This window comes from Pleurodeles waltl, chromosome 8 (genome assembly GCF_031143425.1).
Source record: "Pleurodeles waltl isolate 20211129_DDA chromosome 8, aPleWal1.hap1.20221129, whole genome shotgun sequence".
In the NCBI taxonomy this organism is placed as follows: domain Eukaryota; kingdom Metazoa; phylum Chordata; class Amphibia; order Caudata; family Salamandridae; genus Pleurodeles; species Pleurodeles waltl.
In genome coordinates, this window is record NC_090447.1 from 56,757,391 (window position 1) to 56,829,479 (window position 72,089).

A 72,089-nucleotide genomic window follows, 5' to 3' on the forward strand; every position below is an offset into this window, starting at 1 on the left:
TGAAAGTGGCTGCATTTGGAAAATATGATTTAAGCTGATCTATAAGTGATAAAATGTGATTTTCTGGAGACTTATTACTTTGGTGTCCAGGGCATTAAAGCTATGTTTATTGCTCATCTAGACATATCCCAAACTAATAAAGCATTTTATTCACTAATGCTAGCACCCCTGCAAAATACACTGAGGTCACTGCTGACATTCTTGGATGGGGTGGCAACTAATATAATTGTGTCTGATATGGTCAATGGTAGTTATCATGACACAAGCATATTGCCTCAAAGGTAATGTAAACAATTAAGTATACTGAAATATGCACATTTCAAATAATAATACAATTATATATAAATGGTTTCGATTATTAATGTAAATGAAACCTCATTATTAATAAAATGAATAAAAAAGCATCAACAAGAAAATGCAAATAAAAATATTGTTCATAAATAATAAAAAAAAAAAAACAATGATAACAAATTCTAAATAAACAACACTAAAGAAAGTGTTGGATTTTAATAGAGTGAGATTTGCTATTGTTTCTCCAATACCCGCAAAATAATAAATATTATTGGACTTTGGAGGGATTAGATTTACTGTTCCCACTGCTGTTGTAGCAACAGTAAGGAAGCATTGTACATTGTAAAGGTTAGATATACAGTTCAGATTCCTAAACGTTCAAAAAAGAACATTCAAATATATAAGAAATTAAACATCTTTAAAATACAACAAACATTATTTATAGATACCTGCCATTCAATGAAATGACACAAATAAATAAATAGATTTATCTTCCTACTAACGAAAAAATTCCACCATGAAACAAATACATTTAAATAAAAAATGTAAATAAAATGATTACAGTTACATTCTTTACTAAATAAAACAATTGAAATGAAAACAAAAAAAACTATAATTTTTGTAATTGTAGTATTACAGATGCTAATCAACACATTATTAATTAGACAATAACAAAAAAAAAATGTAAAATAACAATTAATAAATCAAATATGAATCATCAATTAAAAATGAAAAAATAATGTGTAATTAAGATGACTTCCTAAACTAAAGCCCTATAAAACCAACAGTCTGCTACTAAATTACTAATTGAACTTCACAATTTTAAAGCACACTTTAAACATAATGAACTATAATAAAATCGTTAAAATAACCATTAATAACTTACAAAATGTACAACATTATCAAGCAACAATATAACTATCATAAAAGCATACCTAAAAATAGAAAACACAAATTCCAACCACATTCCTAATTGGGATAGCAATCTGTTACTACTAGAAAAATTACTAATCAGATTGAAACATTATAATTGATAAATTAACAACTGCAAAGTATTCTATGATGATTAAAATACGAATTAACCAATTAAATGCTTTACAATATTCGTAATTTATGCTTGAACAAAAACTTCCTTCTTTAGTTCTCTATAAATACAACAAACTGCTACCAAATAAAAAAATACTAAACAAAGTTAAGAAAAATTTAATTACATATGATAGAATCAAAACTCAAGGAAGAAAAATGGAAAATATTTATTGTGATTGTATTATTACCATAGAGTAATATAACTAATGTAGGTACAGCTAATAACAATATTTTGTTACAAATATATTCAAATAAAAAATATCTATGATACTTTAAAAAAGCAATAACTTATATCTAAGAAAGCAATATTCTTACCTTCTATATTGTGACCACAATATGTTTGAGTTCATGATGTATTAGACATGACATTAATAATGTTAGCACAGAATGGTTTTCAATTAACATAAGTTCCTCTAATTTCAGAAAAGATTGGCGGACACTGATTTAAGTTCATATATAGAATCGTTCTTCAGCCAATTATTCCTTTGCAAGGTTTATGAAGCTTCAATTTGCTCAGCATACTTTGCCAGCTGTTTGTATGTGATCAGTGCTCCTTGATGGCAACTTGAAATGTTTGAAATCAAGCTGAGTGTCTTTAACATTCCCCTACAAAAAACAAGATGTAACTTTCTCAAATAGATGCAAGAGAGTCCACCTTTTCCCGGGATAAAAATGTGTGCAACATTAAGTATTACCTTAAACCTAATGCTGCTACATGATTTCAGACAACATAGAGGATAGTAAACTCTGGTCCTGATTTTGAGTTCGGCATATTTAGAGATGTCCCTGCCCAATGAATATTTCTTGCCTTTCCAGCAACCTCTGTCACAGTGGTTACTGTAAATGCATTAAAAGTTTTGACATATCCCTTTGTCATGGAGCCATATGTCAAATGTTTTTTGAAAACATAGGGCCTCATTTACGAGTTTGGTGGTCAGACCGCCAGTCCGCAGCGATGGTCCCAAAAAGACTGCTGTGCCACTGGTCTCACACCCCCGGTATTATAATGTATGCAGGCTGAACCGCTGATTGCATCGACAAAGTGTTACCCACCAACCTCACAGTGGGCTGAAGTTCTATCAGTGTGTACTCTGTCGCTGTCATGGGTGCAGCTAACCACCAATCTGATTACAAAAACACAGTTGCACTGGTAGTCCCCTTGTGGCGGGTTTCCTGACATCTGTAGGCCATTGCGGTACACTATCAGCAAAGCACCAGAACAGTGCCCATTGGCTGGATTAAAAAACAACACAGTCGCAGGACGCACCTGCAAATCACACTACAAAACACACCTTATCCTAGACCATGACCCTTTGCCTCTTCACTGCAGCACAGGAAGACAGAGACCACACATCATTGTTTCATTTTTTGTGAGATAAGGCTTCCCTTTATTCGCTTTCCATTTAACACTTTCCACACATTTTTCTACTCATTTTCTTTCACCCAATATCACTTGTCATGTTTTTTTGGTCCTTGTCACCCACTTTAATTTATTGACATGTCATGTTCTAAAAATCCACCTTTTTATGAGGATGAGTTGAGAGTCATGGTGGGTGAAATCATAAGAGTAGAGCCACAGTTGTTTGAGCCCAAATCCTTCATTCGTCTCTTACGAGGAAAATGGAAATGTGGCAAAGGATAGTCAACAGAATAAATGACTGGGGGTGAGTGTTTGACAATGTTCAGCATTCCGTCCATCACTTGTTGTTTTTGCTTTGTCGCCCTAAGTGGGAAGGGTATGCCCAGACGTGGGTCCTGTGCTTCCCATGCCACTGGATTCAAGCTAGCCTGGCTGATGAGGGGTGAAACCCCGAAACCGGTCCCAGGATGCTTGTTTCCGGTCCAGTGAGGACCTGGCTTGGCAGTTTGGTCTGGACTGTTCCCATGAGGAACAGGGTCAAGACTGATTTGCATATGGCTGGGTCCAAACTGGGGTGGCATGGTGAGCAAAAGAACGATGGATTAAACCCAGATCTATGACTGGGGGTGAGTGTTTGACAATGTTCAGAATTCCGTCCATCACTTGTTGTTTTTGCTAAATGCTGTAATCACCACCTTGCACACAAATGAGAATATTAGGAAGAGGTGGACCACCCAAGGAGGAAAATGCATTCCCTGGCCTCCAGGCAACACATGGAGTGCCAGCAGAATGGTGGTGGTTCTTCCAGTGCCCCATTGCAACTCGTTCCCTGGGAGCAAAAGGTCTTGGTCATCATGCATCCGGAGGGCTTGACAGGAATAGCAGGGGATCAGAGTTTGATAAGTTATATCACAATCACTGTCACAAAACCTCAATGTAATGTATGGTCACATCTCAGCTTTTGCCATTGTGTTGTCTATCTACTTCTCCTAACATGCAATACCCAAAGTATCAGAGACGTTAGATTGTCATTGTGCATTGTCGTTCATAACATTGCATTTATCAATCTCCATTACATGCCATATGTTGGAATGGGGGTCTATAAATGTTTTAGTAGTAAAATATCATCCCTCGACCCATGACATGTGTCAATATGTAAATGCATGCTCCACCCATAATACTGTGCGGCAACAGGTATGTAAGACAAACCATTTGACAAGTGTTGGGAAGTAGAGAGAGTGACATGACTACAACTACTAACTACTAACATTTTATTTTGTTTTGTGATGACTACAACTACAACATGCCCTGTTTCTGCAACTCAAAATGAGAGGCCATTGTGCTCTTGCCCATATTCCCTTCTCATGTCACAACTGATGTTCAATCATCATCAAGTTTACCATTTGTCTGATGTTGGGAGTTAGAAAGTGACATGATTACAACTGCCATGAGGCCATTTTTGTGTAACTCAAAACAAGAGGCCATAGTGCTTTTGCCCATATTCACTTGTTTCCCATGACACAACTAATGTTTACTAATGATGGAGTTTACCATTTGTCTAGTGTTGGAAGTTAGAAAGTGACATGACTACAACTACCATGAGGCCCTGTTTTGTAACTCAAAACAAGAGGCCAGTGTGCTCTTGTCCATATTCACTTATTTCCCATGTCACATCTGATATTCACTCATCATGGACTGAGCAGTCTACATATTATGCTTAACTCAGAGACATGTCTGTGTCTACCTAGCTTGATGCTGTCCTGGTATTCACCATTGTTTGTAAGGCATTAAGCTGCTTACGCCGATTAGAAGTGACAGGTAACCCAATGACTGAACTGCTCACATGTTGACAACTGCTTCATATATAACCAAGTTGTGTGTCCACCTGTAACATACACTACTAGGTCCTGGAATGGCCAAATGTATGTTACTTCTCCACAGTGTTGTCTTAAGTGTTTGTTAGATATCATGTTTATCTTAAACTAAAATGCAACCTATCAACACTTCTAATGAGCTGCTCAAATCTAATACAGTTTTTGCTAACTCTGCAAATGTCTTGTGAACAACTTCAGCACATTGGAATTATATCACAATAGGAAACCCGACCTATTAACATTCACATCGGCTCTATTTACTGTGATAAAAAACATTTGGATGTACATTCCACAATTCCATCAATACCAATGTATTCTATTTGACTGTCGGTCGATCCGGCACAGCAACTAGACAGAGATTGTCCACCGAGCAGACTCCCAACCTACCCCGGGATGAAGTCCTCAGGGATGATAGCACTCCTGGACATGTGGATTTGGATGACAAACCTGGCACATCCGGTCAGCATGGGCAGACGGCAACAGTGAGTCTCACTGTGCCCAAACCAACACTTCCCACCTGAGCTGCAACAATATCTCAGCCAACAACATTCTCTTCAACCTGTATACCTTGCACTGTTCATACAATCTTGTGTCTCCAGACTTGGATCCTTAAGTGCAAGTCACCAGCCATGATAAAGAGTGACCAGAACCCTGTTGTAGTGGTACACTGGGCTAAGGACACAGGCTCATGGGGTTAGGGTCTGTGGGAGGAATGCTGTGGGCCAACAAAGTGAGGCCACTGGGGCCAATCACGACCAGGACGCCATCATCCAAGCCTTGGTGGTCTATCAGGAGTCCCAAGGCATAATGGGCCAGGTAGTTACTAAACTTCGGGAACTCAAGCAATTGCAGAGGGACATGTACCAACAGATGGAGGCCCATAATTCCAACATGGGTGCCCTAACAATTGTGCTGATGTGCATACATCCAAGTCTGGGCAGGGCTTTTTCACCACCATCAACCCCTTTCTAATGCAATTCCATCAAGCCCATCCATATCTGCAGCAGCCACAGGAAGGGAGGCCCTGCCAGAGAAAACAACACTGTCAGACACCCCTGCCTCTGCAGCGGGTGAACCTTCCCACCCTCACAAGCAGGGATGTCCATTTAAATATCCAGGAGGTGAAGATGACAAGATACCCACCACTGCCAGCAAGATACCTCACCCTTAATTTCCTCCTTTGTATGATACACATTTACTCTGTGGACTCATTCTGGACATTATTACATTTCTCAAAAAGAAAAAAGGGAGCACACTGCCTCACACTCAAGCAAAAAGTTAGCCCCAATGCATCATGGTAAATGCAGTCACTTCGTTTTGTGCTGAAAAAATAATCAAAAGTCTTTCACCTAAGTAGGTGCAGCAAGTGCTGTGTATCTCTGGACACGTGTTTCTAGGTTTAGCCCGTCATCAGCAGAGAGCAGCCAAGTCTGTGGGGTTGCTTGAAATGCCGCCAAAAGTCTTCTCAGGTTTATGTACCACTCACTGGCGCACAGGTGCCTCTCCAGAGCTCGTCAGCTCGTTAGCTCAAGGGAGCAGTCATTGGACAAAAAGAAAAAAGGGAGCACACTGCCTCACACTCAAGCAAAAAGTTAGCCCCAATGCATCATGGTAAATGCAGTCACTTCGTTTTGTGCTGAAAAAATAATCAAAAGTCTTTCACCTAAGTAGGTGCAGCAAGTGCTGTGTATCTCTGGACACGTGTTTCTAGGTTTAGCCCGTCATCAGCAGAGAGCAGCCAAGTCTGTGGGGTTGCTTGAAATGCCGCCAAAAGTCTTCTCAGGTTTATGTACCACTCACTGGCGCACAGGTGCCTCTCCAGAGCTCGTCAGCTCGTTAGCTCAAGGGAGCAGTCATTGGACAAAAAGAAAAAAGGGAGCACACTGCCTCACACTCAAGCAAAAAGTTAGCCCCAATGCATCATGGTAAATGCAGTCACTTCGTTTTGTGCTGAAAAAATAATCAAAAGTCTTTCACCTAAGTAGGTGCAGCAAGTGCTGTGTATCTCTGGACACGTGTTTCTAGGTTTAGCCCGTCATCAGCAGAGAGCAGCCAAGTCTGTGGGGTTGCTTGAAATGCCGCCAAAAGTCTTCTCAGGTTTATGTACCACTCACTGGCGCACAGGTGCCTCTCCAGAGCTCGTCAGCTCGTTAGCTCAAGGGAGCAGTCATTGGACAAAAAGAAAAAAGGGAGCACACTGCCTCACACTCAAGCAAAAAGTTAGCCCCAATGCATCATGGTAAATGCAGTCACTTCGTTTTGTGCTGAAAAAATAATCAAAAGTCTTTCACCTAAGTAGGTGCAGCAAGTGCTGTGTATCTCTGGACACGTGTTTCTAGGTTTAGCCCGTCATCAGCAGAGAGCAGCCAAGTCTGTGGGGTTGCTTGAAATGCCGCCAAAAGTCTTCTCAGGTTTATGTACCACTCACTGGCGCACAGGTGCCTCTCCAGAGCTCGTCAGCTCGTTAGCTCAAGGGAGCAGTCATTGGACAAAAAGAAAAAAGGGAGCACACTGCCTCACACTCAAGCAAAAAGTTAGCCCCAATGCATCATGGTAAATGCAGTCACTTCGTTTTGTGCTGAAAAAATAATCAAAAGTCTTTCACCTAAGTAGGTGCAGCAAGTGCTGTGTATCTCTGGACACGTGTTTCTAGGTTTAGCCCGTCATCAGCAGAGAGCAGCCAAGTCTGTGGGGTTGCTTGAAATGCCGCCAAAAGTCTTCTCAGGTTTATGTACCACTCACTGGCGCACAGGTGCCTCTCCAGAGCTCGTCAGCTCGTTAGCTCAAGGGAGCAGTCATTGGACAAAAAGAAAAAAGGGAGCACACTGCCTCACACTCAAGCAAAAAGTTAGCCCCAATGCATCATGGTAAATGCAGTCACTTCGTTTTGTGCTGAAAAAATAATCAAAAGTCTTTCACCTAAGTAGGTGCAGCAAGTGCTGTGTATCTCTGGACACGTGTTTCTAGGTTTAGCCCGTCATCAGCAGAGAGCAGCCAAGTCTGTGGGGTTGCTTGAAATGCCGCCAAAAGTCTTCTCAGGTTTATGTACCACTCACTGGCGCACAGGTGCCTCTCCAGAGCTCGTCAGCTCGTTAGCTCAAGGGAGCAGTCATTGGACAAAAAGAAAAAAGGGAGCACACTGCCTCACACTCAAGCAAAAAGTTAGCCCCAATGCATCATGGTAAATGCAGTCACTTCGTTTTGTGCTGAAAAAATAATCAAAAGTCTTTCACCTAAGTAGGTGCAGCAAGTGCTGTGTATCTCTGGACACGTGTTTCTAGGTTTAGCCCGTCATCAGCAGAGAGCAGCCAAGTCTGTGGGGTTGCTTGAAATGCCGCCAAAAGTCTTCTCAGGTTTATGTACCACTCACTGGCGCACAGGTGCCTCTCCAGAGCTCGTCAGCTCGTTAGCTCAAGGGAGCAGTCATTGGACAAAAAGAAAAAAGGGAGCACACTGCCTCACACTCAAGCAAAAAGTTAGCCCCAATGCATCATGGTAAATGCAGTCACTTCGTTTTGTGCTGAAAAAATAATCAAAAGTCTTTCACCTAAGTAGGTGCAGCAAGTGCTGTGTATCTCTGGACACGTGTTTCTAGGTTTAGCCCGTCATCAGCAGAGAGCAGCCAAGTCTGTGGGGTTGCTTGAAATGCCGCCAAAAGTCTTCTCAGGTTTATGTACCACTCACTGGCGCACAGGTGCCTCTCCAGAGCTCGTCAGCTCGTTAGCTCAAGGGAGCAGTCATTGGACAAAAAGAAAAAAGGGAGCACACTGCCTCACACTCAAGCAAAAAGTTAGCCCCAATGCATCATGGTAAATGCAGTCACTTCGTTTTGTGCTGAAAAAATAATCAAAAGTCTTTCACCTAAGTAGGTGCAGCAAGTGCTGTGTATCTCTGGACACGTGTTTCTAGGTTTAGCCCGTCATCAGCAGAGAGCAGCCAAGTCTGTGGGGTTGCTTGAAATGCCGCCAAAAGTCTTCTCAGGTTTATGTACCACTCACTGGCGCACAGGTGCCTCTCCAGAGCTCGTCAGCTCGTTAGCTCAAGGGAGCAGTCATTGGACAAAAAGAAAAAAGGGAGCACACTGCCTCACACTCAAGCAAAAAGTTAGCCCCAATGCATCATGGTAAATGCAGTCACTTCGTTTTGTGCTGAAAAAATAATCAAAAGTCTTTCACCTAAGTAGGTGCAGCAAGTGCTGTGTATCTCTGGACACGTGTTTCTAGGTTTAGCCCGTCATCAGCAGAGAGCAGCCAAGTCTGTGGGGTTGCTTGAAATGCCGCCAAAAGTCTTCTCAGGTTTATGTACCACTCACTGGCGCACAGGTGCCTCTCCAGAGCTCGTCAGCTCGTTAGCTCAAGGGAGCAGTCATTGGACAAAAAGAAAAAAGGGAGCACACTGCCTCACACTCAAGCAAAAAGTTAGCCCCAATGCATCATGGTAAATGCAGTCACTTCGTTTTGTGCTGAAAAAATAATCAAAAGTCTTTCACCTAAGTAGGTGCAGCAAGTGCTGTGTATCTCTGGACACGTGTTTCTAGGTTTAGCCCGTCATCAGCAGAGAGCAGCCAAGTCTGTGGGGTTGCTTGAAATGCCGCCAAAAGTCTTCTCAGGTTTATGTACCACTCACTGGCGCACAGGTGCCTCTCCAGAGCTCGTCAGCTCGTTAGCTCAAGGGAGCAGTCATTGGACAAAAAGAAAAAAGGGAGCACACTGCCTCACACTCAAGCAAAAAGTTAGCCCCAATGCATCATGGTAAATGCAGTCACTTCGTTTTGTGCTGAAAAAATAATCAAAAGTCTTTCACCTAAGTAGGTGCAGCAAGTGCTGTGTATCTCTGGACACGTGTTTCTAGGTTTAGCCCGTCATCAGCAGAGAGCAGCCAAGTCTGTGGGGTTGCTTGAAATGCCGCCAAAAGTCTTCTCAGGTTTATGTACCACTCACTGGCGCACAGGTGCCTCTCCAGAGCTCGTCAGCTCGTTAGCTCAAGGGAGCAGTCATTGGACAAAAAGAAAAAAGGGAGCACACTGCCTCACACTCAAGCAAAAAGTTAGCCCCAATGCATCATGGTAAATGCAGTCACTTCGTTTTGTGCTGAAAAAATAATCAAAAGTCTTTCACCTAAGTAGGTGCAGCAAGTGCTGTGTATCTCTGGACACGTGTTTCTAGGTTTAGCCCGTCATCAGCAGAGAGCAGCCAAGTCTGTGGGGTTGCTTGAAATGCCGCCAAAAGTCTTCTCAGGTTTATGTACCACTCACTGGCGCACAGGTGCCTCTCCAGAGCTCGTCAGCTCGTTAGCTCAAGGGAGCAGTCATTGGACAAAAAGAAAAAAGGGAGCACACTGCCTCACACTCAAGCAAAAAGTTAGCCCCAATGCATCATGGTAAATGCAGTCACTTCGTTTTGTGCTGAAAAAATAATCAAAAGTCTTTCACCTAAGTAGGTGCAGCAAGTGCTGTGTATCTCTGGACACGTGTTTCTAGGTTTAGCCCGTCATCAGCAGAGAGCAGCCAAGTCTGTGGGGTTGCTTGAAATGCCGCCAAAAGTCTTCTCAGGTTTATGTACCACTCACTGGCGCACAGGTGCCTCTCCAGAGCTCGTCAGCTCGTTAGCTCAAGGGAGCAGTCATTGGACAAAAAGAAAAAAGGGAGCACACTGCCTCACACTCAAGCAAAAAGTTAGCCCCAATGCATCATGGTAAATGCAGTCACTTCGTTTTGTGCTGAAAAAATAATCAAAAGTCTTTCACCTAAGTAGGTGCAGCAAGTGCTGTGTATCTCTGGACACGTGTTTCTAGGTTTAGCCCGTCATCAGCAGAGAGCAGCCAAGTCTGTGGGGTTGCTTGAAATGCCGCCAAAAGTCTTCTCAGGTTTATGTACCACTCACTGGCGCACAGGTGCCTCTCCAGAGCTCGTCAGCTCGTTAGCTCAAGGGAGCAGTCATTGGACAAAAAGAAAAAAGGGAGCACACTGCCTCACACTCAAGCAAAAAGTTAGCCCCAATGCATCATGGTAAATGCAGTCACTTCGTTTTGTGCTGAAAAAATAATCAAAAGTCTTTCACCTAAGTAGGTGCAGCAAGTGCTGTGTATCTCTGGACACGTGTTTCTAGGTTTAGCCCGTCATCAGCAGAGAGCAGCCAAGTCTGTGGGGTTGCTTGAAATGCCGCCAAAAGTCTTCTCAGGTTTATGTACCACTCACTGGCGCACAGGTGCCTCTCCAGAGCTCGTCAGCTCGTTAGCTCAAGGGAGCAGTCATTGGACAAAAAGAAAAAAGGGAGCACACTGCCTCACACTCAAGCAAAAAGTTAGCCCCAATGCATCATGGTAAATGCAGTCACTTCGTTTTGTGCTGAAAAAATAATCAAAAGTCTTTCACCTAAGTAGGTGCAGCAAGTGCTGTGTATCTCTGGACACGTGTTTCTAGGTTTAGCCCGTCATCAGCAGAGAGCAGCCAAGTCTGTGGGGTTGCTTGAAATGCCGCCAAAAGTCTTCTCAGGTTTAGGTACCACTCACTGGCGCACAGGTGCCTCTCCAGAGCTCGTCAGCTCGTTAGCTCAAGGGAGCAGTCATTGGACAAAAAGAAAAAAGGGAGCACACTGCCTCACACTCAAGCAAAAAGTTAGCCCCAATGCATCATGGTAAATGCAGTCACTTCGTTTTGTGCTGAAAAAATAATCAAAAGTCTTTCACCTAAGTAGGTGCAGCAAGTGCTGTGTATCTCTGGACACGTGTTTCTAGGTTTAGCCCGTCATCAGCAGAGAGCAGCCAAGTCTGTGGGGCTGCTTGAAATGCCGCCAAAAGTCTTCTCAGGTTTATGTACCACTCACTGGCGCACAGGTGCCTCTCCAGAGCTCGTCAGCTCGTTAGCTCAAGGGAGCAGTCATTGGACAAAAAGAAAAAAGGGAGCACACTGCCTCACACTCAAGCAAAAAGTTAGCCCCAATGCATCATGGTAAATGCAGTCACTTCGTTTTGTGCTGAAAAAATAATCAAAAGTCTTTCACCTAAGTAGGTGCAGCAAGTGCTGTGTATCTCTGGACACGTGTTTCTAGGTTTAGCCCGTCATCAGCAGAGAGCAGCCAAGTCTGTGGGGTTGCTTGAAATGCCGCCAAAAGTCTTCTCAGGTTTATGTACCACTCACTGGCGCACAGGTGCCTCTCCAGAGCTCGTCAGCTCGTTAGCTCAAGGGTGCAGTCATTGGACAAAAAGAAAAAAGGGAGCACACTGCCTCACACTCAAGCAAAAAGTTAGCCCCAATGCATCATGGTAAATGCAGTCACTTCGTTTTGTGCTGAAAAAATAATCAAAAGTCTTTCACCTAAGTAGGTGCAGCAAGTGCTGTGTATCTCTGGACACGTGTTTCTAGGTTTAGCCCGTCATCAGCAGAGAGCAGCCAAGTCTGTGGGGTTGCTTGAAATGCCGCCAAAAGTCTTCTCAGGTTTATGTACCACTCACTGGCGCACAGGTGCCTCTCCAGAGCTCGTCAGCTCGTTAGCTCAAGGGAGCAGTCATTGGACAAAAAGAAAAAAGGGAGCACACTGCCTCACACTCAAGCAAAAAGTTAGCCCCAATGCATCATGGTAAATGCAGTCACTTCGTTTTGTGCTGAAAAAATAATCAAAAGTCTTTCACCTAAGTAGGTGCAGCAAGTGCTGTGTATCTCTGGACACGTGTTTCTAGGTTTAGCCCGTCATCAGCAGAGAGCAGCCAAGTCTGTGGGGTTGCTTGAAATGCCGCCAAAAGTCTTCTCAGGTTTATGTACCACTCACTGGCGCACAGGTGCCTCTCCAGAGCTCGTCAGCTCGTTAGCTCAAGGGAGCAGTCATTGGACAAAAAGAAAAAAGGGAGCACACTGCCTCACACTCAAGCAAAAAGTTAGCCCCAATGCATCATGGTAAATGCAGTCACTTAGTTTTGTGCTGAAAAAATAATCAAAAGTCTTTCACCTAAGTAGGTGCAGCAAGTGCTGTGTATCTCTGGACACGTGTTTCTAGGTTTAGCCCGTCATCAGCAGAGAGCAGCCAAGTCTGTGGGGTTGCTTGAAATGCCGCCAAAAGTCTTCTCAGGTTTATGTACCACTCACTGGCGCACAGGTGCCTCTCCAGAGCTCGTCAGCTCGTTAGCTCAAGGGAGCAGTCATTGGACAAAAAGAAAAAAGGGAGCACACTGCCTCACACTCAAGCAAAAAGTTAGCCCCAATGCATCATGGTAAATGCAGTCACTTCGTTTTGTGCTGAAAAAATAATCAAAAGTCTTTCACCTAAGTAGGTGCAGCAAGTGCTGTGTATCTCTGGACACGTGTTTCTAGGTTTAGCCCGTCATCAGCAGAGAGCAGCCAAGTCTGTGGGGTTGCTTGAAATGCCGCCAAAAGTCTTCTCAGGTTTATGTACCACTCACTGGCGCACAGGTGCCTCTCCAGAGCTCGTCAGCTCGTTAGCTCAAGGGAGCAGTCATTGGACAAAAAGAAAAAAGGGAGCACACTGCCTCACACTCAAGCAAAAAGTTAGCCCCAATGCATCATGGTAAATGCAGTCACTTCGTTTTGTGCTGAAAAAATAATCAAAAGTCTTTCACCTAAGTAGGTGCAGCAAGTGCTGTGTATCTCTGGACACGTGTTTCTAGGTTTAGCCCGTCATCAGCAGAGAGCAGCCAAGTCTGTGGGGTTGCTTGAAATGCCGCCAAAAGTCTTCTCAGGTTTATGTACCACTCACTGGCGCACAGGTGCCTCTCCAGAGCTCGTCAGCTTGTTAGCTCAAGGGAGCAGTCATTGGACAAAAAGAAAAAAGGGAGCACACTGCCTCACACTCAAGCAAAAAGTTAGCCCCAATGCATCATGGTAAATGCAGTCACTTCGTTTTGTGCTGAAAAAATAATCAAAAGTCTTTCACCTAAGTAGGTGCAGCAAGTGCTGTGTATCTCTGGACACGTGTTTCTAGGTTTAGCCCGTCATCAGCAGAGAGCAGCCAAGTCTGTGGGGTTGCTTGAAATGCCGCCAAAAGTCTTCTCAGGTTTATGTACCACTCACTGGCGCACAGGTGCCTCTCCAGAGCTCGTCAGCTCGTTAGCTCAAGGGAGCAGTCATTGGACAAAAAGAAAAAAGGGAGCACACTGCCTCACACTCAAGCAAAAAGTTAGCCCCAATGCATCATGGTAAATGCAGTCACTTCGTTTTGTGCTGAAAAAATAATCAAAAGTCTTTCACCTAAGTAGGTGCAGCAAGTGCTGTGTATCTCTGGACACGTGTTTCTAGGTTTAGCCCGTCATCAGCAGAGAGCAGCCAAGTCTGTGGGGTTGCTTGAAATGCCGCCAAAAGTCTTCTCAGGTTTATGTACCACTCACTGGCGCACAGGTGCCTCTCCAGAGCTCGTCAGCTCGTTAGCTCAAGGGAGCAGTCATTGGACAAAAAGAAAAAAGGGAGCACACTGCCTCACACTCAAGCAAAAAGTTAGCCCCAATGCATCATGGTAAATGCAGTCACTTCGTTTTGTGCTGAAAAAATAATCAAAAGTCTTTCACCTAAGTAGGTGCAGCAAGTGCTGTGTATCTCTGGACACGTGTTTCTAGGTTTAGCCCGTCATCAGCAGAGAGCAGCCAAGTCTGTGGGGTTGCTTGAAATGCCGCCAAAAGTCTTCTCAGGTTTATGTACCACTCACTGGCGCACAGGTGCCTCTCCAGAGCTCGTCAGCTCGTTAGCTCAAGGGAGCAGTCATTGGACAAAAAGAAAAAAGGGAGCACACTGCCTCACACTCAAGCAAAAAGTTAGCCCCAATGCATCATGGTAAATGCAGTCACTTCGTTTTGTGCTGAAAAAATAATCAAAAGTCTTTCACCTAAGTAGGTGCAGCAAGTGCTGTGTATCTCTGGACACGTGTTTCTAGGTTTAGCCCGTCATCAGCAGAGAGCAGCCAAGTCTGTGGGGTTGCTTGAAATGCCGCCAAAAGTCTTCTCAGGTTTATGTACCACTCACTGGCGCACAGGTGCCTCTCCAGAGCTCGTCAGCTCGTTAGCTCAAGGGAGCAGTCATTGGACAAAAAGAAAAAAGGGAGCACACTGCCTCACACTCAAGCAAAAAGTTAGCCCCAATGCATCATGGTAAATGCAGTCACTTCGTTTTGTGCTGAAAAAATAATCAAAAGTCTTTCACCTAAGTAGGTGCAGCAAGTGCTGTGTATCTCTGGACACGTGTTTCTAGGTTTAGCCCGTCATCAGCAGAGAGCAGCCAAGTCTGTGGGGTTGCTTGAAATGCCGCCAAAAGTCTTCTCAGGTTTATGTACCACTCACTGGCGCACAGGTGCCTCTCCAGAGCTCGTCAGCTCGTTAGCTCAAGGGAGCAGTCATTGGACAAAAAGAAAAAAGGGAGCACACTGCCTCACACTCAAGCAAAAAGTTAGCCCCAATGCATCATGGTAAATGCAGTCACTTCGTTTTGTGCTGAAAAAATAATCAAAAGTCTTTCACCTAAGTAGGTGCAGCAAGTGCTGTGTATCTCTGGACACGTGTTTCTAGGTTTAGCCCGTCATCAGCAGAGAGCAGCCAAGTCTGTGGGGTTGCTTGAAATGCCGCCAAAAGTCTTCTCAGGTTTATGTACCACTCACTGGCGCACAGGTGCCTCTCCAGAGCTCGTCAGCTCGTTAGCTCAAGGGAGCAGTCATTGGACAAAAAGAAAAAAGGGAGCACACTGCCTCACACTCAAGCAAAAAGTTAGCCCCAAATACATTTCTGATGGGATGAGCAATCTGGACTTTTGTTTTCAGATGATGTGGCGTCTACATCTATCGTTTCTTTCTCCCTGACTGATGACTTCATTTTTCTTTTATGTTTGTTTTTGCAACAAGTATGTCTCCACCTTTACAACTTTAGTAAATTCACAAGTCACAAATTCATTCTCAGTAGAAGTAAATTTCACATTTAGCAATGTAGATATGTAATACCATGTGAACTGTACAATGATGAAAAACGCTACTTGCATGAGTATGGATATGCTGCATGTACACAATGTTTAGCTCAGGATAACAACCATGCCACACAAACACATACATATAACTGTCTTGTTCGAGAACATTTTTATAATATTGTTAACATCATAGGCTGGTAGGATGTGAGAAACACAGAAAATTATACATGGTTGAATCACACTGTGTAGGTAATCAAATTTACAGGCAGAGACCGCCACAACATGGAAGGAAGGGATATTGTCCTGTAGAACAGCCAACATGTAATTGGTTAATGTCATCAGCTGGAGCCATATCGCCTACCTCACAAAATGAATTCAACATTTTATAATGCAAGACTTAGACAGATCGCAGTACAATTTTTTCTGATCACAGGGTCATTAAAATTCAGTGCTTATGTATCTGATGGTATGTCACAAACAAATGCCACTGATGTGCCACAGGCACATTGGCCTACAATGATGAAAAAGATCAACAGCTGCATACAGTTCATGCAAAAAGAGTGTTTGACCAATGTGAAGGGAAACTAACATAAAGTCGGCCTACAACTAGATATTGTCTGAGCATCAATGCATCACACACAATGCATCATGGCCACCATATGACAAGGAACAAGTCAAATGGAGTCTCCTCCACTTCCATCCTATCACTGTGCAAGCTGTCTTGGCACTGGTCTTGTACACCCAAAGACTGTGACATGCAATCCATGTCCACTTTGTCTGTCCCAACAGCATCATATACATGCTGATGTCACAACTCTGAAATGTCCAAATGAAGATGTCATGGTGATGGTACCTAAAGAAACACAAAAGCAAATAGTTTAACTATGAAACCATACATATGACATAATTCACGTAGCAAACGTTTGGAGAACGCAGTCTATGACAAAAGTCCGACATAAACAAAGCAACATCAACACAATGAGAATGTGTCAAAACCTTCCTCACCAAACACCCTTTGTCAAAGTTTGTCAGAGCTTCAGCTTCCTACCAGTTTCAACAAACACCCTCCTCACATCATCACACCAAGAGTTCATTGTATAGTCAAAGTCATGGCATCTCATGAAGTACTTGCACTCATGAGAAGAATCTGCTGATGAGATCTTGTCGAGAGCCAGTTCCTTGCTTTTCTCCATCATTATTTGGCATTTCAGGCCTCTCACCAGGTGGCACTTCAGGCTCTCCCTCCTCCGTGAAATAAGGGATGTTATGGAGCATGCAGCAGGCCACGGTGAAATGGCACATCTTCTCGGGTGAGTAGAGGAGGGCTTACCCAGTATTCTCCAGACAGCTAAATCTGGCTGTCAGGAGCCCAAAGACCTGCTCCACTGGCTCATGTGTTTTTCCATTGGCCTCATTGAAGTGGACTTCCCTGGCGTAGTTGGATTCCTCAGGGGTGTTAACAACCAAGGGAGGTTGGGGTATGCTGAGTCTCCTGTTTTGTAATGAGACAAAAGTGCTACAGTGAGTCACATATTTCCTGATTATAGCACCTGACACTGAACACACAAAGTTAGGACAGATGTTAGTTACCAACAAGCCAGTCCCTCTCTGGTTGTGACATCGGTTGGGGAATGGTGCTCTTCCGCATTACAAAGGAATCATGGACTGAACCTGGGAACCAGGCACAGATGTTTGAAATGTACAAATCTGGCATGCAGACAACTTGCACGTTGATAGAATCGAAGTGCTTCCTGTTTCTATAGACATGTTCACTGACATGCGGTGATACTAATGCATTATGGGTGCCATCAATGGCTGCTACCACATGTGGGAGGTGACCAAATCCATAAAAGTCAACCTTCACATTGCCTAAATCCTCATGTCTGGGAAACCGGATAAAGCTGCCAATGTGTTTCATTACTGCTCATAGCACACCTTTTAATACACTACTGAACATAGGTTGTGACATACCACCCGATATAGCCACAGTATATTGAAAGGATTCTGTGGTCAGAAAGTGTAATACTGTCATGAGTCTCACAATATCTGGTATACATGTTGGATTTGTGTTTTGAGGCATGAAATTAGGCTCCAAATTATGACATAAATCTTCTTTTGTTTGCCTGTTCAGATTAAACATCACTTTCTTCCATGGCCTGAAGGTCTGGAAATGGATGGTACACTGGAGGTTGACATTGCCTCGCTCTCCCAGGGTACCTATGTGTGGAATCAAATAAATTGGAACAGTAGTCACAGTGTTCAGAGCAACATATATGATGAGTAACCCAAACGTCTGGTGACAAAACATGAATAGCTGAAAAATCATTACACACATTTCACATTACAATTGTCTACTACCTAAAATCTAGCTATCCCCATTGTTGTCTATACATGTTTCTACAACATATATGTGCACCTTATACACCTAAATGTTCCTCATGTACATCTTGATAGTGAAATGTATGTTTTGTCCTCCAAAATACCATCACCGGTGGTGCACAGTGCACTGCTGTTATATGCCATTTATGACCAGTAACGCACTACACCGATGATTGTGTAGTAGGAATTACAGATCAATGGAGTACTACATATGCTAACATTCTTCAACACATTTATAATGGTGGTGACCCATTTACCAGTCACCAATACTGTAGTTTCAACTGCTAAAATGGCGGATGCCTGACCTTGTATATAGGACTGTTGGAAGTTGCCGTCGGTGGCGGAAGTTGACCATGCAATGGGCTGTTTCACCCACAGCGGACACAGCCATGAACTAATGTTATTGACTGCGACAGTCATGGCCCAATGGCTGTGCCCCTCTATGCTGATGATTGCGTACATGGTGTACATGTACACTGGGGTTTAAAAAATAACTCACTTGTCTCTGGACACTGTTGCCATCAACACCTCTGCCACTTTAGCTGCTGTCTGCTACCTCTGGGAGCAGTCGTACCAAGTCAAGAAGGTGAAAGGGCCCCTGCCTTCTCTTCAGATGAGCTGGAGAAACTTGTTAAAGTGGTTCTTACCCTGTATGGTTAGATCTATGGCTCACCAGAAGAACAAGTAACCACCTCATATACATATTTCACTCTGTTCAACACCATCCCTTCCTTTCTCACAGGCTACAATGTGCCTCTGAGTCCCAGAGAGTTTTTTGATGACTGTAGTTACATTTTGTGCACCATAGATAGGATGTACATGTTATGGATTGCAGAGCCCTGTACTTTGTGTATTTCAGTTGACCACTGTGTTACATGATGTGTGAGAAGCCCTAGATCCTCCTTCTGATGCATCCACATATCTATGAAAGTAAACATTTTATGGTAACAACGATAAATTTGATGATAAGATTGCACTGTACATGCCTATTTCACAAGTGACAAAAAAACAGTTCAGATTGTTGGTTAATTCTGGAGAGATCAGTACATGTCAACCAATCAGACCAAACATAACTTGGTTTGTTGATTGTCATCTTTGTAAGAGTGCCACATATGATAAAAGGTGCCAGTACATACCACACACACTCAGTCAGATATAGCATGAGATTCCATTAGGTAGTCTACATGTCCACACATCCACAGAGAGGAAGCGCTCAGTGACACCTATGGCAGCCTGCTCATTGTCACCTAAGTCTTAGGGTGTAGTCGTTACTATGGTAATAGCCTGCATGGACCGTATTCAACACGTGAATGTGTTTGGATGTAAAGGTGTCTATAGAGTCATGCACAAGTAGTTTACCCTTCAGAAGGTCACTATGGTGTGTTGTATTTCATAGTGGCTCACATGACAGCACATGTCAGATGGCCATGGGCTACATGATGTTAGTGGGCTGGCTTAGTAAGTTTAGGTCATGACCATGGTTGTGGATAGTCAGCAGATGCCTATAGAAGTGTGCACATATCTGCAGGTGAGCTTTACATATGTAGTGTGTTAACAATTTAAAATTGTTTGTGCTAGTGTCTACAAATTGCGAGATAACCAAACAGCTATCCTAAAATCGGAAAGCACGATCTCTTTATTCATCTATTGTATCCATACAGGTCAAAGCCCATCAAAAGCAAGGCAATTGGAGAGCTCTCACCTGGAAGGTGCGGACCCTTGGGGTCTATCACCAGTGCAGCATCCATTGCTGAAAAAAGGTGGGAGGACCGGAAGATCACGAAGGTCCAGCTGGAGCTGTCCTCCCAAAGTGGACGGATGTGCTCCAGACCCTGACCCCCTAATGGCCTGCATACTGGTGGTGGCTTATCTGGAGCTTGAGGGGCAGTTGAGGGAATCACAACAGCTACAAGAGGTTGAGTCCTGGGCAGAATCATACATGTTGCATTGCCAACTTTGTTTGGTAGTGGCAGGCATCTTTCCATCAACATTGGATGTGGCCCATGTGTGACACACAAGAAGAGTAGTTGTTTGTGTAGGTCTGGTAGTAGGTGCATGCTGATGTGCATTTCCTATTGTCCTAATGACCAGGAACACAGCAGACTCAAGTCTATTATCAATGTGCTGTCTTAATCAGACGCATGGCTGAGTACAGTGATCAATCAGCTTATGTTGTTTGATGTTGTTAGTGACATTTGTACCCAACAGGCCACTTGTCTTCAGTGTGTCACCCGTAGCATCAAAAACATGAGCTGATTGATCACTGTAATCAGCCATGTGTGTGCTCAGCAGAGTATATTGGCATTTGTAACCAACAGGGCACTTGTCTTCAGTGTGCCAAGAGTGATGCTACCTCATTACTGTGTCTCATGTGATGGTGGACCTCTTTCATGTGACTTAGCATACAGTGCACTTTGAGTACAGTCACTGAACAATACTTCTCCTTGATAAGAGGGGGCATGGACTTTTACATGAGTTAGCAAACATCACTGAGACCATCAGTATTTGTGCCTACATCTGTACCTTTAAGTTTTGTAATGTCATTTACACTACTGTTTCACAAATGATCAACCTGTCTTCAAAGTATGATGTCTGATTCCATCACATATTTGTGTCTGTAAACATGTATTGGAAAATAGTTATATGTGATACCACAGACAGGAGTATGTCAACATTTGATAGTGGTACACGCATACCCTAAGCCATTACTCAAGTCATTAGTCATGTCCAATTGCTAACGCAATAAAGGACATGATACTAGACCTACAGTAATTTCTCAGTGTGAATTTCCATGCCATTGATGTGGATCAATTGAGCTAAGTGATTTGCACATGTTTATTGGTGAAGGTTCATTAACTGACTATTGAAATGCATCGGGGAGTGACATGCAGAAATGTGAGAATCATATGTGAGTGTGTACACTCAGTAATACAATGGAATTTGTGTTTACATGAAAAAAAGGCAGTGATGTGCCTTCTCATTGAGAAAGAGATTAAACCACCTCTTCGGGTAATGTAGATTCCCTGAGCCTCAACAACATTCAATGAACTATTGTTGTTTAGTTATGCTCTCAACAGTACCAATCGAGAGTGGTGATTTCCCTTTGCCTACCTGATTCATTATGCTGTAGATATTTGTAGACAAATCTCCTAGACATTTTGTCCATATTGTCTCCAGTCTACTTTTCTGTGCAACATGTGTTACATAGCAAAGCTACATTAGTACAACTTTCATGAGACTATTCCTCCAATGGACTTATTAGGAAATCACCATTGGGAAGTTTCGACTGTGTGACATGAGTTTTTCCATGTCACCTTATTCCTGCTACTGTGCATCTTGCTGCAACATAGCTGCGCTAGTTGACCACCATTTCATCAGGATATGGCATTAGGTATTGACATTTGCTGATTGCAGTGCCTTGTGTGGAATCTGTAGGAATACATTTGGCACTGAGGTATGCTATAAGAGCCAAACCATTCAAGGTGGTGAGGTCTCCTACTTGATACATGGGTATTGTGATTGCACAATTTCACTCATGCAATTGGAGTTGTCTGTGATTCTGAATTTACTGTGGGCAACTGTTCACAGGGCATGTAGCATGATTGCGTGTGGCTTTGTTAATGTTGGAGCCACTTTTTCTGGACCTTGTAGCTGGGGTCTACTGTACCTTATAGTAATTCTGTGATCACAGTTATTGGTCGAGTGTGTTCTGGCACATGCAATTAACGTACTTGTATTTGTCATTTCAGCATCATCCCAGGCCAGTGGATGAGACATAGCTGACATCTGTGGGGAAGCAGCTAGCCACTGTACCTCCTGTCGTGACACTACAGACTCTGAGGGGCATAGTGGCCCAGAGATTGAGGGGAATGCCACAGAGGACACAGACTCAACGTTATTGTCATCCGAGTAATGTTCCAGTGGACACACCCTAGTAGTGGCGGGACATACAGGACCAGTATCCATGCCATCCTTCTCTGCCACCCACACTACCATCTCCACCTCTATCCTCCCTGTTGCTCCCTACCCAGTTTGCTGGGCCTGATCATACAAGAGGGGAGCCCTCTCCTTCGCTCTAGGCACCTCACTCCCTGTCCCCCCAGCTGCCCTGAGTGAGGAGGCTATTGACTTCCTTAGAAACATCTCTGTGGGTTAGAAGGTACTACTGAATGTCATTCAGGTGCAGGGCAGTTACCTGAACAGATGGTGGCCTACCTGGAAGTCATCCACAGTTCTATATCTGCCCTAGAGAGATCTTTTCAGGCTCTGGCCTCCTCCCTCACAGCAGCCTTCCACCCATCCCAAATGTCCACCCCACCACCTGCCTCTTCCCCATCCAATTTCTTCATTCCCCTTCTTGCCCCAAGCACACTCACACATAAGCACGCACACACCTCAACAGTTTCAAGCAGCACACGAAAGCAGAAACACTACAAAACACACAAGCACACAACCACTCATCAGATACTCACCCCCATACAACCACCACCACCCCACCATCCCCCTAGACACCACACTCACAGACCCATCTACTACCCCACCATACCCCCAGATACTACACCCACACCCCAGACCCATCCAACACTCCTACCATATAGCCAGACACCATACCCACAGCCACAGACCCATCCACCACCCCACCTCTGCCAGACACCATACCCACAGAGCCATTCACAGCCACCACCATACCCACAGACACCAACCCCATACCTGCAGTCCCCTCTGCCACACCCACCATACACCCAGACACCACGCCCACTTCAACAGACCCATCCACTACCCCAGCATGTTCAGCACATCCACATCACACACAACCAAAAAACACAAACACCCACACTCACCCACACAACAGACACCTAAAAAACCGAAACATCATACTTCAGACACACAGGATGCAGCATTAACAACACACACACCCACAACTGTCACATCTACTCCCTCTTCCTCTCATCCCATAATACTCCTGGATACCCTATACATTTTCCCAAAGAGAGTTTGTTGTTTGCCCTTTCCCATCCCCCTGTCAAAACAAGCCCCCTCCCAAAGCCACATCCCAACCTATCCCTTCCACATCCAAGTCCTCCCCTGTGAAACCTAATCTCCCCAATGAACCCAGCCATACCCTAAATTAACCAAATAAAAAGGACACACCTCCCAAAGTCAGGCCCACCCCATCCAAAGCCAAATCCACCCATCCTAAAACCATCCCCACCCCTCCCAAAGGACATCATTGAGGTGCCTGGACTGCCCACTAGATGCCCCTTTCTGGGGAGGTTGCCATGGCAGTGTTCTGAGAGGCAAGTTTAGTGGCACGGCAGTGTGCTGGACCACACATGAGACTGGCCATTGGCCTTCACTACAAGTGTTTATGTTTTTTCAATAAAAATAGAATTTGCTAATTTTCGTACACATTAGTCCCGCCATTACTTTTCTACCATTGTGGTGTTCATGGATACTTTGGGACGTATGATTACATTTGTGTTTGTTTCACCCTGATTGATGATTCATTTGATGTGATTGGTATGATCAGACCTTGGAACCAGTGCTGGAGTCACCCAGGGCAAGGGGAAATGTTCAATAGATGGATAAGTGGGATGTAATCCAATTGGGGCTGACATTGCATTGGGTGGTATTCCGTATGCTAAGTATTTCATCTTGGCTTGGCCAATGTCAACATCTATTGGGTTACATTTTTCCCTGTGGTAGAGGTTGGAAAATTGTTTCATATGTGCAAGCTAGAAATTTGTTTCTCCACTCATGGAGGGTGTTCAATTGTCATACCTCCATATACATTTTAATGGACATGTGCCTGTTTTCATGTGTGTACCTTTAAACTACTATACCTGAATGTGTGACCCATGTTGTTTCTGCTGAATTTGCATTCATGACTTGTACTTACACATTTCCAACATATGCATGGAACTTGGTTATACTGTTGGCTGTCCCTGATATACATCAAGCCACAGTTCCTATGCAAATAGTGATTTTTAGGCCTGTGCAAAGTAGAATTTGGCCCAGGGGACCAGCATCCAGGGATCCCCCTAGTAGAGTCATACCTATTTTACGGGGATTTTTTTACAGCGTGACCTTTGAATGTTTCACACACTAATTATTTTGCATCCCATTTACCTAACATTACCTTGAAATGCGGGAGATATGTGGAAGTCCATTAAAGAGATTTAGCAGATAAGGTGTGTTTCAGGTCAGTGACATATCCATACAGATTTATTTTTATATCAGGTCATTGTATGTGAGCAATGTGAGGGTGTCACTTAGATTAATAGGTGTGATATTGATGAGGATTTGCTGTTGTGTGAAACAATTTAATAGACATATCACTATCACCGATGATGGGATGTGCCCACTGTTAGAAACGGGGGCTCTAGTCGGAAGCGGTGCACACCCTTGTCCAAGTAGGGACCACAATCCCAGTCAGGGTAAGTCAGACACAATCCAAATTATCCTGTGCCCTCCCTCAGGTAGCTAGGCACTGAGCAGTCAGGCTTTACCTCAGAAGGCAATGTGCAAAGTATTTGTGCAATAAATCATACAGCAACACAGTGAAAACACCACAAACTTATGCCACACAAGGTTAGAAAAATAGATAATATTTATCTGAATACACTAAGGTCAAAACGACACAGATTCAATAAGCACAAGCTGAAATATCACTTTTATAAGTTTGAGAAGAATCTTAAATCTAAAAAATCAACAGTTGTCTCTTGGTTACACAAAGTACCTGGTTTGCGTAAAACAATAACACGCAGAGAGACCACAGAGGAGGAGATGCGTTGAAAAATAAGGTGTGCATCAGATTTTCCGACACAGCACAGACATTGGGTCATTTCCTTTTTACGCTGCAAGGGGCTTGTGTCATTTTTCAGTGCGCAGTCTTGGTTCTTTACTGCGATGCAGGTATCTTTTTGATGCCCAGGGACGATGCAGGGAAATCCTTGATATGCTGGAAAAGGGCACTAGTGTTGTGTTGATGCGGTAGACGATGCGTTGAATATTCTGTCACAGGACAGGCACTGCATCAAATTTCCACTCGGGAAGTCGTGCTGCGACAGTCCGATCCAGCTGTGTGGCAATTTATTGGTCACAAGACAGGCTGTGCATTGTTTCTGGCAAGCCGTGCATCGATTTGCGGTGCACAAGATGTTCCCTGAAGAGATGAAGTCTTTTTGTCCCTGAGACTTCAGGAGGCAAGCTCAATCCAAGCCCTTGGAGAGCACTTTTATGGAAGGCAGAGTCCTTCTCAGCACAGTCAGAGGCCAGCAGGGTAACAGCAGGGCAGCAGTCCTTCTCAGCAAAGCAGTCCAGATGAGTCCTTTGGGCAGCCAGACAGTTTCTCTTGACAGGTGACAGGTACAGGTCTAGAAGTGCCTGAGTTGGTGGGGTCAGAGATCAAATCTATAAACCGCAAAATGCCTTTAAAGTGGGGGAGACTTCAAAGAGTGGTTTTGGAGTGCACAAGTTCCCCTTTCAGTACAGGCCTGTCTGCCCGGGTCAAAGTAAAGGGTTTGGCAGTCCATTGTGGGAGGGCAGGCCACTAGCCTTTGAAATGTGTTAGGCCCACCACCCTTCCAGCCCAGGAAGACCCATTCAGTTTGCAGATGAGTGCAGGTGTGACTGAGTGTCCTGTGTTTGTGGTTGTCTGGGTAAAATGCACAAGGAAGATGTCAACCAGCCCAGCCCAGATGTTGATTGGAAACAGGCTGTAAAGCACAGATTGTTTTTAAGTGCAGAGAAATGCTCACCAGTAAGCAGGATTTTCTATTACCATTCTAGCCATACCAAATATGACCTGGTTACCCCTTTCAGATCAGAACCTACCACTCAAAGAGTATATGAGAGCTGTCCTAATAATAACCTATGAAGGGAGCAGGCCTCACAGTAGTGGAAATAAATTTAGGAGGTTTTCACTACCTAGACACATAAAACACATATGTACATGTCCTGCCTTTTACCTATAGTGCACCCTGCCCTATGGTTTACCTAGGGCCTACCTTAGGGGTGACCTATATGTAGAAAAAGGGGAGCTTTAAGGCTTGACCAGTACTTTTAAATGCCAAGTCGAGGTGGCAGTGAAACTGCACACACAGACCTTGCAATGGCAGGCCTGAGACAAGGTTAAGGCGCTACATATGTGGGTGGCAGAATCAGTGCTGCAGGCCCACTAGTAGCATTTAATTTACAGGCCCTGGGCACATGTAGTGCACTGTACTAGGGACTTACAAGTACATTAATTATAACAATTGAGTATGAGCCAATGTTAGCATGTTTTAGGGAGAGAGCATCTGCACTTAAGCACTGGTTAGGAGTGGTAAAGTGTCCAGAGTCCTAAAGCCAGCGAAAATGAGGTCAGAAAAAGAAGAGGCATAGAGAGCAATGCCACGTTCGAGGCGGCTGGTGACCTGGTGACCCGGGTGTGAGTGGCTGTCTTTTGTGTGTCCTTAGAGATCCATTTGAAGTTTTGGTGGAGCATACTTAGGATGGAGAAGCAGGAGGAAACGACTGAGTATGCTTGCTGATTCATGAATAGTTGGTAGTCAAGGATGATGCTGAGGTTTCGTGTGTAGTCCAAAGGAGAGGGTATTGGTCTGAGTTCTGCTGGCCATTATATCTGGTCCTAAATGGAGGTGTTCTTCCCAAAGATCAGGACTTCCATTTTGTTGGTGTTTAGTTTGAGGCCCCTGTTTTTCATCCAAGTTGCTACATTGGTCATGGTATTGAAGAAGGTGGATTTGGCGTTGTGGGGGTATTCAGTGAGTGAGAGGATTAGTTGAGTCTCATCAGTATAGGAGACTATATTGAGTCCGCAGGATATGACGATGTCTCGTGAGGGGGGTCATGTAGATGTTAAACAGAGTTTGGCTGAGTGAGGAACGATGGGGTATGCTGCAGGTAATGCTTTTGGGTGAAAAAGTGAAGGGAGGAGGGAGGATCCTCTGCATGCGACCGGAGAGGAAAGAGGTGACCCACTTCAGGGCATTTTGTTGAATGCCTATGTCGTGGAGTCTGTTGAGGAGTGCGTGGTGGGAGCCTGTATTGGATGCTGCAGAGAGGTCCAGAAGGATCAGAGCTGCTGGTCCTGGTGTCGTCCGTAGCAGCCATCAGTGTAGTCTATGTGCTATGGTTGGCCTGGAATCCTGATTGTGAGGTGTCAAGAAGGTGGTTCCATTGAAGGTAGTCAGTGAGCTATTGGTTGATGGCTTTCTTGTGCTGTTTGGCTGGGAAGGGGAGAAGGGAGATTGATCTGTAGTTTTTGAGGTCACTGGATTGGTGGAGGGTTTCTTTAGGAATGGTCAAACTTCTGCGTGCTTCCATTTGTCTGGAAAGGTTGCCATGGAGATGGACGTGTTGAGGATGTGGGTTAATTCTGGGTTAATAGTGTTGGCTCTGAGGTTGAAAAGCTGGTGGGGGCAGGGGTCTGTGGGTGCCCTGGAGTGGATGGATGACATGATGGCTACAGTGGTCTCTGTGATAATCAGAGACCAGGATGTTATCATGTGGCTGGTGTTCACTGCTTGAGAAATGTTGTCTAGGCAGGAGGTGGAGGCTTGGGTGTTGAAATTGTTAAATATGGTAGTGATCTTTCTGTGAAAGTGGTCTGAGAGGGTGTCACAGAGTTCCTGGGATGGGTGGATGGTGGTCTCTGTGGCTATAGGGTTAGCGAATTCCTTGATGACTCTGAAGAGTTCTTTCATGTGGTTGGTTGCGGAATTGATGCGGGCAGTGATTGCTGCTTATTTTACTGCCTTGATGTGTGGTGATAGCTGTTGAGGCCTTGAGTTGGGGGCAGTCACATTTGGAGTTTCCGAGCTCCAGAGTGTACCATCTCTCTGGCTTGGAGTTCTTATTGGTTTTAGCTGGTTTCAGGGGTGCAACTCTGTTGTTGGATATGGTGATCCAAGTGGTGAAGTTTTGCGTGGCCTGGTTGAGGTCAAGGTCTACCATGGACTCGGTTATGAGGTGCGTATGACCTTGCTCCAGCTTCGGCATGGTGTGCTGAGGTGTTTGGAGGTGGTGTGCTGGGAAGTGGAGCCGGTATAGTGGGCGATGACATGGTCGGTCCAGGTGAGTTCAGTCATATGGGTGAAATTGATTCTGTTGCTACAAACCAAGATGGCGTCCTGTGTGTGTCTGGCTTTGTGCATGCATTCAGTGATCAGTTGCGTGAGGCCAATGTTGCTGAGGTTCTCTATGAGGGAAGTGGAGTTGGTGTTGGGGTCTTTAAGGAGGAAATTGAGTTCACTGAGTAGGAAGTAATGAAGGGAGTTGATCTCAAGGGGTGGGCAATGAGGTAGGCAATGGCATCAAGGAAGGCCGGGCATGGTTCCAGAAAGATTTATGCAAAGGTGCCTGGCATTGTGATGTTAGCATCAGTCTGGTGTTCAAAGTAAAGCTGATCCACGAGGGGCGTTTGGCCATTGTCAGTAAGAGTGCATTGGATCATGTTGTTAGTGTGCTCATGGTGTATTATCTTATAGTTGTCAGGGGTGGCTGTGTTTGCAGAGGGTGTTAGCCATGTTTCAGTGATGAAGCTGATGACTGGGTTGTGGGTGGTGATGGTGCCACAGAGTTCTGCAGTGTGATTGCAGAAGGAGCGGGCATTTAGCAGGATGCACTGGAGTGTTGCTTGGTTATCTGTAGTCTTCTGTGTTTGTGCAGTGAGGGTGTTGATGTATGCAGGTGTGCCTGCATTGCAGGAGAAATGGCACTGTTGGCAGGTGAGGGGTTCTTTGGTTGAGCATGGGGAGGCCGTGAAGTAGCTGTTGATGTGGGGTCCAGCGTTCAAGGCCTTGAGCTCCTTGGTAGTGTAGCATTGGAGGGTGGGAGGACCAGGGGTCCTGGAACTTGGGACAGTACAGGCATTGACCGACGTAGACAAACTTGCCTTTGACATGCCGGCAGTGCACCATCAGCGTGCTCATGCTGCATTCTCCATTATATGTTCAGGGAAGTGGAAGAGGCCAGGTGGCAGCGAGGATGGTGGGAGGGGCAGTGGCGCAAAGAAGGCATTGGCAGGGGCATCAGCAGACACAATCAGGCTCAGGAATACAAGTGGAGCTGTTGCAGTCAGGCCAAGCAATGCAGGTGGAACTGTCACAATCAGGCCTAGAAATGCAGGCGGAGCTGATGCAATCATGCTCAGGAATTCGGCCAGACCTGTTGCAATCAGGCTCAGGAATGCGGGTGGAGAAGTCAGTGGCAGTTAGGTGGGCCGTAGAGCAACTGGGATGCTGTGACTGGCTCAATGGGTCTATGCAACTGCACGCATCGTAATATAGCAGTCGGACCGCCAACACTGCAAGAGGTATCATTGCCGCCGCCACTGCAGTCCCAAGACCATCAAACTCATAATCAATCCCAGAAATCTTGAAATTACGTTCTCTAGCTGATAAACAGGCTATCCTGAACAGATCCAGTCCACTTTGTCCATTGAAACTAATCAGAAATTGGTCTCCCACATTTCTTACATCAAGTTCTGTACTAGTTAATCGGGGTAGAACTTGGAATAATTCGCCCAGTTTACCACCAGTAGCCAATTAAATAGTCATTTAAGCTGCTGCAAGGAAAGGTTACCTATCTTCCCTTATACAGGCTGCACTGAATGTCAAGTGGATTGAGCATGGATTCTGCAGTGGAATGCCGGATGGAAGCAAATCCCTACATCCATTTTCAATTATTTTTCATAGCCCACATTGCATATTGTCTCAATAATGTGGTTTATCGAATGTTCCTGTTCTGAGAGGATGCCCTTAAGGCAGTGGATTGCCCCAGATACTACACAGGCAAGACCTATAGGTACTCCAGAATGGTTCAGTAACCATATCACACATGCCACGCACACATATGTTTTGTGGATAGCTTAGTCTTTCTCCTGTTTAAAACAATCAGAGTATTCCAACTCTAGTAGGGGTTCCTCTCATGGGAATTGAGACTTTGCATAAATAAAGCACACATGACCGAAGCTTAGTCCTGAAACCTTGACAGAATCTAAAGGTCTTAAGGGTTAAAGGTTAAATAATAAGGGAGATGAGAATAGCCAAGCCAGATGAAATTCTTTATATTCATTTTGTGAAGGATACAACAGCCATTATCCTTCATTTATAAAATAATGATAGGGCCCAACAATATCACCTGTCCAGATATGCCTTCACTTGCTCATATGAGTTGCAAGAATATAGTCATGTATTTGTTTGTCATCCGCAACAATCTGTTTTTAATTTGCACTGTATTTAGTGTCAAAGGATTTGGAGCAGAGTTACACAGAGTTTGTATTGGCAATGTCACATAAATTGGGGAAGTCTGGGAAGGGTATTTTTGTTCCAGCACAAACGGTATTGGGTGCTGTAAAAGGACCTTTTCTCAAAGAAAATGGTGTTTTGTGTGTGCTGCTTTGCAGCACTGTGTCGATGTCCTGTTACATGGGTGGTACTTGGTTAGATCAGCACAAGAACCCATGTTTTTCGATCTGTGACTAATCTAAAAAAGATTGGGTTAGCATCAAAAAGTAACATCTCCTTTAAGCAAGAGTACAAAAATGCTCTTCGTTTTCCACCTTTCCACACCTTACAAATGTGCTACACTGTGCAGTTTGCTTCTGATGTGCAGAATGTTGTAGAGATAGTATATGCATAGGGTTTTGTACTGGTAGTACACAATCTATGCTAGACATCATGCACACATGTTTGCAAATATCATGCATGGTGCTTGGCAGCCTATTTGTATGTTAGCACAGGGGTTTGAAGAAGCAGCAGCTAATTTTTAATAAACATGCCTTTACTCTGCTTTCTGCCCCTTGAGCAAGGCAGTTCATCAACTGTGCTAAATGTTAGTACATTTGCCCCATTGTGTTTAGAACCTATCCTTTGAAATCTCTTCACACTTACATGGGGACAGGTTCTTGTAGTTCAGACAGCTGCGTTGTGACTCAACCCCTTAAAAAAACTGCATAATTAGATTGGGAAAACTTGCATTTTGCAAGCAACTTAAAATGGAGTTGTTTGTAAGAAAGAAAGAAAGAAAGAAAGAAAGAAAGAAAGAAAGAAAGAAAGAAGGAAAGAAAGAAAGAAAGAAAGAAATTCCATCTTGATCTACGTTCACTAACCGGTGAAGAATCACTTTCAAGTCTACTTCTACTTGTTTATCTACTTGGTCAGCTTGTTGATTTGAAAGGGAAGGTATGGGGGGGACAGAGCTTGCAGTGGATCCAAGATGGCTGCTCCGTGAATCGCTCCAGCTGATCTGGGTGCCAAAGGGCATATCTTGCATGGACACAGGGTCCCGGTGAAGGTTGTTTTGTATGGTCACCCCAATGAGTGAATTTCAAGTGCTCATACAACTCTGGACAGTGGTGGTGCAACTGGAAAGCATGCATGGCCTGAATGGATAGGCAAAAACAGTGACAGCTTGAAAAGCGAGACAGTGGACCCAAGCAAATGTTAAGTTATGAGGTGAAGCTTGTCACAATCTTAGCCCTAATGCCTCCTGCTCCATAAATAACAGTAACAATATTGGGGTGAAGCAGCTTGAGAAGGGGCATTATCTGGTGCTTAGTGGACAAAACTGAAATTTGATTAAGTGAGAGGAGGCGAAGAGGCAAATATCCCTGATAGGTGATTTTCCTTTTAGATAAGAGTGAAGAGGATGTGCACATCAAGTTTTGAAATATTGCTCAGATTGTTGCCAACAAGTAACTTTAGAGAGGACAACACACTTTCTTGTCTTTTTCTTCTCTACTTTTGAATGCTGTCCACAATAAAATTACTCTTGAAATGATTATGAGGGAGATAACCACTATCAGCTCAAAAATTAGTTTGCTCATTACCAAAGCACCAAATAAATAATTGGAAATGAAAAAAATGAGGACAGACTAGGTATCCGGACATAAACGGCTTGATTTATTTGACTGCAGTATGAAGGAGATGGAACTCACTCAGTGAGGAAATCAGGAACACCTTGATTGGGGAACACAAATTTAGTGACAATGAAAGAAAGCCATAGACATGGAGTATTTGTTGAGGAGAGGTAATGTTCACCTGTGGGGAATTTTCGAGAACATGGAGAAGGGCAATATGATATCTTTTCTTAAATACTTCTTGTCATGCTGTTTGAATATTACTTATAAGTATCTTATGGAATTTCAAAGAGAAAATAGAATATGGTGCAGAGACAAGTGTGGGTCAGATATGGCAAGCCCAGTAATAGTGTGTCTATTACACCACCAAAACGTCAGTCAATCCTGCAGACAACCCAAGAACATTCAGCCTAGAGGGAACAGCCATACACATTACTGCTGTGTTCTTTTTTTATATAAGATAAAGTTGTAAAAAGAAAACAGTTCTCAGCCCTTTGGACAAAAAATTATCAACACGATACTAAATATGTCCTGCTCAATCCAGCAATAATGATTGTTACTATTGAAGGGAAACTACTGAATTCTTGACTTGCTGGACAACTTAAAAATGGACCCAATGAATCTATCTTCAGCTGTAACCGAGAAAACTGGTGAAAGTTGACCAGGCACCACAGAACAAAATGATGTAAACAGGAAAGGCAGAGGAACCAGGAGTCATCACAGTCTGCGTGGGTGACTCCCAATAAAGTAATGGAAATGCATAGGCAATAATAAATCCAAAGACTGAGAAACGTTACTTGATTTTCAGCATTTGGCTGGTAAGAGCTGGCTTGATTAGCTTTGTACAATAGAATACACATGCAGAATGCCTCATGCTTCATCTGATCACCATGTCCTTTTAAAAACCCTCATCCATTTGTGAAATGTAGAGGGTATTCATAAATTGGCTGAATGGCCATTTTAGTGTGCACATGGAAGAGGGCAATGTCAGGGTGACTTTGCATCTAGACTCTTCACCAAAGTGACTTAAGAGGTTCATTAGTACTGCAACATAACAAGCAATATATTGGTGGCCTGATATAAGCGCAGGCTAGTATCCTATGCACCACCTTCAATTCACTCTATGAGTTGAAAATTTGCACTTACATATGCTAGGACTAGTAAAGACAACTGTTAATGGCTTACCTACTTAAATACTTAAATACAAAAGAAATACAGGGTTACACTATCTCAGTAATACATATCTATTTCAAGAGATTTGCATCCTTAGTAGCAGATACATTGAAAACAAATTGGATAGGAAGAGTGAGATGTAATAAACAACTAGACACTGGACATCAAGCCCATACTACTCATTCCATTTGTTCCAGGAGATGTGGAGTAGCAATATTAATATGGAACCACCTTCCCCTATGAGGTGCCTAAAATATGACCACACTTAAAGTGATGAACCATATTTTTATTGTGGGATTGATATTTATCCCTAATTCACAGAAAATGAACTTTTTCTTGAAACTGTTTTGACAGAATTTGATTTGAATGCTTGGATCATGGGCAGAAATTGGATCCATTATTGGAGTGGACTGAGCCCCCAGACAGAACTAATTAAGCTGAGAGAACAATATTGCAAGATATGATACATCATAATACCTTAAAAGACATATAACGCTTGATGAACACCTGGACAGAGAATTTATTTTCTTGTCACAGGTTCATGAGACACGTTTCTATGTTGATTACTTTTTGGTAAACATAACCATTCCTCCCAAACTGCGAAAAATAGCTGTCTTGTCCAATAGTATACCCAATCACTTCCTGGAGTTATTAGAAGTCCTTCTGGGCATTGCAATTCCAGCTCCGTCTTATTGGAGGGTGCAGATTATTCAGGACAGACAACCTGGGGAAAGATTAACTTCAAATTCACTTATCTGATTTTAAAGAGAGGAGAACACTACTCCCAATACCTCAGCTCACTTGCTATGAGTAGCATTAAAAGCAACCAGAATGAGACAATTGATGAGGGACTCAGCAGTCAAACATAAGGCAGTCATTGCCTTGAGAAAAACACTGGAACAAAAGATGCTGCACTTGACTACTAAATTTCGCGGACATCCCTCAGAAGGAGGACACAAACTGATTTCACTATGAGAGTGATGAGAAGTCTGGTAGGGGGCTCTAGCAAAAGCTTTATGATACACGGTGGGTGTGAACGAGACAAAGAATGAGGTGACATGGGCAAACATTGAGTGCCTAGATAAAGTGATGAGAGCAAGGCTCGACCTAGCAGCAGTGCAAATTTAGGAGAGATAGATGAAGCAATACAATTGTTGCCTACATGTAAATCCCGGAGGATTAATTATGAAAAGGTTTTTAGTGACAAATTAGAAATATATATTTCAATATGGGAGCCATTTTTAAAACCTCAAACAACTGCCGTTGACTGGGTCTGAAATGACATATGATTACTTGAAGTAAATTATAAAAGGTCCATGTAAATTGTTGGTATTGTCATTGGAGGCTTGGCATGGAATGATGAACAATTGAAAATTTGAGGGTGAGGAAAGGGTGAAATGCATAACATCATGAAGCATAAGGTTGGTCTACATAAGTTCAATGTTGGATAATGCTTACCATAGTAGCTTTTTAGACAAGGTTCACATTATTATGTAGAAGGTGATTTTTAATAAACACGGCTATTAGTATAAAGGGGGTATGATCTACATGATACTACATGTTGGTGGGTGGATTGGGACTGATTTTGATCTTGATACTTGAAATATCAGATATAATTATATTTTATTTCCACAACACTTGAGATAGCAAAAAGGTCACACTGTTTATGCTAATAGTGTACTGATGGCAGGCTTCATGAGGAATATTTGTGTCATATTTGTGTCATATTGTATGAATGTTTGAAAACTAGATAACACATTATTGCAAAACAGAAAATGAAGGTACAGATTCCATTTGCAATTTGTCAAGCCTACAATCCTAGCTATTCCCTAGGCTTAACTTTGTCTGTTTTTTTAAAAAGTATAGCGTGCTTTTAATCAGGACAGTTTGCTGTGTGGCTTCATATTTATTAAATCATACATTCTCTTCCAAGAAAATCCAGGTCTTTGCTTCATGTCAACAGCTCTGCTAAGCCAGATGTTTTACTTGTATGCCATATAAATCAATGACAACTGTCATAAAGGGCAGGTTAAGGTAGTGATCTGACCTTGTCTCTCTGAGAGCAAGAGCCCCACTATTTGCCCTATTTACAAATGTGATAAATCTTTCTGATGGCATAAATGTTGCAAGTAGGATAATTGATATGTATGTGACCCTATTGAGCACTGTTCTTGCCAGAGGGATTTGTATAGTCCTGTCCAGCTGAATTGTATAAAGCAAACCTTCATGAATGTTAGTTGTAAAAAATGTACCTCTTCTCACCTCTTGTTCTGCGGTCATACCCATTTGTGTGAACCAGCGTAGCTGGCTTTTGAAGTTTGCACACTTGCCCACTACTGACCAGGGCTCTGATGTCTAAACTGTGACAGAATTGGCTAACTCCTAATCCACATTTAACTTTCCAGTAACGCTATAATGTATGCTGTAGAAAAACACACCAATGGCATGGAAAAGTAAAATGTTACCTGTAGACTGCAGCACATGGTGTGTCATCCTATAAACTGACAAAGACAACATTGCTCCAGGCTTAATTGTTTAATGTGACTGATGCACCCTTTAAAGCACCATACTAGCCTTTTTAGAAGTGATAGAAGCCTATTTTAAATATTAAATAAGTCGCCCTTTTAGATCACAAGCTAGGGTGCCTAGAATTTAAAAATGGTACATGCAAGAACTTAGGGACTCATTACGGGTCTGGAGGTCCAACTGCCACATTACAACCCTGGCACTCGGCCCCACCAAGGGACAACCATCACTGCCAGGAACGTGGTTCCCAATGGTCTGAAGGCGGTCTGAGTTGTGCTCAACCACAGCCACACTGAGTTCAGCGCCACTCTGCTGATTACAACTCAACTTTCCACCAGCCTCTTCATGGTGGGGACCTTGCCATGAAGAGGCTAACAGAAATCCAGTGCACGGGCCGCAGGGGGACCCCTGCACTCCCCATGTCACATGGGCAGTGCACGGGCACCCCTGCCCAGCACCTTCAGAATGGTCACTGTCTGCTTTGCAGGCAATGCGCATTCCAAGGGTGTTGGTGTGCTATGGTATTGGGATCCGCTCCCTTATAGGAGCCAAGACCAATGCCGTAGCCCTGTTCCCGCCGGTCAGCCTAACGGGAATGTTGTAATACAATGTTCGTGCTGGTCAGACAGGCAAGAACAGTGTAATACAATGGAGGGCATGCCGACAGCATGACAATAGTGTCCCCCCGTGGCATTGACAGTCCTGCGTTGGGACCTACAATGTCGAAATGAGGCCCTTCGTATTTGCATGTAGCTGCAGTGACTAGTACGCTAAAGTGATTTTAACTGTTAAATGTATGTAAGTATTCTAGGAGAAAAAATAAGATTCAAATAGTATAACATTATAACTGTTTATTAAAACTCCAAGTCACTGGCGGAGTTGGTTTTTATTAAATATGTAGGAAAATCTACTTTTAAAAACTTACACTTTTTCTGCTTGAATCTCTAGAAGGCTCATTTGCATTTAGCCCAAAAGCAGCTTCCCTTACAGTGCTTCCCCTTAATGAGGTATGAAAACTGCTTTCAGAGGAGAAACAATGGCATAAGCACTTTGGCAGGAAGAGCTGGGTGTGAGATATGTGACTCTTATCAATGCAGGAAGGGCAGCTGGTGAGGGTTCCGGAACTTCTTTAACTTGAGTACGACTGTGAGGCATGCTCATTCATAGCTGAGTGTAACTAAAGACCTAGGGAAAGGAAGCCTTCCTCCTTGTAGCATCTTTAGCCTGCTTGATACCAGCTCAATGGGGTCTGAGGGGAGCCAATTTCAGAACAAGTTTTTTGGAATCCAGGAGATGGGTAATGTTTATTTCCCTAAATATACCTTGAGTATTAGTTGAGGGTGGATGTGAGAACACATCTCAAATATTAATCACAGTCAGGATAAACTACAAAAGTAACTCAATAGACCTGTGCTTAACTTTTTGATAGCTTGACATAAGAGCAGTCAGGCTTAACTTCATGATAATGGGGCATATTTTCAAGGAATTGACGTAGACAGCAGCGCTTTTCTGCTGTGCTGCCCTATGCTAAATCGAAATGGAAGAAATGCACTGTATTTACTAGATAAAGTGAATTTCTGTCCTTTCCCCCTGCCTGGTGTACAATTTGCAGCTTCGCGCCAATGCAGGCACCCTTGCACCATGGTGCAAGAGTGTCTGCATTGTTGGCAGGATTGTTTTTGTGAAGGAAGGGTCACCTTTCTGCACAAAAACAATCCAGAGAGGCGTTTTCCTCTTTCTATGTGTGCTGCAGAGGAAACAACAACCAGAAATAAATATATTTCTCTTCGTTGCACCTGCTCTGGTGAGCTGTACAGTTTTGATGCATTCCCAGGTTTACAGATCCTTGGATGGGAAATGCAGTAACTTGTGTTGCGCTGCCTTACACCATATCTACAAGGCCATGAAAAACCATGCAAAGTGGCTTTGCCTGGCCTCATAGATACGGGATGCACCGGCAGCACAAGGGGCTTGAAACTATGCCCCAATGTGTAATACATTTATGCAGTACTCAAATAGTAATAAAGTTTAAAAAAATGCAAGAAAAGTGCTAACCAATTAAAAATATAGATACATTTTCAAAATGACAAAAATCAAAAAGGAAATACTGTTGATACGATCTTTTAAAGGTTGAAGTGAAAAACTAGTGCAAAAATTAGCAAAGTGTCAGCTGATCATGCTAGACTGGGTAGAAGAATAAAGTTAAGACTGATTTCCATGGAGTGTGGGTTGGATACAGGAACCAGGTTCTTCCTAGTTGACAGTTTAACTTCGCACTCATGAGATTTACTGGAGCACAATGATTATCAACAGACTGTTGCAGGGGCAGGCTGCAAAATTGGAACCAAAGCAGGGCTCTATAATGGCGGATTGATGAAAAGCAGGGTCCTAGCGCTATCAGTAATGAAGGTGGGAAAGCTCATCGTGGTTGAAGTCCAAAATCAGAGCCCAGAAAGGTCTTGAAATTGACCGGTTGCTACTTACCACAAGTTCCAGTGATGCCCTCTTTGGACTTAAAAACTTTTCTGGAAGTCAGGTCTCCTTCAGCAAGCCAAACCAGCAAGTTAAATCCAACTGGCGATTTGATGACAAAGGCCTAGCTTTTGCAGTTTGGGCAGGCAGGAGGAGTGCACTCTACAAGAGCCCAGGATACAGGACCTGAGGGGCATCACTAGCGGTTTAGGATCCACTCTGGCAGAGGCCAATAGTTGGGCCCAGGGCAGCTCCAGTTGGAACTGGCCAGCTAGGCAGTTACAAGGTGAGAGGCCTAAGGAAGCTTGTTGTGTAACTGCAGCTCTCACAGGTTATCCAGCTGTTCCATGAAGTAATTTCTTCAGTCCTGGTTTCACTGCAAATCTGTTCTGGGGCAGCTGCCCTCTCCCTCTGGGTTTAGAACTAGGCTGTCTATGAAGACAAATAGGGGGGCCTAGGTGCGAGCTATATCTGTCAGTGACAAGGAAGGCACACTTTGAAGCTCAGGAATGGGCTGGGCACAACCCCTCCAAAAAAAAAACATTCTGCTCAAGGAAGAACACCTCTCCACATTCAAACTTGTGTTTACTGTCTAGGAGCAATTCACATCTCACCACAGGGGAGCTATTCATCTGTTAAGTGACAATGGACACTGGCAGAAAGGCACACTTGGTTTAAGCCAGAAAATGACAACTTTCTAAAAACATTGTTTTAAAAAATGTAAGATAAAATCTGGTTTTACCAATGAGTTGTATTTTAAATTACTATTAAAAAGATTTTTCTAGCTGCTCCCAAACCGAAACAAATCATTATAAGTTTTTAAGACAAAACCATGTGCTTTTCTATTGGAGGGGGAGACTTGCAAATTGAAAACTGACTTTGAACATTTTTCACTGCTAGGACATGTAACACATTAAGGCCCATATTTATACTCTGTTTGTGCCAGATTTGCGTAATTTTATTTAAGGTGCAAACTTAATTCTGTATTTATATTTTGATTGGTGTTAACAACATTTTTTGCCTGTGGAAAACTACCTTGTGTCAATGAGATGCAAGGTAGGCGTTCCCGGGCCAAAAATGCCTCAAAGGCTCTAGCGCCTCATTTATCCTCCTGTGCAAAAATCACACACAGGAGGAGGAGGGCCTTACATAATGGCGCTAAGCCTGCTTAGCGCCATTATTCAAAGCCTGGGTATGGGCAGGCGTAAGGGAACCTGGAGGCAGATTCTCATGGTCGGAGACCATGGAAATTGCCCACAGGTGCCCTTCCCTGTCCCCAGGGAAATCCCCACCCACCCCTACCCACACCAGGTGGTCGCCTACGGATGGGTGACCCATCCGAATATAAGTCCGGGTGAGAATTTTTTTTTTGGGGCCAACGCCGCTCAGGGGCCCTGACTTGGGGCCCCCTGCACAGCGTTGGCCCCAATGGCCATGCCCAGAAGACATTCATCCCCTGGGCGTGGCCATTGGGGTGGTGGGCATGGCTCCCAAATCTACTGACACAGGAGCCATGTCCATGGGGCTTGTGCACCAGAAAATGGTGCTACACTTCTTAGAGGCAATTTTTTTGCCTCTAAACAGTGTAGCTCCATAATTTGGCACAGAAGCCCCGGTTCCCCCTACGCCTCCCCAGCCCTGTTTGTGCCCTTTACAAGGACGCTAACTGGACCTTAGCGCTATTCTACAAATATGGCACCTGGCCTACCCTAGCCAGTGCTATACTTTTTGCCGCAAACCTGCGCTAATGCAGGTTTGCGGCAAAAAGTATAAATCTGCCCCTAAACATACATATGTCCTGCTCTTTAAGTATCCTGTACTCTGCCCTATGTGCATGCATTGTTTTTTGACATTTTAATTGTTTTGATGCTGCTAAATACTTTACATTTTTTTTCTTAATTTAAGCGTCTCTGCTCTGTTTCAAATCCACTAAGGGTTGGGTCTAGATTCATTTCTTGAAGTTGTGTGCTGGTCCTGACTGGGACTTGGACTCATAACGTAAGATGGATTCACATCCTCGCCAAATATTAGCCCAGTTTCTTAGAGAAACTGAGTCATGCAAATAAATTTTTGATTTTTTAAATATAAAATAGATAAGTACTTTATTTTAACATTTGTAATAGCGACCACAAATTTGATGTATGACAAAATATCAGTAACAGAAATATTGTCTGGCCAAAATATTACACCCCAAATATCAAGTATGCAAATACTGTTCCACTAAGTGTAAATTGTCCATTGTTAAGTCCAATCAAAATGATATCCTTGTTTAATGAGGAATAGACCTTACTTTTGTTACCACCATGAGTTTACTGGAGGGAAGGTTTTGTCATGTGTAACTGCACAATTATAAGATCCCTAAGCAATCAATCAATGAAAGAAAATTTGCATTTTACCTTCATACTTATTCACATAACAGAGAGCGGATCCATCCATATTTGTGGATGTACATTTTGTAAGGTGTATCGACTGTTTATTTGTGCTGGCAGCTACCATTATTTTGGGAATGACGTATTGCCTTCATTTCAGATGTACCAACTTAACTCATCATCTTCTGAAACATTGGTCTAAAAACCTGCATTTGTGGCAGATATGTGTATAATAAGTAGGCTTCTTCGAGAAGGAATGTTTATCTTTTTTTCAGTACTATTCATTAAAGTGAATAGTTACAGCATGCAATTTAATCTCAAATTTCCTGTTCAAAATTTAGTGTCACTTTGTATGCAATAATTTTGAATGCAGAAGACAAAATCATTATTTCATTCTGTAAAAAAAAAGCCTGCTTAATTTTCATATTCATATAATGCTTACATTTTGTCTTCTTTTGTATTTCAACAGGATATGGCTGCAGATAAAAATCAAGAATTTATGTTTTCATTTGCTAACACCACTGGATTCACACCTTCAACCCTCATCCTGACTGGCATTCCTGGGCTGGGGTCCTACCACATCTGGTTTGGTGTCCCTGTGCTTTTCATCTTCATGTTCACACTTCTGGGGAACTGTGCTCTTCTATTGGGTATGCAAGCAATCAGGAGCTTCCAGAGACCCATGCATCTTTTAATTTCCCAAATAGCCCTGAGTGATTTGGCCGCTGCTTTCTCTGCTATCCCTAAAATGTTGTTCATCTTCTTCTTCAATGCAGGTGAAATTGATTTTCATGGCTGTCTCATCCAGATGTTCTTCTTGATATTTATTTCAATTTTACAGTCTTCCATTTTATCAGCCATGGCGTTCGACCGGTATGTCGCTGTGTGCAACCCCTTGAGATACTCCTCTGTCATGACCAGTTCTCTCATGGCCAAATTTGCAGCAGCATCTTTGAGCAGAGCTGTGGTGGTGGCTGCTCCTCTCCCAGTGTTTAATGGGATGCTGCCATTCTGTAGCAGGCACATAGCTCACACGTTTTGTGAGAACATGGCGGTGGCAAAACTTTCCTGTGCTGATATCACTTTCAGTAGTGCATATGCTGCAGTTGTTTTTAGCTTTACAGTGCTGGTGGATATTCTCTGCATTGTCTTGTCTTATATTGTGATCATCCTGGCAGTTCTTCGTCTGCATGTCAAAGAAGACCGATTCAAAGCCTTCAGCACCTGCACTTCCCACATATGTGTTTTGACCTCATCTTACCTACCTTTTTTCTATTCTCTCACCATGCATCGATTGCAGCATGGTTTTCCACTTTATGTTCATATCATTGGGGCAAACATAGGCATTCTCTTTCCTCCCTGGATAAATCCGTTAATTTATGGAATAACTATGAAAGACATAAGGCAGGGGATTCTAAAAAGATTCCGAATGATGAAATTCTACAACAGAGTTTTGGTTTGACTCTAGTCATGCTGCAAGTGTCTTGGTAATATGTGCCTGAAATTAATGTACTTTGAAAAGAGCTGAAAAGGAAAAACACCACAGATGTAAATCCACCAAAATGAAAGGGGCAGAGGAAGTGACATCATGCACCCTTTGACACCTGAAGACTTCATAGTTTGACCCCCTTGACTCTCTCCCACTTCTATTGTGAGACTATGAAAAAGCAAGCATTGGGAAATGTGCAATGCAGGCATGGCTCTAGTGCTTTGGTTACATTCTAATCTAGGTGCCGCTTCCTACATGCTCACACCAATGATAGCAATGGGGTGGTTAGCATGAGTACCAAGAAACAAACTGAGGGAGAGTCCCCTACCTCTTGACAGTCAAAAATCATGCTCATGTTACACACCTATTTTAATCTCTGATTTATGGATAAATTCACAAAAACAAGTACAAATGTCTGAACTTTACTCTAGGAGGGCTACTCTTACATTCTGAGCACATTTCAGACTTTTATTGCAGTCACAAAAAGTCCCAGAAGTAGTTCTGAAAATCTGCAACAATCAGACATTTGCACAAGAGCTCACATAAGCCTCATTTATCCAAGCAGATTTACACCAAGGGCCTTATCAAGGGCCAAGTGATTAAATTGAGCCTATGGTCTCTAGTGCTCGGCACCACCACTTAATTGTCAGCACAGGCACTTATGACAGTCTGCCACTTGGTGGTGCTATATGTCTAATTTAGAGACAAGTACATCAACAGTTGTTTATTAATTCAATGTACATTAACAATGATCAATTATTAATACCTGCTGCCCACGGCATTCTTATAGCCTTGGGGGCTTAGTATAGCCTGTATTGTCTCACATGTATGAGTTGATGGTTAGTAGGTGGTTTGATATTGTCATTGGCAGAGTCAGCAGGTGCAATGGGTGGTGTAATGGCCTCCTGTCGAGGGCCCTGGAACTTATTATTTTACAAATTAAGCACTGAATGGTGCTGCTGGCTGCACTGCACCAGCGCATAAGGGCTCCTTAAGTGTATAGCACAGCTCGGAAACACAAAGAAACAGTTACGGTCCTGTTTACAAACTCTGCTAAAGATAAACATGCATTAAGTTGGAGATATCTTGAGTTAATATTTGCACTTCAAGGCACCAACAGATTCCTTCTGCACCAGTGCAGATCATAAAATGTCATGATTATACAGCCGCTGATGGACAATGCCAAGTGTGTACTTTGTGCAGAAAGAGTAATTGCACTTTTCTTATTTGTACTTTTTGCCTAACTAAATAGTATCTCTCTCAGATATATATATACATATATATATATATACATATATATATACACACATATAAATATATATATATATATATATATATATATATATCGGATTGGCTGATAACACTTTAACAAAAGAAGCTGTTGAAGTGTTGTCAGCCATCTTGGGACTTGGCTTCAGTCGAGTCCCACAATAAAAGTAAACAAAAAAACCAAAAGGGGCCAGGATACGAACACCTTGACTCCTTAGCTCTGGTGGTGGGGTCCGAAAGGGCATTCTTCCCCCCCCCCCCCCCACATGTAAAAGCTATTTTTTTTTTTTTATGAGTGGAGACACAGTGGATCTGTCAATCTGCTTGTAAAATTGAACATTAAAAATAAACGAAGTGTGGTTTCCCGTACCTCATTAGTTTAATGCCCTCAGGTTGCCCATGTCCCAGGGTCTTTTTTTTTAAAAAAAGTGTGGGGGGGCTCCTGGCCCCCTTTTGATGCCCCGGGAACTGATGCTGGTGGGCCTCTTCCTCCCCACCCCCGGGGTAAAATGTATTTTATTTATGGGGAGCCACACGGCCCCCCTCGCTGCCCGGGGACCACCACCCCCAGAACAAATGCTTTAAAAAAATAAAGGGGGTCTCTATGGGACCCCAGGAACCACCACCCCCAGGGCAAAATTGAATTTATTTGCGGGGGCTGCATGGCACACCTGCACCCCAGGGACCACCACCCCCTTGGGCTGCACTGGATTCTGAGGTGGGGGCTGTGCCCCCTCCACTGCCCCAGGGACCACTACCCCTGGGGCAAATATTTTTAAAAAGAATGGGGACCCTCATTAGCCCTGGGGATCATCACCCCCTGGGGCTCTCCCCCCAGGAATGGCTCCTGCTATGTTCTGGGGTGCCCACCTTCGGGATATAGCTGTTTGCTGTGGCTTGGCACCAGTGCTGCAGCCAATCCACAGCAAACACTCTGCTGTTTGACAGCAGCACCTTTAAAACACTTATGAACCCACTCACAGTCCCACTCAGACACTTACGCACCCACTCACAGATCCACTCAGATCCTCATGCACTCACTCGCAGTCCCAGTCAGACTCTCACGCTCCACTCAGACCCACTCAGTCATGCACCCACTCACACACCTACTCAGACTGTCACACACCCACTCACAGACCCACTGACACCCTGATACACCCACTGACAGACCTCCGCACACACTGACACACCCAGTAAAATACTGATGTATGAATTTTCACCCCCAGACAGACCATCTGACAGCCACTCTCACCCCCAGATACACCATCTCACACCTATTCTCATAACCAGAGAAGCAGCGCCAACTCCGCCGCCAACTCCTGCCTTGCACGGCCAAAGCGATGTGCACATCATGGTTTTGGGTAAGGAGGTGTTGGCCACAGGGTCTGGCTGCATGCCAGGTCTTGCAGGCAGCCTCCCCTGCGAACGGGTAAAGGCTGTGCACTGTGCAAATTTGGGTGCTTTAAGGGGGTTGGCCTCAGGACCTGGCCACAGTCGTTGGTTTAACGTATAATAATTAAAATTACTATATTTTAAAAAAACATTGACATTCACTGAAAAAACAAAGGTTACAGCAGAGGTCTTCAAACTGGGGGCGGGCTCCCCTAGGGGGGCCTCAAGTGATCCCATGGGGGGGGCAGACTCTAGCCAAAACAAGCATTATACAGGTAACAGGCCTTTGGTTTAAGCAGAAGCATGTTATTGCATTTTTAAAAAGGTAACAGTACTTAACTGCAATGTTTAAATAAGTCTAGACATATTTAAACATTGCCATCTTTATAAAATAACTGTGAAAAATGCTGAGATGGGGCCCAATGATTATTATTTTTCAACTGGGGTGGGCGGCATTAAAAGGTTTGGAGACCACTGGATTACAGGGATGTTATAATTAGGAAACAGACTTCAAAAAAACCATAGAAATTCATAAAAAAAAACAAAGGTTACAGAGACATTATAGGCAGGCTTGGATTTCATCTGTATGGAACCATAGAAATTCACCAGTTAGAGTTACCTCAAGTAACTACAACTCCCGACCTAAGGTAACTAACTGTTGAACTTGCCATGCACTGCAAAGTACCCCACAAATTACGGCTGTCATTACATTTTTCATAACTTCATTGATAGGATCATTGTAATATTTGCAGTAAATTTTTTGACGAAAAAAACTGTGCATGGCAGGGGCGCGAGTTATGGGTACCTTAGGGAACCAGTTGAACAGAGGTGTGAAAATAGCGTTGTGAATTGGTTATTTATTGAATTGTCCTCCGCCATTCCTATCACAGGCTGCCATTATGTTTCTTATTTAAAAGCTTCACTTTATCAACTTAACCTTCACTGGAATAAAACGTACTTATTTTTTTTCCCGGATATGTCCACACTACATGAAACTGTAGGGTTAGATATATTATAGAGAAGGATTAACTGTGGATTTCAAATGTAAAGAAATTTAAATGAGATTGTCCTGAAATGAGGTGTTTTCCACAAATGGCAAATGACTCCTATTCTGAGTTCTTAACTTGCAAATGAGGTACACAGGATTGTTATTTATTTGACCTTTTTTAGGGGCCCTTTCCCTGATAATTATTGGCAGCTTTGCCCTACAGGAATTTAGCAGGGGAAACTGAAAGAGTGGGATGTTATCATTCAGCCTGCTCTTGTGATCAGGGCCAAGACATCCTGAAATCGTACACATTAGCCCTCTTTACAAGTTAAGCAGACTAGGTCAGGTATTTACCACACGTGGAAAATATACCATTATCACAGAGTGAGATATTTACCACGTGTGTTAAATACTTCCTATTCTGACTTGTTAACATGCACATGAGGCAAATCATGCGAAAATGGTATTTAACACACCCAATTCCGCATATTTTGCTGTTATTATGAGTTTTTTCTCCCAGTAAATTGCACCAGGTTTAACCTGCCGGAATTTATCAGAGGAAAACTGAGAGAGTGTGATTATTATCACACAGCTCAAAATGCCAGTTCTTTTGCAAACGATTTTTCACAGGGATCAGATGTAGCAAAGGGTTTTTCGCATTCTGTGTCAATGGGAAAATGTGTTCGTACATATGGCCCTTAAACTTGAACTTGTAACCAGAGCTACCAGCGCTTTAGTGGACAGTGCATCATATTGTTTTGTCTTGCAGGGATGCTCTTAATGAGCAATGCAGGGATGTGGGATTGAAATGAGGCTCCAAAATTGGGAAACAGTGGTTTAAAAGTAAAATACTAGGCTGATACACTTGGTGAGTTTGCATGCAAGATAATTGTGTCAGTTTCTTTATAATATATATATTAAAAATCAAATTCAAAGGTAAAATGTAGATTTTTATTAACTTAACTACATAAATAATTTGATAAAATGCGCTTTTCTCTGCCTGGAAGCATATAGAGTAATTAATTCAGCGCTGACTATGCTCTTCATTGTCCAGAGGTGGAAGTTAGCTCTTTCATGAGCTGTGAGTTAAAATATATAAGAAAAGACAATACACATGGCTTGTGAAGGTGTCAGAGAAGTCTTTGATGTTGCCCTGCTCAAAGCCAGAATGTTTCCGCTCCCCACAGCAGCATACATATGTGTTGTCTTCTATTAAAAGAGATCCAAAGCAGGCTTTTCTGATATTGTTTGTAGTAAAGCATACAGGAGCTACTGCCAAGCAGGGCTGGTTGGACTGTGGGAGTTTTCTTGAGATTTAGGGCCTGATTTAGATATTGGTGGATGGGTTACTCAGTCACAATGATGACAGATATCCCACCCTCTCAATTCTAAAACCCATAGGACATAATCGGATTTAGATTTTGGTGGACAGGGTATTTGTCGCCGCTGTGATAGAGTAACCCATTCGCCAATATCTAAATCAGGCCCTTAGTTAGGACTTTTAATAAACAATTGTCTAGTGACCACAATAAAAAAAAAACTTTCCACCATTAGCACTTCAGAACACAACTCGCCGTGGTGAAAATCAAAAGAAAAGGTTCCCACTGTTGGTCTGCCTACAAAGGTCTTTACCTGCTACCCCGTAAAACAAGGGACCAGCATTGGTTCTCAAAGGTCAGACCAGCAGGACCCATGTAGACCCAGGAAAATAAAGGAGAAAATATGGGGATCCTCTGTTGGAGAATCAGCTCTGCAGTTGGAAATGGACTGGGCTGGGCTTCGTCTGAGCCCTAGCTGTAGCGTGTGGTTGAGCCTGACTCCAGTGCAATAGGAGGCTTCCTCAACTGCAGAGCAGATACAGGAGGAACCCGAATGAAGATATGCAGCATCTACAACAACTGGAACTCTTGGCAACGGCCTAAAGAAGGTAGATGTGTGAAAACATGTCTCTCCCCTTGGATAAAGAGGGCCTTTAGGGGCAGGGGCGAATAGGCCATTCAGAGTAGCAGGAACATGAGGGGAACATTTTTGTGGCAGCAGAAGATGTGTCAGTGCTTCAAACATTCTTTGTTTTATGTTTCCCTTTGGTGTTCGATTTTTACTGTTTGGCTCTCACACCTTTCTTGTTTCCCTTCCTGCTATTTTGTGTTTTCTGCCCCTTACCTCTTTAGAACAAGTAATCACAGCATAGCTATGTGGACACATGTTTGCCTGATAAAATTTCCCTAAACTCCTGGCAGTTTTGGTGGTATTGCTGATCTTCCTGGTAACCTCTGAGACTATTGCAGGTTGTCACTGAAGAAACATGTAATATTTGATATGAAGGAAAAGGGATTGAGGTGCTTATATGTTCCCAGGCTACATTCACAAAAATGTCCTGTGATTCTTCCTTACAACTAACGTTCACATTTCTCTCACCTTTCCTGTACTCCATTCCCCATTATTCACTGGAGAGATTCTATTATGGCAGTGATTCACTTTCCCCATCCTATTCCTAGTCTTTTCTGTGTGAAGGATTTGAGGATTATTGTCAGAATGTCTGTCACTTCGCACCCCAACCCATTTCAGAATCATGGTATCTGACTTTTTGTGATCTGCCTTTCATTTTGCAATGCAGCTTAAGTACTATTAGATGAAAGAGTAAGGTATCCATTCATAGAGTCCTGGCTTATAAATATCATTAAGGTAGGTTAACTATTTGCAAGTCCACTATAGGCTTCGAACAAAGTAATGGACACCTGCAAGGAGCAGGTGACCTCCATCCCTGGGTTTGCATTCCTAAATGGGAAACTTTTTTTATCATGGTGTGTTCCTTCAAGTTAGTTCAATCATCAAGCAAAAACCGAGTAGCACACAATAAACCCCCTATAGCTACACTGGTGTGCATACGTAACTCAATACATCGACTTAGGTGTGATATATTCACTATGGTTTATCTACATGGAAATTCCTCATTATCAGATCATGCTCTAAATTACCAAGCTCCTTCTCCCAGCACAAAAGGAGTCCATGGTATTATGGAGATGCCTCTTAGCGGGAAATCATCTTCTCTTTTATAAGAAGTTATTGTGTTTCCTGTCCTACCAGATGAAGATGAGAGGGAGAACACTTAAATGCAGTCTTACATTCTCCAGTACATTTTGCTAGTCAAGATGCATCTACAAGAAAGCATGTTTAACGTCAAGACATCATGCCTAACTACCTCAACACTGTCTTCCTTTGGGGACCCTAAGGGGTATATTTATACTCCATTTGCGCTAAATTTGTATAATTGTTTTACCCATCTAATGTCAAAATATTGCAGTTTGCACTATTTTTTAGATACCTACCTTGAGTCAATGAGATGTAAGGTAGGTGTTCCCATCTAAAAAATGGTGCTAACCCCATATTTATTTCCCTACGCTAAAATTACACATGGGTGGGAGGAGGGGTTAAATAATTTAACACCTGGGTCAGACCAGGCGTTAGGTGACCTATGGACCCATTTCCATGGTTAAACACCATGGAATGGGTCCGCAGGTGCCCTCCTCAAGTCCCAGAAACACCCCCACCCACACCAGAGAGACATCAGAGAATAAGAGACTCCATCACAGGTAAGTATAGGTAGGTATTTTTTTTTTTATTAAAGTGTCATCGGGGGCCCTACTTGGGGCCCCTGCATGGCACAGTGTCCAATGGCCATGCCCCGGGGACACCGATCCCTTGTGCTGGCCATCGGGGTGGTGTGTATGACTCCTGTCTTTTCTAAGACAGCAGTCATGTGGTATGGATGGTTTTGCATCAGAAAATGACACGAGGCTGGTTAGAGGCATTTTTGTGCCTCTAACCAGCCTAACCACATATTTTGGTGCAAAACCCCCTTCTCCCAAACTACCAGCCCCACCTGGCTAACTTCATTTTTTTTACACTAGCCCACAAAGCTCTAAGGGCAGGAAATTGCCAACTTTCTTAAAGTGGTATTTTCAAAACTGTAATGAAAAATCTGTCTTTACTATTAAAGAGGGTTTATGATTACAATTTCATAGATACCAAACTTCATACAGCCAGCTGCTCCCAACTGGAAAATACACCTTATTTAAATTTATTAAGGAATCTCCAAAGTTATCCTATGGAGAGGGGTAGGCCTCACAGCAGTGATCCATTTTTTTGGAATTTTTCACTATCAGGTAGGTGAAACTTAAAAGTACATGTCCAACAATTACAATTACATAGCACTCTCACCTGTGAGCTACCTAGGGCCTACCTTTGGGATAGCATATATGTAATAAAATGGGAGTTTAAAGCTTTGCTCGAGGGTTTCAATGCCAGGCCAACATGGCAGTTTAAAACTGCATTCAGCCTACAATGGCAAGCTCAGGGCATGTTTAAAGGGCTACTTATGCGGGTCGTACTATTAGTGCTGGTGGACGACTAGTAGCATTTAATTTACAAGCCCTGGATATGTGGTATACCACTGTGCAAGTGACTTACAGGTAATTTAAATGCCAGTTGGGTAGAAGCCAATGTAACCATGTTTTGGGGAGAAAACACAAGCACTTTGGCACTTGTTAGCAGTGGGAAAGTGTGGAGAGTCCTAAGGCCAATAAACATAGGTTCAGCAAAAATGGAGGAGGTGAGACAAAAGCTTTGGAGGAAGACCCCTCTAAGGCTGACAGCTCTAAGACATGCCCTCCCTGGCTGAAAGTGGGTAGAACTACCCAACCCCTTGGGAGTTCGCTTCACTAAGGCAGAAAAACAAGGAAAAGCCATTAGCATTGGTGTGGTCTGATCCAGGGAGATTTTCCACAATAAAGTCCAATCACTGTAGGGAAATAGGCTATCTCAGCACTTTTGGATTCTCTGCTCTCATCTGCATTAGACACCTGAGGGGCTTGTAGTCTGTCTGAGCCCAGACGTGAGTCCCAAACAAGTATGGTCTCAGCTTCTGGATTGACCATACCACAGGAAAGGATTATCTCACAACAGCGCTCCACTTATGTTCCCTGGGAAGTAGCATCCTAAAGATAAATTCTACATATTGGTCTAGGCCCTCCTCATTTAGCTGTGATCAGACTGCCACTATACCATGCTCCAAGGCATCTGTTCGGACAATAAAATACTGAGACAAGGCAGGGGCCTTGAGCACAGGGCTGTGCACATGGCCTTTTGAGGGACTCAAAGATTTTCTGACAGGCCACAGTTCAGATGACCTTCTTGGGCTGCTTTTTAGAAGTCAGCTCAATCAAGGGGGCAACAATGGTGCCATATGCCTTGACACCTCTCCTGTAGTACCCAGTGAGGCCCAGGAGGGTCCTCACTTCTGTTTGGGTTTTGGGGAGCTCCCAGGCCAGGATAGTCTCTATTTTTGCTTGGAGGGGCTGCACCTTACCTACAACCACCAGGTGACCAAACTATACCATAGACCCCTGTCACATCTGACACTTACCGAGTTGATAGTGTAGCCTGCCTGTTGCAGAGCCTGAAGCATTTCATGCAGGGGAAAAGGTGGTCCTGGCAGGTGCTGCAGAAGACAGATATGTCATCTGAATATTCAGCACTAAAGATCTCCATTAGAGCTAAGGCCTGGTTCAGTAGCCTCTCCAAGGTGTCAGGGGTATTTTTGTGTCCTAAGGGCATTACTGTAAACTGAGAGTGGCCCTCTGGGGTAGAGAAGGTGGACCTCTCTTTAGGCCCCCTCTGTCTGGGCAACCTGCAAGTTCCCTGAAATCAATTCAAAATTGCTCATGAATTTCACAACCCCTAGCCTATAAACAAGCTCATCACTTCAGGGGACAGGGTGCACATCAGTCTTGGTGACTGAGTTGAGTCACCTGCAGTCAACACAGAACTGAGGTTCTGGGGAGGTGCCTGATTGGGCCCCCTTTGGTACTAGCGCTGCTAGGCTTGACCAGGGACTAATGGAGGCCTCAATGACCACCAATTCCAGCATCATAGAGACTTCTGCTTTGATGCTGTCCCTTACTTTGTCATACAACAGGTACATTTTATTTTTGACAGGCAGGCTGTCCCCTGTGTCTATATCATGAATACACAAGTGTGTAAAACCAAGAGTGAGGAAGAATAGGGAAGCAAGCTGTTTATGTAACTTGTGGCAGTCCCTCTGCTACTCTGGGGTCAGGGTGTGGAAGAGGTTGACATCATCCACTGACCCATCCTTCTCTCTGGATGACAGGAGGTCCTCCTCCTCCACTACATCTCTCTCCAGGAGTAGTGTTAACTGAGACCTCTCAAAGTGAGGTTTTAGGTGTTTGAGATGGAGTATACCTAGGGAGTTTCTGGGGATCTTGAGGCCTACAAGGTAGGTGAACACCCCCTTTCTATCCACCTTCTCATATGGCGCAGCCGAGTGGTCCATCATCCACAATTTCTGCCCAGGTTAGAATTTCACAATGGTAGCCACTTGGTCATAACATTGCTTCATTAACTCCTGGTTGGATTCCAAATTCTCAGAAGCTTTCTTCCAGAAATTGGACATCTGGATTCTGAGGGCTAACATGTAGATCACTACATCCAGGGGGGTTTCATGGGAGCTTGCTCCCACCCTTCCTTGACCAGACTGAGGAATCCTCATATAGCATGTTCATACAGAGGTTTAGTTGGGCTAAAGCCCAATCAATTCTGTGGTACTTCTCTGTAAGTAAAAAGCAGACATGATAAGGGGACACCCACTTCTGCCCCATGGGCTAAGGCAAGCCAATAATCATTCCTTTAAGGGTCTTGTTGTATCTTTCAACAAGCCCACTGGTATGTGCATGGTGTGGTGTGGAGAAATGATATGGAACTTTATACTCCTCCCACCTAGACTTCATGTACACAGACATGAAACTGGCACCCCTGTCTGACACCACATCTTTGAGGAAATCCACGCTGCTGAAAATCACCATTAGGAAAGTGGAGTATTCTACAGTGATGCTGGTTAGGCTTCAATATGTAATACTCTCACAATAACCCAAAGATGGTCCTATGGATTCACAATATTAAATCTGTAGCTCAGGCCTGGTAGCGTGGCAAAGAGCAGTCAGTCTTTACTAAAGGAACATGAATTAAGCATTTCAGAGTACCAACATGGACAACAAGTAATTGACATGATTCAAAAGAAATCTGACACCAGTTTATAAAAATGAAAAATGTGCATGCTGGCAAACGTTGCCATTGCGGTCAATGGAGAAAATCACTAGTCACACTCAGTCACTTGTGAGGTGAGTTCAGAGGAACCCACTGGTAGTTAAGATTGTGCGGGTACCAAGACCAAGATGCAACAGTCAGAGCAATTTTACCTGGCTCATGGGGTCTGGGTGCAGAGGTGTCCCGGCAGTCTTTGGGGCTGAACACTGTAAACGTGGGTGCTGAAAAATGGTACTTGTGATACTCGGCTACTTGCTAGTCATGGTCGTGGGAGCCCACTGTGTTTTAAACTTGTGTGGACCCCTGGATGAGGATTCACCAGGCAGAACATCTCCACCTAGCTTGGGTGTAGTTGGTGCAGAGGTCTGCTTGGCTATCCTTGGTGCTGTATGGGCTCTGTGGTTGCCGATGTTACCACTGCGACAGTGTTGGTGCAGGAGAAGATTCAAAAACTCAACAACAGAGCCACAAGTAATGTCAGATGTAGATGCTGTAGTGTGCCTTCAAGTTGAAGCATCAATTAAAGATAGTGATGACCGGACTGGCCACCAGCAAGCCTTGGCAATGGTAAGGTGGGGATGAAGCTATCTCCCCTTCTGAAGGTCAAATGGAAAATGGTAGCCAGCTGAACTACACTTCCCACAATGCACTGGACCACATGTCTTTGGGCAATCACTCAGAGGCTCCAATCGCTAGCTCTTCTTCGGATTCAGTAGATGCTTTTTACTTGTGGTGGGCAGGGGACTAGTGCCAAAAGTCCAAGGAAGTCTGGTCTTGCGTTTGGCTCACAAGGGGTTCCCTTTTGCTTATGGAATTTGTCTTTGGTGCAGGACGAGCTGCAGTCAAGCAGTTCCAGGACGTTTGCCACAGGTTCAAGGTATCTCGCCTTTTTGTTAGTGCAAGTACCTGTTGTCATTGATGCAGTTCTTCACTTTTCCTTTCTTTGCAAGCTGTTGCAGATCTGAGGTTCTGGTGCCAGGGAAGCCCCTTAAATCTCAGATTTAGAGGCATTAGGATGTGGGCACATCTAATTAGTGGGCTTCAAGCCCCAGCGGCTAATCCGCACCTGAGGTGACCACATCCAGAAGGTCGTGTCACCTTTCCTACCCAGAACCCTCTGTTTTGCCACTTTCAAGATGGCAGAAGTCTTCCTCGGCTGTACAGATCAGGCTGCCTACCCTAGAGTTGTGGCTTGCCTTCTGGGGAGTAATCCTCCTGACTAACTGAGTTTCCTGCCTGCCTAGCTGCAAATCTGCCTGAGGCCAGGAGGATGGCTTTGTTCTCCACTGGGGGACAGCCTGCTTTCATATCAGAGGTGGTGTGCTTTAGAAGCTCACCATCATTATGTGCCACTTCACTGGTCTTCCTCTGAGGGAGGGGGTGTGACCTCCTTCCCATCCAGTGTATTGTCCTGACTCCTAGGAGTGTTCACACTACTACCCAAGGAGTCAGAATCCTGTCTTGCTGGAAGCAGCTGTGAACTAGCCGCCAGAGCACAGGATAACTGGGACAACTCAGTGGGCAACCTCTAAGGTTGATCTCTGGGTCCATGCCACATCACCCTCCACATGAGATTCATGTCAGGGATGAGAAGTCTCTGTGTTTGACACCAAGCATGACCAATTTTGGCGATACCGTAATGGAGCGGACAACCTTGAGTTTTCCCTGGTGCCAGCCCATGTTATCCCATGAACCGTCATTCACTTATAGTAGCCTTTAATGGAAAAAGCCACTTGAATGACATGTCAGCTTGCAACTTACATGTCCACATCTTTAATATAATGCATCCTGCCTTCTGGACTCAGGAGGCCTTCTTTTGGGTGACTGACATATATTAAAGATAGTGCTTTTGGCTGTGCCACACATGGTGAGAGCACAGTTGGGTTCCAGCAGTTTGCACTGCTGCTGCAGTCTGCAATGGCAGGCCTGCTGTCAGTAGTTTACTTGGGTCACTCAGGGTGGCACAAACAGTGCTTCAGGCCCTGTTGACTTCTGTAACATCCATGCCCTGAGTACCAATTGTGCCACATACCAGGGACATATAATGAGGTTAAAGTACTAGCCAGTTGGGGATGCCAATTCACTTATACCAATTTAAGGAGCGAGTACTGGCACTCGGGCCTGGTTAGTAGGCTCCAGTGCACTTTCAGAGTTATAACCAACAGCATCTAGAGCAAACATTGTGGGGGTGGCCATTCAAAAAGGGCACTTTCCTAATGACCCTTGCCACTTGAGGTGTAGTAACAGACCTCAGAGGGATGGCCTCTGAGTACCTAGTGGCATGGTACACCAAGACTAGGATAAACCTATTGCCTAAGACTGTCTTGGGGTCCAAGGGCCCCACAATAACAATTCCCACCCTCGCAAAGAGAGTGCCAACCAGGGAGTCAGGGAAGCTTCTAGCTTTTTCACAAGCTTCCCACTAGCCTAGCAGGTAAGTCAAGTCCTACAGAATGCATCACAGACTGTCTTCATCCGGAGCCTATAGAAATAGGTGACAAGCCTGGCAACAGTCTTGTCCTGCCTCAGTTGTCCAGCTAGTGCTATCTAATGAGCCAGCCCCAGTAGGAAGGCCCTGCAGTATTGGGTAACTACTAATACACAAGTTGCCACATGCCCAGGAGCCGTAGACTCACTATACAGGATGTCATTCTCCCAATATATGAGGTGATTTCCAGAGGTGTCACCAGCTTCCTGGTCAGCAGCTTGTCTCCTCAGGGCCCTCAAGGGTTGGGCACTTCTTCTGTGCCTTGCAGAACTTCCCCCTGGTGGGTGCTCCTTCCACCAAGGTCAGGCAGGTTACCATGGGAGGCAACATCCTCCCCAGCAGGTTCTGGGTCACCCTCTACTGTGTCCCATCTACCTGTGCTAGGGGACATTCAGGGCCTAGCTTCCCATGCCCCCTCCTCCTCCTGGCAGCTGTCTGTGCCATTCTCAAAGCTTGTCACCTTCTTAACTACCCTCCTGGCCAGCCAAGGTCCTGGTGGTCGCACAGATTCACTTAGGCAACCCTAACATTTCCAGGTATGACCTGAGCTCCACTTCCTTCCAGACAGACTGTTTCTAAGTCATTTTTAACAGCAATTTTCAGAAGACCTGAGACCTCCCTCTAGGGGAACAAGAGACCCAGAGAAATGGTATCTGCTATAATAACCTGGTGGAAAATACTGATATCACCTGCTTTGAGGACACCAGATGACACCTGTCAGTGGTGATACTTGTTCCTGTGTTCTCAGAGCCTCCATCTTCAGCCCATTGGTGACCCACTGCCTAAAATATGAAGCATTGGATGGCATGTGGGTTTTGTCACCATCCCTGTACCACCCAGGGACACTAGAGCAACCTCACTAACTAACTGGGGCCATCTGCTCCTCAACTGCTACACTGACTAGTCTCTGTGATTCCCCAACACTTCGGGGTGGTGCCCTCTTGGAGCACTTGGCATCTTGTTTGACATGCCCATATTTGTAGCACTCATAGAATATAGGGACAAACTTTCCTATTTTCCAATTTTTGAAGCTTTTCGTCTGGTGGCCAGATTAGGGTTGGGCCCCTTTCCCGCATTAAACATTTTGGGGGCTTTGAGAGAACTCTGTGGTTCTACTTTTGTCTCATTCCAATTCAGCCACCTCTCAGAACTCATCTGAACCGACTTCGGCATTGTTCACTTCACTATCTCTGAAGCTTACCACACCCTATCCAAGCATCACAGCTCCTCCCACCACAGCAAGGGCAAGGCCACCCAACCCGAAGTTTCATCAGACTGTGACCAGGACATCCAGCATGGACCACCAAATGTGCCGACTCAGTCACCCGAAGAAGCATCCAATACCATCAAATCCTCAAAAAGAGCCAGGTGGCACTCCCCAGAGCTCAGCACCACCAAGCACCACGGTTGCCGACTTGCAAAACAGTGGTGCATCACAAGGAACTCTTCTGACAGAGCTGCTCACAAAGCAGCTGTCAGCAACCTCCAGCGCATCAGGGAAGCCAAGAGAACAGCCATTACAGCCCGTATTGACACAGCGACCAACCGCACAAAAGGAATCTTCAAAACAGTCAAGCACTTCTCAAGCCCAGCAGCCACAGAGAACAAAATCAACCCCTCTCAAGTACTTTGTGAGTCCCTCTTGGACTACTTCCACCGCAAGACTGACACCATCTACAACAACTTTAACCCCCAACCCATACCTCTCAACCTCAACAGCCTTGACCAACCAGCACACAACAGCCAACCTATCACCACTTGGTCTCCTCTCACCATGCAGATCACCACAGTCATCATGTCATCAATTCATTCAGGGGCACTCACTGAACCCTGCCCCCCCTGTCTTCTCAACTCAGAATTGACCCTATCAGCACAGAAGTTACAACAATTATCAACACCTCCATCACCACAGCAGAATTCCTGGACAAATGGAAACACGTAGAGGTCAAACCCCTCCTAAAGAAACCCTCTGCTGAAACTGGAAAACTAAAAAATTATCGCTCAAGCTCCCTACTCCCCTACAACGCCAAGCAGGAAGGCCATCAACAAACAGCTTACCAAATACCTAGAACAAAACCACCTACTCGATGTCTTCCAATCAGGATTCCATGCCAACCACAGCACTGAAACTGTCCTGATTGCTGCCACAAAACCCTCCTTGACTCCTGCCACAGAACCCTCCTTGACCGCAGAGAGACTGTTGCCCTGATCTCCCTCAACCTCTCTGCTGCTTTTGACACTGTATCCCACCACACCCTCATCAACAGCCTCTACAACATCAGCATTCAGCATAACACCCTCAAGTGGATTACCTCCTTCCACACAGGACACACACAGAGCATCAGGCTGCCTCCCTTCACCTCCGAACCCAAGAACATCTTATGCGGCGTACCCCAAGGATCATCCTTCAATCCCACCTCATTCAACACCTACATTACCCCACTTGCAGACATTGTCAGATCCCACAGCCTCAACATAATTTCCTACACAGATGATAACCAACTCATCCTTTCACTCACTGAAAAACCCTCTCCCACCAGCATCAACTTCTGCGACACCATGACCAACGTAGCCAATTGGATGAGAGACAACTGCCTTAAACTCAACTCTGACAAGACAGAAGTACTGATCTTTGGGAAGTACTAAACCTTATGGGACCACAGCTGGTGGCCAGCAGAACTCGGACAAACACCCACACCTACAGACCATGCATGCAACCTAGGCATCATCCTCGACAGTGAACTGAACATGAAACAACAAGTCAACACTATCACCTCCTCCTGTTTTCAAACACTTTGCATGCTCTGCAGAATCTTCAGATGGATCCCAGTGAACACCGGAAAGACCTTCACTCAGCCCTTCATCACCAGTCGACTCGACTACGGCAACACTCTCTATGCCAGCATCTCCACCCAGGTCCTCAAGAGACTTCACACCATACAGAATGCTGCAGCCAGACTCATCCTGGACCCCGCTCATACAGACCTGCATCGCCCTCACCTCAGAAACCTTAACTGGCTCCCATCCAGAAGAGATGCCAGTTCAATATCCCCACACATGCCTACAAAACTCTGCACGATCAAGGACTGGCCTACGACAACCATCTACTAAGCTTCCACCTACCTGCTTTTTCTCACAAGCCTGTTTGCACCCCCACATCTATCAAAGCCACAGCGGGCACCGCTCCATCCAGAATGACCTACCCCCCCATCTTCAAACAGCACTCTCTCTGGCGGACTTCAGGAAGAAACTCAAGACCTCGCTCTTCAACAGGGACATTGTACCCACAAATGCCCCTAGGGGTGACAGTGCTGCACCATGCCATTGCTGATTGATTGATAGATTGAGCCCTCTTTCATCTGATGGGAACCTTGACCATCCTTTTGGGAGTCCTCCCAGGCACATTCTTAGACACACTGGTTCTGAACCAGAAGTCTGCTTCTTCAGCATGCCTCCTGCCTGTTATCCACTAGATGTTGGTGCAGCTCTGTAAGAGAAATATTGAACATATACTCTGTCAAAATTAGGTTGAACAACCCAGTAAAACAACCACTCAGTCCTTCGGTGCCTTATTGGCATAATCTAGGAAATCCACCCACGACTGGTGTGGGAGTTTGAGGCTGTCCCTGAATCTCTGACAGTACTTCTAAGGGGAAAACCCAAACTTAGCAAAAAGGATTGCCTTCATGGGGGCATACCTGGTATAATCCTCTGCCTCTAGTGTCAGGAGTGTGTCCCTACCCACCATGGGTATGTATTTCCACAGGCTACCCCTACAGTATTCCTCTTGAACTTTATGTACCCTGAGTGCAACTTCATAAGCAGCAAACCACTTGCCTATATCATTTCCCACCACATAGTTAAGCTCCAGCTCCTGGGGAATGAGGATTCTCACCTCTCTAGCAGACACTGTTGGTATGCTGTTACCATCACTGTTAGGTCCTGTAGGTTGCTTTGTCTTTAGCTCCAGCTCACTGATGTTCTTCTCATGCTCCAACAGTACTTTCTTTTCAGCTAAAGCACTCTCTGCCTCAGCCTTCCCCTTTGCCAGTTTTAACTTGGCCAGTTTCAGCTTCAGTTTGAGCTTGCGCTCCTCGCTCCTGTCCTCTAACTCCACTTCTGACAGGGTCCTGGAGGATGTACTGCTCCCAGCCCAATCCTGTCTATCCTGGTTCCTCTCACATGGGCAGCTGAGCTGTCCTGCAGGTCAGAGTCCCACTCCTGGTCTTGCTCATCATCCTCACTTAAGTCCAAGTCCTTATCACCTTCTCCATTATCCTCTTCTGATATTGCCACCTCTGCACCTCCTCAAAGGCTCTGAGGGCTACCTGGAAATCCAGTTTCGCAGCCCTCCTGTCAGTTTTCAGCAACCTCTGTTTGCAGAGTTTCAGCAGCTCGGCCCTCCTAAGGTCATTAATGTTGTACAGCTCCATCTCCAGGAAGGGAAAGTGTGGTGGGGTACTTACATTTATAAATGGGGAAAAATAGTCAATGGAAAATTAAGGGAGAATTAAAAAAGGGGATCATTTTGATGTCAAATAATTTATATGGATAATGTGGTATAAAAATCACTGCATGGCATTGCACAAACACAAATCCTGATTCACACCGCTGAACAGCAGTGTTAAAAATTGGGTTGCTGTTGAGCGGGGTGTGAGCCCTGGTGAAGCAACAGCCACAATCCCTTGCAGGGTGAGCCTTGCTCAACCTTGGGTCATTAGGACCCAACTGTGATGAGGTCCCGGGGCCAAAAAATGCTCAGGGAGTGGAGTGAGCACCCCTCCCATTAAGTAAAGAATATGAGCCCAGGAGATGGTTTCCTTGGGGCCGGTGACGGCAGGGGAGGAGACCGTCCACCCCTCCCTAAAAATGTAAAAAATATTTCAAAAGTAGTTGCTTGGTCCTGCGGGCCCAGATTAAATTGTGGCAGGGAAGCTGGTAGGGCTGTGGGGGCCACCTACATTTATAATATGGGTGTCTCAGGTGGGCACCGGGACAACCACACAAATATTTAGATTCTTTTTAAAAAGGGCCACTCACTCATTATTCACTACTCTTTGAAGGAGCTCCCCGTAATGCACTGAGAATACATTGTTTTTTTAACTTGGTGATATCCCTTGAAAAGCAATTTCTTACTGTTGTGGGGGACTGCAGTGAGTGGAGCAACCCCCCATCACCATTAAAAAAAACAGTACGTCTCTTGGGTAATTAAATACATGCCTGCAGGAGAACTTACCACATTTCTCAAAAACACTCTTATCTGGAGCTCTATGGTCTTCAGCTGAATTGCAAGGCTATCTTGTGGTTGTTTTTAAAAATGTATTTTGTGGGCAGAAAAATGTAAAAAGAAAGACTCAGAGACATGTTGATTTTATGCTTTTAAATACAAATATGCCTGAGTCTTTCTTTTAACATTTTTCAGTCCATTACATTCAATCACTCAGAGACATGTTGATTTTATTTTTTGAATTGCAACTTTACTAAACATTTTTATGATAATCATTGCATTGTGAGAATTACTGAGATAAACATTAAACATGTTGGTGATTTTTGGATAAAGATTATAGATTTGCTTTAGGGGAGGTAGTTCGCAGGGGCTTGTGCACATGAGGTTGCATGCCTGCAAAGGGCTGACCAATGGCTGTGCATGGTGTGGACTTGGCTTTACATAGGGTAAGGAATTATTACTTTATGTTTTTTCACCCGAAAACAAACAAAGCTTAAAGTAAAAGTAATGTTATACTTAGGCAAACATTTCAGTGCCAATGTATAATTTTAAACTAAAACACACTGAAATTCACCAGTTAAAGATATCTCAAGTAAGTGTAACTTGTGCTGTAAAGTAACTATAACTTGTGCCCATGCCATGCACAATCTTGTCAACAATGATGATGTGGGAATTTTGGTTATTAGTTGTGTGGTCTCTACAAGTGATAGGTCCACAGTTCTTCTTACTGACAACCAGTCACCCCATGTAGCGCTTGACTATCTCGGGGAGGCTAAGCAGCGCAGTCCAAGGCCTCAGGGGAGGTGGAGTGGGACAGTAATCAGCATTCGCTGGCACACAATAATAGCACTCACATGATTGTTCAGTCAATGCTTTTTCTTCAGAAAAATGAAAAGTACAATTATTACTCACATACTACTAAAGTCTATGGATCAATTTATAAATATATACATTAGGCAGATGGAAAATACATAGATTGCATAGATGGCATTTGATCCCCTAATGGGTCCTACAAACATTTATGGTAAATCTATAAATCTATTTGCTAGGTCAAAGGTTCAAGATCAACAAACCACATGCTAAAGACATCATCATTTTGTGCATAAATGCAATATTTCATAACAACAATGTGCAAATGCACTTATTAATATTACTCAAGTGTATTTACTTTGTTTAGTAATTATTCTCAACAATAATATATCATTAAAGATTTTAGAAATGAACCTAACCTGTGTCTGTGTGCTTTTTATATGTTTTAAAATCATGAAAATGCAATCATAAAAACCACCTCTAGAGGGCATCACATTTTATCCTATGCAACCATACTCTTAGCCCATAGAGGAGTCTGTATAGCATGTACCATTTTTAAACATCTTTAGGCCATAATAAATGCAGCCATAAAATGAGCCAATAGAGGGTGGTGCACTCCCAGCTGTAGAGCAAAAGCTCCAGCCTTGGCAGTACTTTGGAAACACTAAGCAAACCCCCAGTGAGGTCCTGGTTTCCTGACCCCCACATCTGTGGGGTCAGTACCTAAATATTATTTCTGGGGGGGGGGTCTGTTCTACAGCCCCCCACAACACTTGGTGGATAGGTTGGTGGTGCCTCTGCCATCCTGGGGCCACCATGAGTGGAGAAGATTACTAAAATAAAACAGCAGAGACTTATGGGGCACTCCCACTCAGAGCAGTGAATAAGTGATGAATGTCACACCCCCTGTGCCAGAGAGAGAGATGTTGCTGATTCCTTGCCCCAAGGCCTCATGCTGCATGGCTTTCCTCCTTTTGGGAGTTTTTAAGGCACACTCAGGCCCCCCCATGCCTCCATAACATTGGGGGCAGCTGAGGGAGCCCACCCCTTGCCAGCCTGCAAGCTCCCACATGGCCCTCACCTCCATGTGTGGCTGCAGGAGCTGGCAGCTTTTCTTTCCCTGCCTTTCTCTGCAAGTGTTGTGGCAACCTGCTCCACCCAGACATGGGTACAGGTAGCGTGGCTCTCCCACCAAAACTAGGGGGGACAATGGTCCTCCCCCTTCCTTCCGCTCATGAGGGTCAGGGATGGACCTGGCCTCCTCCTTGGTATTTGGGGAGTAGATCCTATGCATGCTTTCTCAGTGGAAAAAAACAGCCAAACAAATTGAGCTGAGTCCTCGACCCTGGCCCAACTAGGGCATAATTCTTGGAAAGGCAGCAAAGCCCTATGCACTCCATTCAGGAAGCGGTCGAAGGTTGTCAATCTTCTAAATGTCATAAGTGTGATCTTGTTTGACTGAACTGGATGCTCCTGGGCTCATTTTACCCCTGGTGGTGAGCTCTAGCGACCAGAGACAGTTGCAGCAGACCTCCTCACCTCCAAAATGGTGTAATCCAGAGAGCTGGTTCTCTTGGATCCCTCTACCAGTCATCCTCCTTGTCTTCGTGTCTGGGTACAGAAGTCCTGACTTTTCCCCGGTTGGCCCTTATGGGGTGTAAAGGGTCCACCCTCACTCATCCTCGGGGGAGACCCACTAGTGCCGGAGTCAACTAGGCTGAGCCCTTAGTCCTTTGGGGGCATCAGCGGGTTTATACTTCCAGTTATTAATGGCAGGCCCAGGGTCCAGCTGTGAAGCACAGAAAAACATCAACCAACAGAGAGTCTCCCCCTCATGCACAAGTTTTTAAATGGGAGTGGAAGGCTTCAAAAGTCAGGCACACTTGGCTAATCCTAGGATGCCACATCACCTCTCCACACCTGTCCCAACCCACCTCCACAGCATGATGGGACAATTCAAGATGGCTTCATGCAGGAGTCACATCTCTCCTGGGATCCTCAGCTCTGCCCTTGCTGACATCACTGCCAGTGCCTTTCTCACCAAATCTTAATAAGGGAGCCCCCTCCTGTGTTGGCTCCAGAGTCCTAGACTCTCTCCTTTGTTCAGGGGGCTTTGGCAGGTCCATTCCTAACAACTGATAGATTAATGAAGATCTTTCAGCCCCACCCACGTTTCTCCTCAGGAGCTAAGTGAAGCACTACTGCTAATTGCTCCCTTTCTCTGGGACATCCTTTTTCCTAGATGCTGGAGAGAATTGTAATTAACCTGGCACAGCAAGGTGACAAAAGGCCTGGGATCTGATCCTGAGCTAAGCCAGATAAATATTACAATTCTGGATGAGCTATCAGATGTACAGATATCTTTTTAGAACTTGCAAATGTGATTTTCTTGCACAGGTTATGGCCCACTTTGACACATAACTGGTCTCCGTAGGCCAAAGGGAAGCGAAACTGGACTGTAAGGCAGCTTTCCCCGTATGTGTATAAGTGTCACAACAGACAAAACAATAAATCACACAGACTTTCCAAATTAACGAACACTAACATTATAAGGACTACCCCAGGTCAATATCTAATCCTTCAGGAACCCTTTTGTGCCAAACTACCTATGCTCAGTTACTTGGCTGCACATGAAGGTCGTCTCACACACACAACCCGCACATGTAAGCACATGCGTGTGTGCATGTGTCCACATGTAACAAGCCAAGTGCCCCTTACCCTTGCTTTGTCGCAGCAGCCTCATCTTAAAAAACTGATACTGTCAGTAAACAGGCGCAGTCCATTTGCGATGTAATTACTGTGGGTGAGACACATGTAGTGAGACTCACTCACAGTAGGAAATCCAAACCCGGGTAATCTAAGAAGCAAAAAATCCAGGCGTTCTGAATGGGTGCAACTCGATTGCAACAGATGTAATTTCATATGTTGCAGTGATGTTATCAGTGATGTCATCGAAGATGTCCTGAGAGATGTAATCTGGGAGATAATTAGCGATGTAGGAACAGGTCTAAAAACTGGGAAATGCCCCTATTGTATGGGGAGGTCTTTGATCTTCCTGCTGGCCAGCTGAATGATTAACTTGGCAGAGTAGGGAGAACACAGGCCTGGAATTAAATTAAAGTTGAGTCAAAGAATTAGGACAAAACTCTAAGTACTATTAGGAATATAAATATCACAGAAGTGTCACTGGCTGTGCATTTAGGGTACATTTTTGCTCTAGGATTGGTACCGTGTCTGTGCCTCTAGGCCTAAGTACAACTATGTATAATTCGTTAAAGTACACAGACTTCCCTGCAGTCTCTCCAGATGAATGCTCACACATTACAAATCATACATCAGGTCAGCACCGATCTCTGAAGGGTCCCTTCTGCAACAGGTGATGTGCACAGATAACTGGCTGAGCTAGACAATAGCCTCACAATGCTCAGGCTGCATGTTTGTGTTTAGATTTTCCCAGAGGCTCTTACCTTGGCTGCACAGTAACAGACTTTGGGGGTAATTCTGACTCCCGCCGGTATCCGCAGGGCAGGCGGGAGCCGCCAGAATACCGCTGCGCGGTCACAAGACCGCCGCGGGTATTCTGGGTTTCCCGCTGGGCTGGCGGGCGACCGCCAGAAGGCCGCTCGCCAGCCCAGCGGGAAACACCCTTCCACAAGGATGCCGGCTCCGGATGGAGCCGGCGGAGTGGAAGGGGTGCGACGGGTGCAGTTGCACCCGTCGCGATTTTCAGTGTCTGCATGGCAGACACTGAAAATCATGGTGGGGCCCCCAGGGGCCCCACGACACACCATACCGCCATCCTGTTCCTGGCGGCCAAAACTGCCAGGAACAGGATGGCGGTATGGGGGTCGGAATCCCCATGGCGGTGCAGCAAGCTGCGCCACCATGGAGGATTCCCCAGGGCAGCGGAAAACCGGCGGTACACCGCCGGTTTTCCGTTTCTGACCGCGGCTGTACCACCGCGGTCAGAATGCCCTTGGGAGCACCGCCAGCCTGTTGGTGGTGCTCCCGCGGTCCCCGGCCCTGGCGGTCCATGACCGCCAGGGTCAGAATGACCGCCTTTATCTTAAAACACGGAGATTGGCACTCTCAATCCATTTTTACAGAATTTATAATGAGTGATACTCCTTTAGAAGACTCACTGACAGTAAATGTCTAAAGAACTAGTAGAACAAAAACAAAAAATCCAGGGGAATAATATGGCTGAATCTATTTGTGACAAATGGGGGTGTATGTGTATTCTTGTGAATGTACGGTTGGGTGTGAGTATGTTCACATATGTCGTGGTTGTGAATGGATGGGTGTTAGTATGTGTTCCAGTGTGTGCTTGTGGATTGGTGGAAGCGAGTGTGTGCCTGTGCCCCTCATCCCCAGTACTATTTGAATTAACCAGCTGGCACTGGTCAAATATACAGCTTTTCTCTTAGACATGCTCCCTGGGCTGATCACAATGTTAGGCCAGTGCTCACGGAATGAAAGGACTAGTGCCCAGATTTCAGAGAGCCACTCCTTCTCAGCGCAATATTTGGCTGCATGGGGTGATATTCTTGCTGTCCGCACCTCCGTTGCATGTGCCTCCAACATCAGACACAGATATGTACAACTTGCTGCTGTCACACTCTAGCTACATCTCTGCCCCTCTTCCAAGCAACACAACAGGAGTGAGTACATCCTCTCACCCATAATAACCTGCAGAGAAACAAAATCAGGCAGGAAGTAAGCTGTACAGTTATGGAAAGCCTGTTGATAAATACCTTTAATTATTGTTTTTATATTGCAGTGATACATATGGATGAGAGAAGGTAGGACTGCATGTATTGTAAACAGGTACCATAAATGTAGGCACAGCACAACCCTTCGGCTCCTCTCTGACTTGGAGTATACCTGGGATGCATGTGGCATCTCCTCTTTCCAATAATTCAGCTCTCTAGTCTGTGAACTCAGAGTAGGCTTACTTGCGGGGGTTCACGACGCCACTCCATCACATGCCCTTTGATCTCCATTTTCACTCACGCATAATCAAACTTACGTACACTCTCTCACATAACCATACTTTCACCCACAAGCGTGCACACAACATACACTTAAAATAATTTTACTGACCTCAGATGCCATGGATGGCATAATTCAGCTAACTGTACTCCATTTGTATTACACTAATAGTGAAAAATATATTATTATTCACTATTAAGTGACTAGTATATTATTATTCACTATTAGTGTAATAAAAAATTAACAGAAATCAAACAGTGGAGCCCTAACTGACGAGCAGCCACTGTGTTCCTGACACTAAATCTGCCACATCTTCGGCCAGGGGTTGCAACGGCAGTGCCAGGGGTCACAAAGTTTAAGCCAGAGGTAGCAGCTGCGACCCCTGGTGACCCCTAAATGCCTTCCATGGATGCCTCCCTGCAGAATGTGATGTGGGGCCACTAAGTCTCCGGTATCTCACAGTTATTCATTTGTCTTGATTTGAATGGACTCCCCTGGAAGGATTCACCCCCCCCCCCATCCTCACCACAGGGCTGCATGGCCTGCAAAACGGCCTTGATGAAAGTTTAACATTTTTGGAGCAGGCCTCACCACACCAATGGGTGTGGTGAGGCCTGAAATAAGTCAGGGGGAGGAAAGAGAGCCCAGGATGAAGGGAAGAGAAAGGGCAAAGGAGGCATGGCAGCAGATAACATTACATGCTCCCTGCTTGCCTTAGAAGGGGCTTGTGTTCCTGTCTATCCACGCATGCAGTGTTGTAACTCAGGTACTCTAGCAGCAGGGGTGTTAAGATCCATTGCATCAACAGTATCATCGTTAACAAGGGAGTGGTTGTGGTATTTGTATTACACGGAGGTCTGCGATGCATGTATACATTATTATTCCAATCTTGTCACAGTGACAGTGCAGTTGTGATATTACTGGAAAACATAGCTACTTATTGCAATGATTTGAAGCAGTTGAATGATGACTTCACGACATCTATTTGCAACTATATTCGTAATCTGATCTTGGACGGAAACCAAGGCCTCCCTCTTGGCTATGACTCAGGCAGAGCATTCCTGGAATATTTTGCTTTCCTGGGACCCTCCAGCCTACCCGTCTCCCTTAGGCTTGGGTTGAACAAAGCTTGCTTGCAGTCCAATATCCACTTTCAAGCTATGTTTGCTGTGAAACTTAACACCAGTCCAATATAACATCATTCTTTTAGACTCAGGAGTCCGTTTTGTAAGTAACTTTTGCTACACAAAATAGTCTACTGCCAGATTCAAAGAGATTTGCTGTGACCCAATATTGTGGTACAATTGACTTACCGCTGTGCCACACCAGTGCCCAGAAGTTCCTACATCTGTTGTCCCATCAAAGCTCACATATGTATTCGGAAGGTTTATTCAGAATTAAGATGTGTGTTGTTTTGAAATGCAGGTCTGTTGACCACCACCCTACCAAGAAAGACGTTTGTATGTCAGTATATTCAGTCCCAGGTATTATTTACAAAAACATTACCCCTGTGGTTGCCAAGTGTCTATTACTCACCCCAGAGGCGTCATATCGGTGTAAAATATATTTAGGACAGAATATGGAAACGCTGCACAATGACACATGTAGATGAGGAGCAGCTGGAGTTTTATTTTCCTGAAGTCAAGTTCTCAAAATGTCAGTCAAAGGACATAACAAAATATTTATAACAAATATATATAGTATTACTTTAGGAACATGAACACTGTTGCATCATTAAGCAGGTAGTAAATCTCCAACTTTTTGGGGAAATCTAGATTTTTCTAGTCTCATGACGGAAAGTCTTAATTTTATTAAAGACACGGAGGCGAGTATTATGCGTTTCTTTTCTTACTTTAATAAATAGCAGCAGTCAAGAAACATACTACGATTCCCAGAAGGCAAAGGAACAACAGCCAATGGGAATAGAAATGTAGTCCAAACAGTGTACACCAATCACATGTATGCAGAGGCATTGTGACATCACTTGACTGCGAACAGCCCTCTTTTCTTGCGAGAGAGTCAATGAAAGTTAAACAATGGAACGATAGAAAACAGAATAAGAATTGCCATAATAAAAGATAACACATCGGAACAAAAGTTCACGATCCAAGGTAGCCAGGACGGGTTCCGGTAGGTAGTTCCAGCGGAAAGAGCAGCTTGAAGAGTAGACAACCAAGCTGAAGCCCGAGCCTTAAGTGGAAGCTTGAGTGATGGCCAGCGGTGCTGAAAGAAGGGAGGGAAAAATAAAAACAAAGTTACTAGAAGAGGAGGGATATTACTCGCCTCCGTGTCTTTAATAAAATTAAGACTTTCCGTCATGAGACTAGGAAAATCTAGATTTTATGACAAGACTGGAGGCTCCTATTATGCGATTTTAAAGCATATTAATTACATCCAGAGACACATTAATAATAGGTTTACAATAAAATACTATAAATACATTGTCATTAGACCAGTCTGCAGATTTAAGAATATCTTCTAATCGGGAGCCCGCCCAGAATGCTTGAGAAGCCATAGCTCCTCTGGAAGAATGTGCTCCGAACATAGAAGCCAGCGACATTAACCATTTGACCCACCTGGCTAGGGTAGCCGCCGAAACAGGAGAGTGGGGTTTTCTGAATGAAATTAATAATTGGGAATGAGAAGAGGATCTTAAATCTGCAGTCTTTAGTTCATACGCTTTTAGACATTGTCCAACGCATAGTTTAGGATGATCAGGAAAATATGGATAAAAAACAGAAGATAAATTGGTCTTGGTTCTGCGAAACACCTTAAACAACACTCCCGTAGGTGTAAATTGTCTATTAGAAATATCTAATGCTTTAACATCTGAGATACATTTTATAGACACTAGGCATAATAACATGGTCAATTTTGCAGAAAGCATTTTCAACGAGAGCATGGAATTATCAGGCCATGACAGAATAAATTTCAAAACAATGTTAACATCCCATAAATGACTGTATTTAGGTAAAGGAGGATTGGAACATTTTACTCCCTTTAATAAGCGGCAAATCAATGGATATTCCCCCACCGGTTTCCCATTGACCGGTGTACATGGTTGGCCGAAATAGCTGATCGATATAGGTTGATTGTATGGAAAGCTTTGCCTTTACTGGCCTCGGCCGCTAAAAAATTTATGATATAAATCAAATCTGCTGAAAAGGGATCGATGTGTTTTCCCAGACACCAGCTGTGCCAAATAGACCAGGCTGATGTATAAGTCTTTTTTGTGCCTGGGGCCCATGACCGTGAAATGTATTGGGAAGCCTCTGTCGAAATGCTCTGGAAAGATTGAGATTGCCTGAAATTTTCCATGCTGACAGGGTTAATAAATTGTCCCATATGAGAGGATGCGATCGGCCTAGAGGATCCAGAAGAAGATCCGGGAAGGAGGGAATCAAAATCGGGAAATCTATTGAAAGTTCCAGAAGGGCTGGGAACCAAGTTTGAGATTGCCAAAAGGGGGCTATGAGAATTAAAGAGGCCTGTTGACGTCTGACATGGGCTAGGACCCTGCTGATCATGAGGAAAGGGGGGAGAGCGTAATTGAGGTAGAGGGACCAGTCCTGTAAAAAGGCATCTGATGCCAAGGCCAATGGATCTGGACGCCAACTGTAAAATTGGGGAAGGTGGGCATTGAGGCGAGAGGCAAAAAGGTCGATTTGTAAAGGGCCCCATTTGTTGTGAATGATGTGGAAAATTAAAGAGTGCAGTCTCCAGTCGCTTGAGTCCTGAAGGTGACGGGAATGCCAATCTGCCACTAGATTTTGAGACCCCGGAAGGTATTCTGCATGAAGCGAAATGTGGTTTGAAAGGCAAAATTCCCAAAACCCCTTAACTAATTCCGCCAGAGGTTTGGATCTTGTGCCCCCCAGATGATTTATATATATCGTACTGCAGATATGTTGTCCATTCTGAGGAGAATGGAACAACGAACTCGTTTTTTTGCAAGGCTTCTGATTTCAAACAAACTGATCTCTAAACAGTTGATATGCATTTTGGACTCCTCTGACGACCATGTGCCTCCAGTCGAGATTGGTCCACACCGGGCCCCCAATCCGGAGCAGCTTGCATCTGATTCTAATACTAGATCTGGGGCAGATGCAAAGATAGTCATTCCGATCCAGGCCTCTAAATGGTCTATCCACCACTGAAGTTCTGTGCGCGAGTCGACGTCTAATGGAATGATATCTGCGTAAGAGAGGCCTTTTCTTAAGTGACGAATTTTCAGCCTTTGAAGGGCTCTGTAGTGGAGAGGGCCAGGGAAAATGGCTTGAATGGAGGAGGAAAGGAGACCCACAACTCGCGCTAGCGTTCTGAGAGAGATCTGAGAGCTGCGCAGGACTTGAAGTATTTCTGATTTTATTGTCTTGATCTTTGCAGATGGTAGCAAAAGGGTGGCAGAAATTGAGTTTATTTGGAAACCTAAGAATTCTATAATTTGAGAGGGGGGCAGAATAGATTTTTCTCTGTTTATGATAAAACCCAAGTCTGAAAGGAGTGAGCATGTGAGGGATAGGTGAGACAGAAGGGATTGAGGCGACTGGCTCATTATTAGGATATCGTTGAGGTAGATAATGAGACGGACACCTTGGGCTCTGAGAAAGCCTACCACCGGTTTCATGAGTTTGGTGAAACACCATGGGGCGGAAGAGAGACCGAAGGGTAGAGAGGTAAAATGAAAGTACTGATCTGACCATTGGAATTAAAGACATTTCCTGAAATGGGGGTTGATTGGAACCACTAGGTAGGCATCTAGGAGGTCCAATCGCACCATCCAATCCTGTTGAAGAAGAGTATCTCTGAGATGGAAGATGGTTTCCATCTTGAAATGATGATAAACTACAAACTGATTGATACCCTTTAGGTTTATCACAGGCTGCATTTTTTTGTTTTTCTTGAGAACTAAGAAAATTAAACTTGTAAAGCCTGTTGGATCGGGAAGGGTAAGAGCGATGGCTTGCTTTTGCAATAATGATTGTACTTCTGAAGTAATGAGGGAAGCCATCTCTGTGGAAAAACGAGGAAGAGGGGGTAACTGGGTCTGAATAGGAGTTGCATAAAGTTCTATGGAATAACCTTGAACAGTGTGTAGAATCCAAGGATCTGCCGTGATTTCCAACCACTTTGTTAGGAAAAAACTGAGACGTCCTCCCACAGGTATAGAAGAAGGAATAAGACTTACTTGGTCGAGGAGAGGCTCTCGCATTCCTGAAGCATCTGGAACAGAAACCTCTCGATCGCTGGGGGTAGAATTGCGGCCTATACTCTTGGTAGGGCGCGTTGTGGTATCCTCTTGAACCTTGGTAGTAATACAAACGGCCGGCAAAGCGGTTCCTGCCTCTGCCAGCCCTTGCAAAAACCCGCTGGGCAAACATCTTCTTTAGAGATTGCTGGGCTTTATCCAGCGACGTGAAGGTTGAGACATACTTACTCAAGTCTTTGATAAAAGACTCCCCAAATAGAGTACAGTCTGTGCGAGTATTAGGTTGGATGGTTGCCAGATTGACCAGTTTAGGCTTGAGTTTTAGTAGTAGACCCTTACGTCTCTCAAGTGTAAGAGCAGAATTTGCATTTCCTAGCAGGCAAAAGGAACGTTGAATCCACAGGGTAAGCTCTTCGGGATCGATGAAGGAGCCGTCAATTCTAGCTGCTTCAGAAATATCAAAAGTTCGAGTTAGGGGACCCATAATGTCAAGCAGCTTGTCCTGGCAAGAGGCCCACGCCTTGTCCACACCCTTACGTGGATCCTTGTCTAATTTAGTGAAAAAGGTCAAAAGGGGTTGATCAATAGAGGGAGTAACGGAGAGATTACCGGAGAGGGAGGGGCGAGGGCACTCAGATTTTAGCTTTGCCCTAGTTTGTTTGTCCAGAGGACAGTTAATTTTAGCGGAGACATATTGGGCGACATGATCTGCAGGAATCCATTCCGTAGATTTGGGGTGAATGATATTGGAAGGGTCAAACATCGGGAAACCTTCAGGGTCTAGGATATTTGAAGATTGAAGGGAAGATGCT